Consider the following 72,089-nt stretch of genomic DNA (forward strand, 5'->3'; position numbering starts at 1 on the left):
GCGGAGACCTCCGGCGAGGCATGGCGAATCAGCCGGTCTGGGATTCAAAGAGGCGAGTCAGCGTCCTGTGGAAATATACAAGCATACCCTCTTCCTTGAGTTAAAATTACATCTGGACCTTTCCATTGACCCGTCAATAAATCCTTCCACTTTGCCATTGGTTTAGGCTTATCCAGATCCAGATTCCAGTGTCTCAGCATGCGAGTGTGGCCTTGAGAGTCTGAATTAAGATTGTTAATGACAAACAAAGCATGATTTAAAAGCTGATGTGGGGAACTATATTTTAACTCACCTTCCCGTAGTTTTTGAATCTGCATTTTCAGGGTCTGATGAGTTCTTTCTACTATACCTTGTCTCTGTGGATTGTAAGGGATGCCAGTAATATGTGAAATATTAAAGGTGTTACAAAACCTTTTAAAGGCAGCTGATGTATATGCTGGAGCATTATCAGTTTTAATAGCCTTTGGCATTCCTAGAATAGCAAAGCAGTGAAAAAGATGTTGTACTACATCCTTAAAGGCCTCTCCAGTTCGTGCAGTACAAGCAACAACATTTGAAAAGGTATCAACACAAACATGTACATAGCAAAGTTTGCCAAAAGATGAAATATGACAGACATCCATCTGCCAAAGGTCATTGGGTCGGAGTCCTCGTGGGTTAACTCCAAAACTACGATTAGAAAAGTGAGTAGGGCAAGTGTTACAGCTACGCAAGATAGCTCGAGCAGCTTCACGAGATAGTTGAAACTGCCACCGGAGTGCAGATGCATTCTGGTGATGTAAAGCATGTGAAAGTTTTGCTTCTTCTACTGCTGTAAACACTGCTTTCTGCTGTGTAAGAAAATCAGCAAGACGATTTTCTTCGTGTAGTGGCCCTGGAATAGAAGTGTGAGAGCGAATGTGGCCGATAAAGAAAGGGAGAGTTCTGGAATGAATCTGCTTTTGTAGGCTGTTTAAAAGTGAAAAAATAGTGGTTAGATGATGTGGTAAAGAAGCAGTTTCAATGTGAGGAAACATTTTAACTATATACTGTGAATCAGTGAACAAATTAAAGGGAACATGTTTCAATTTTTGAAATGCTGTTATAACAGCAATAATTTCTGTTTTTTGCGCTGATTTCTCCTGAGTTTCAGTGATAATATGCTCATTTCCTATAATTGTTACAGCTTTACCATTAGATGAGCCATCAGTAAAAACCAGTGCAGCTGGTGGCGGCAGCGGATTTCTAGAAGTCTTAGTGGGAAAAATTACTGATTGTCTTTTTAGAAATTGCAGCAGTGGGTGAGCAGGAAGATGAAATAAAACCTGCCCTGTAAAATTACTAAAAGCAATTTGCCATTCTGAATTTAGCTGTAATAATGCTTGAAATTGATTCTTATTATAAGGAACAATGACTTCCGCCATTTCTTTACCAAACAACTCTCTGCTGCGGTTTCTTTCTTTAATTATAAGAGTAGCCACCAAATCAGTATAGGGCATAATAACTTTCTTGTGAGGGACAGGTAAGTGAAGCCACTCTAGAGGGCCATTCTGCCACAAATATCTGGTAGGAGTGTGTTCAGTGGCTAAAATCACAAGCTGCCATGGTTCCTCTATAATAACTCTGACTAAATGTTGATTATTAATTAATTCTTCTATTTTTCTAAGAGCCCTTGCCACTCATTCTGTGAGCTCTTGAGGAGAAGTTGGATTAGCATCTCCTCTCAAAATATCAAACAATGGCTTAAGCTCTGCTGTAGTTAATTTCAAATAGGGTCTGATTCAATTAATGTCTTCCAATAATTTTTGATAGTCATTTAGAGTTTTTAAATGATTTTTTCTTAATTGTAACTTTTGAGGACTGACAATGTCTGTAGACAGAACACGTCCCAAAGTAATTAAAAGGTGGCTGTACTTGAATTTTTTCAGGGGCAATTTTTAATCCAAAATTCTGTAAAAACTGAGTTGTTTCTTGTAAAATATTATGCAATTTTTCCCGATCAGGCAGAGCAAGCAAAATGTCATCCATATAGTGAATTAAATAAAGATTAGGATATTTTAATCTTATTGGATCTAAAGCTTGATTCACAAATTTTTGACAAAGCGTGGGACTGTTTTTCATTCCCTGGGGCAATACCTTCCATTGATATTTCTCATAAGGTTGTTTAAAATTTTCTGATGGCAGACTAAATGCAAACCTTCGACAATCCTGTGTAGCTAATGGTATAGTAAAAAAGCAGTCCTGTAAATCTATAACAATTACACTGTAGCCATGAGGCACCGCAACTGGTGAGGGGAGTCCAGGTTGTAGTGACCCCATATCTTTCATAGTGGCATTTATAGCCCTAAGGTCCTGTAGCAACCTCCATTTTTCTGATTTCTTTTTAATAACAAAAATAGGAGTATTTCATGGACTGTTAGAAACTTCTATATGTCCTTCCTGTAATTGCTGCATAACTAATTCTCTGGCTGCCTTAATTTTTTCTGAACTCAGGGGCCACTGTTCTACCCATACTGGGTTGTTAGATTTCCAGTTAATAGGATTGGCAGCAAATAGCTCAGTGGCCCCAACTATAAATTTGTATATTCTATACCATGTCTTTCTTGATTTTCCAACGTCTGACTTGGATATACTTGGCCCTGCTGTTTCTTTCCTAGCCCTCGATTAGGGTCAAAACCCATCTGTAACATTTGTGCAGTTACTTTTGAATCCGGGCTGTACATGAAAACACCCATTTGTTCTAAAATGTCTCTCCCCCAGAGAGATAATGGTATACTTGAAATTACATAGGGGCAGAAAGTTTCTTGGTTATTGTCTTCATCCTGCCAGGTTAATATTTGAGAACTTTTAGCAACATTTGAAGCCTGGCCAAGTCCAACTAATGAGGTTGGAGTTGACTGAGTCGGCCAGGCTCGAGGCCAATCTTTGCCAGCAATGCAGGAGACGTCTGCCCCGGTATTTAAAAGTCCCTCAATTTCTTTTCCAGAAATCTTTAATTTCTTTAGTGGCCGAACTTTCTTAATTTCTTGTATCCAAAACACAAAATCACTGGAGCCAAAGGCACCTTCTTCCCGTTTTTGTTCAGATATAGGCTTTCCGATGGGACAGTAAGGCAATAGTAAAAGCTGAGCAATTCTTTGACCAGGATAAATCTCAAGCGTTTTAATTGGGGGAGCAATCATTATTTTTATCTCCCCTTCATAGTCCGAATCAATTATTCCTGGCATTACGTATATTTCTTTTAAAGATGTTGAACTTCTGCCAATTAATAATCCAACCATTCCTTTAGGAAGGGGACCTTTAACTCCTGTTGGTAATGTAACCGCCGGACTGTCAGGGGTTAATATTGCTGAGGCGGTGGAACAGAGGTCCAGTCCTGCGCTGCCTGGGGTTGCCCTGGTGAGGTCTGAGACGGACCGGAGTTGACAAATGGATTCAGGCTGGCCCCAATTGTTATCGGGGCCTGAGGCTGGCCCCCTTGCCAGTTTCCCTGATTGCTACTTTGATTGCTTGCTAGATTTTGATTTTGTGGGGGCTGCCATTCTATCCCTAACTTTGGTTCTAATGGCTGTCCGTTTTTGTGAAATTTAGAACGGCACTGCTTTGCCCAATGATATCCTTTTTGACAGCGTGGACACAAAGTCTTAGGCAATGGGACATTATTATTAGCATTATTAATTATGGGAGCTGTCCCTTGCACTCCTGGGCCTGTTTGCCCACTCTTGTTAGGGCATTGTCGGCTAAAGTGGCCCGTTTGATTACAAGTAAAGCAAGTAAGACTTCCCTTAGAGGAAGCTTCATTGACAGAAGGCATTTTTCCTTGATACATAGTCTTAATAAATTGAGGATACGTTTCTCCTTTTAAAGCTGCAGCAATAGTTACTCCCTGAACAAAAGCAGGATTTACATCCTGACAGGCTTTGATGAAATCTCCTATCGTTCCTTCTCTCCTCACTGACCGCAACATAGCCTGGCAAGTGGAATTAGCATTTTCATAAGCCAACTGTTTAATTATAATATCTCCTGCCGCCTCATTTGAAATAACTCTTCTTACTGCTTGAATCAACCGAGCAACAAACTTCTCATAAGGTTCATCACCTTTCTGTTTTACTCCTACCACAGTAACATCTCCACCAGACAAAGCTGGCAACTTTCTCCAAGCTGATATAGCACAATTATTCACTTGTATCAAAGCTGGTTTAGAAAGTTTTAACTGTTCACTAACATCAGCAAATTCTCCTTCTCCCGTAATCATTTCTCTAATCACAGGATTATGAGTCCTCCGATTCCTAACTGCCTGTTGTTTAGCTTGCTCCTCATATTCAGCTCTCCAAAGGAGATAATTTCCTCCAGATAAACAAGCTTTAGCCACTTGTTCCCAATCATAAGGAGTCATCCAATTATGAGAAACTGTTTCCACCAAAGACATAGTATAAGGAGAGGTGGGTCCATATTGACTGCAAGCCATTTTCAACTCTTTCAATAATTTATAAGAAAGCGGCTCCCATGTAGGATCCTCCTCATCAAATTCACCAGCCACAGCCACAGGGAAACATAATGCCAAATCAGTTTCCCCTTGGTCGCAAGAAGCTTGAATTGCCTTCTGCAACCCTGTTAACCCAGATGATTTTTTCTTTTTATTATCATCTGGTGATTGTACTGGTAGAGGCAAAGACATTTTAATAGCCTTATTTTCATCCTTTTTGTCAGTCTTGGAGGGATATAATATGGGCAAGACTGTTTTTGATTTCCAATCCTCATTATTCCTATTATTTTTAGCTGCCTCATCTTCTAATTCAGCCTCATCTGTTGGAGATAAAAGATTTTCACTATTATCCTGATGTTTACTTAATTTTAAAGAGGCCATAGCATGATTTGTAGTATCTTGAGACTGCCTTTTACTTCTAATTAACGGAGTCTCTTCTTTTGGAGGAGCAGTTGCCTTAGAAAGTTTATGCATCTCATGTTCTGGATTTAAGGCATCTTTAATCAAGCTCCATAAAGCAACTGTATCAACTGGGACCTTTTCTGGTCCATGTACCTCATAATAAAGTTTTAAATCTTCTCCAACTTGAACCCATTCCTCGAAATCAAGCGTTCCCTCATCTGGAAACCATGGAGAACATTTTTGTATGAATTTCATAAAACGAGCTACTTGTTTAGAGGAAACATTAACTCCTTTTTGGGAAAGTGTATACTTAATGACTTTCATAAAGAGTCTTCTTTCTTTAGACTCAGTATGGCCCATGACTTCTCAAAATCTTAAGTTCTGAAATTCTCCACCTATTCTCACCCTGTCTTTCTTACAGGGGGGTCTGCAGCACCCTGAGTGGAGTCCTAGCCGTCCCGAGACAACGAGGGGGGATTACCTGTAGGTCCCTGTTCGGGCGCCAAATGCCGGGGTCCAGCCCCGGGGGGGATCCAGGGGTCCCACAGGAGGAGACGGCGTTGGCGAAATCGAGTGAGAGAGCCGAATTCTTTTCTTTCTCTTTATTCTCTAGTTAGCATTTACTGCCAGGCATCTCCACCAAATGCTAGTACAGCTCCTTTTTTATACACACACCAAGTTACAATTACATGGTATTAATCATTGCTTCTGTTTCACTATGTTTACATGTTTCCAGATAACAGTTAGTTTATATCTGTAAACTACAAATCATTCAAAGTACAACTAAAAAATAACTTGAATAGCGATAACATCGGTAAAAGCTTTTAAAGGATTAGTACTAACTACTAACTCAACTTTACTGTTGTTTGTGAGTCAAGGGGCAGAGAGAGATTAACAGACAAAATCATTAAGGACTAGCAAAGGACCACCGCTTGCTCAGGCAAATGGCCTGGAATTTATGCAGTGTCCTGGCTTTTCTCACAAGATAACAAAAGGCTTGCCCATTGAGAAACTGACTTAACATTAAGAGTAACTTTTACTTAAAGATATATAGAGTGCACTGCAAGATAGCTTAGTAGCAACATAATTTCAGAAGACATTGATTGCTATTGCTTCTATGGATGCCCCCTGCCATACCTCTCATTATCAGAAGAAAGAATTTTTGGGAAAGTTTATAAATCTCATGAGTGTCTCACTGAGAAAGTCCAGCAACTGCCTTCAGTCATAAAACAATTCTCTTAGCAAAACATCCTTTTCTTGCTGACTGCATTCCTATTCCAGGCCATGCAACAGGCCATTCCATAACACCTTATCTAAGATTCTATTGTCTGGTTAAACTTTATTTATTTACTATATTCATACACTAGCTAAGTTCTGGCTATATTCTTTCTAACATGATTAATAATAAGAAATTCTCCTACAAACTTAACCCTTTACGAGGGATATCATAGCCAGCCTCTTATGTTTATGAGCCCAGTTCAAGGGGCTTACAGGCTTTTCTGTGGAATTTACACCTTCTGTCTCATTTCCAAAGAAATTACTACAAATCTACAGGGAAAGTACGGTACTATTATCCCTGTGCCACAAATAATAGCACACACCCAGAAAAAGGGGGGATATAAGGCCAGATTAATTCAAAAGATTAAAGGGGGAAGTATCGTGCCTTTCCTTGCGGTGACTTTGTCAACCCGCAGCTGTTGGTCTTTACTGCGGTAACTCTATCTTCTTTTGCTGTGACTTTGTCAACCAGCAGTTGTGGATCTTCTTCTGCTGTGACCTAGTTAGCCAGCATTAGTGGATCGGCTCCCGACATAAATTCTTTCTTTGCCCCTTGGAGATGTACATCTTTTTAGACACCTCTTGTGAGTTTTACAACCCAGGAAAGTCTTCCTCACGAACCTGAAAACCATCCCTTTGACATGTGTCATGAGCAAGCCATTTATCTTTCCACAACACCTGGTTTATTGGGGGAGACCTCCTCAGTAAGCCAATAGAGAGTCACACACAGGTTACACACAGGGAGGGGGAGCTTATGTGATAGAAGCGAGCAGAGTAGTGTTCAGCACAATGCCCTGGTTGCTGGTGGCGTCTGCAGGTGGAGAAGTGGTATCAGTCTCAAGCCAGGTGGCTACAGTGGTGACACATGTCCAGTGGAGTCTGGCAGGGCTCCAAGCATGACCCACTGTACCGCCAAGCTCCAGTGTAGGGTGGTTGGAGGTCTCAGTTCTTATAGCCCACAAGATGTGGAGGTCCCACTCATATTGGAGTCCAGATGAAGTCCCTACCTGAATGTCCAGACTTGTGGTTTTGGGTGTTCTGGGCCCTTCCCAAGGCCATTCTTTATACCCCATTACCTCAGTCTTGATATAGTACTTGACATAACTATCATGGCTGACACTCCATGTTGGCTTATCAAAAGTGTTGGAATCCATGGGAGTCCAAAAGACCAGAGTAACAGGCTTCATTGAAAGGAAGAAAGGAACCCTGCCAGGCCCTTCTCCGGGGGAGAAGAGCACTGAAAACAGACTGAGGTAAAACTTTATAGGGTTGGGGATAGCTTTGAGCAAGGGTGTGCTGGTGTGTTCAGCTTTCTGGAATACTCTTCATTGGGGTGATTGACCAGCTTCCTGGAGTTCCTTTGTCCCATGGGCGATTGTCTGGTAATTAAGGGTGGGGTCAGGCAGCCAAGCGGAACAGCAAAAGGGCAGTTTGGAATTCACATATCTATCATTTCTCAACTCTGTGGTTACATATAAAAGAAAGGCAGTTATAAATTTTATAATATATGGTGAGGGGTGATGAGGAGAAAGAGGAGAAAAAATTGGAAAATTATTGCTTCTTCTGGAGAGAACTCAAGAAGAGAACCTTGCCAAGCCAAGTTCCCCATTCAGTTAAGGAGGTCATCAATTTCCGTGCTATAAGGTCTGAACCAGGCGATGTCTCCAAAAACCTGAGTGAGGAAGTAAAAAAATTTTGCGAGGTAATAATTGTTAGTTGCTTGCTGCGAGTGCTGATAGAACAGGGTGACATGGTGATACATGGTCTCCTGGATGAGCCTCATGAGATGTGCTGGTCTGGTTCCTCTTGAATGGGAGGACCTGTGGAGATTTTTAGAGACAGGAAACCTGTTGGTGTAAGTTTTTAGAAGGACTGAATATGTGTGGTTTAAAAGGAGGGGGGTTTGGAGAACATTCAGGAGGGAACTTCTCGGGCTGAGGGGCGGCTTCTTCCTGCTGTCATCCCTACCTATTTGATATTTCCCTCATGAAGTTCTCCTTGGGGTATTGGGGAAAAAGAGTGTAGGAGCATTTGATTGTAGGTGATTCTAGAGAGTTCTCTCATTCAGGCCTGTAGGAACTTGATAAAGGAGGGGTCAAGTATATGGAGATTAGAAATGCAGAGATAAGGAGAGGTGTGTGTGTGTGTGTGTGTGTGTGTGTGTGTGAAAGTTCTCCCATGGTAAAGTTAGAGATATTTTTTCCTGGCAGCCCTGGAGAGAGCAGTTACTTTGAGCTAAAAGAAATGTTTCATGTTTGTTTGTAGGCTCTTCTTCAGCCAAGAAGACCCAGCGATCTTGTCCCCTTACTCTGTGAAGGGTAAAAAGACTGAGAAGCGTTAAGAGGTGAGTGCTATTCATTCTCCTAGTTCTTCAGGGATACGGGAGAGCTTTAGGGTTAGGGGACCTGTAGGGGTTGAAAGATAGGATTTAGGAGGTTTGCTGATATAGGGTTTCAGATTTTTCTGTTTCGCGAGGGCAGGTTTCAGGGTTGACGTGTAGGGTTAGGTAGATTTTTCCAATTTTCTGATTGGCGAAAGTCTGTATGTGGTTCTGTAAGAAACTAGTGAACAAACGTAAGAGGCAGGGTCCAAAAGTTAGAAAAATAAATAGGAGAGTGAGTGGACTAATGAAAGGCAATAGTCAAGACACCCATTTGTGTGAAACCACTGATTCCTTGTTTACGAATTTGCTGGGCTTCAGAGAGAGAGAGAGAGTAGGAATAAGACAGGGAAGTGGCCAGTCCCTCTGCCCCTAGACCTACTTCTGTAGAGATTCCTAAAGCAACAAGAAGAGGGATTACCTGTATAGCTCGTTTGGTCCTTAGATTGACAGGTAGTGTACTAGGAACTGGAAGAGACTCATGGGGTGGGATTAGGTTGATATTTGGGGTGAGATAGATTAGGGTACAGATTTTTTCAAATTAGTCAGGAGACACATATAGGTGTTGGTCCCAAACGAGTACAAAGTCCCTGATTGGTTGATATAGGATGAGAGGTGAATAGAGAATAGAAGGACAAGGGGTCAATTTTGTTTCTCTGTTTCTGAGTTCCAGATGGTCAGGGTGGAGGAAAGAGTCACCCTTAGCATCAGTGGGAGTTGTCAGGATCACGGTGTGTGGACCTGTCCACGTGAAAGTCAATCCTTGGGTGATGTAATGCTGGAAGTGCCTCTTAGACAGTCTTTAAACAGTTTGCTGAGTGACCTGTAATTCTGCAAGTACTTAGGGAAAGGGTGGTTACATTTCTACACTTTGCAGCTAGAGTTTAAGTTCTAGTGACCACTGCTTCTAGCTGAAATTAGCAGCAGGTCCTAGCCTACAATAGGTATGGGGCATTGAGACAAGAGGAATAAAGGAGATACTATACATTAAATAAAGTAACAAAATCAGACTGTCAATACCCACAGTAGAGATCTTCGAGGGATAAATAAAACTCAAATATTCAAGCGAGGCATAGTAAATGGTTCTTGTGTTTATAAGAAATGAGATCAGTTTATCTGCAACTTGGAAGAAATACCTTAGGCTCGTGAACAATGTCCTTGGGCCTTCAGTGGCAATTCCCAGCATGCTGGGTAAGGTCAGGTCACAGGTAGCTGGAGCAGGGCTAGAAGAGACTGAAGTCTCCCTCCATGGAGCAAGGGTACAGCTTACCTTCTCATGGCCCTCTTTCCACAGCAGAGGTGTGCCCCTTGATGGGGCCGGGAAGCCTGGCAGGCTTCAGTTCAATGACCTTTCTTTCCACCCTGGAGCAGGGCCCTGATGGAGTCCTATAAAGCCCTTTAGGGTACTGGAGCCTTTAAGAGCATATGCCAAAAGCTGGTATTTCCTGACTTCTTTTGGGCCTCATTTGCCTTTTCTGTTACTTCCTTGGCCATTATAGACCTTAAAAACTATGCTCAGAAGATCTCACTGAGGGGCTTGACTAAGAGAGCAAATTGGGAATTCAGTGTTTAAAGAAGCCTATTAAACTGAGGAGAGAAAGGATTTGATATGTGGTGGTAGGTGGTTGGAGATTGCAGAGGGTCTGAGTTAGAACTAGGGTGAGACCTCAGGTGGTGGGGGTTAAGGCAATGCCCAGATAGACTAGGGACTGAGAGTGAAGTTGAGCCTTAGCAGAGAAGACATGATATTCCTTCACAGTGAGGAAGTTAAGAAGGGTGGAGGTGTGTCTCCTTGAAGCAGGCAAGGAGGGGCTGTAGAGGAGTAGGTTATCTACATATTGTAAGAGAGTACTAGTTTTGAGATTGCATGCTGTTAAATCCTGAGCTAGTGCCTGCCCAAACAGGTATGGGCTGTTTTTGATCCCCTAAGGTAAGACAGTCCACATAAAGGTAAACAGAAAGTAAGACAGGGTGTAGAGGAATGGTAAAGAAGGTATTCTTGAGGTCTACAATCCTGAAGTGAGTGGTGTTTGAGGGAATGTGTGACAGTAACTTGTAGAGATTAGGGACTACTGGATGGAGGGGAACTATCACCTCATTGATTAGATATAAGTTTTGTACGAGGCGATAAGCCCCTGAAGGTTTTCGAACAGCAAGGGTGGGGATATTGCAGGGAGAGTCCATGGGGATGAGTAAGCCTGGTTTAAGAGGCAGGTAATTATTGGTTTAAGGCCTTAGAAACAGATACAGTTACATATTAAACAAAGACTTCACATATTATGAATTAAGAAATTTAAATGAGCGTACTTTACTTGTTTCAATTAAAATTATACTAGAGATATTTTCTGACAAACAAAAAGACAAGATGGATTACTTACTCACATAGCTTAATATACAATTCTGCTTTTTTAAAGTTTTTCAAGATGACAGGGAGTTGCCAGCATAGAGGAGAGGAAGAGAGAAAGCAGATGGATGGACAGTGTGAGCAGCTGGATGAAAGAAGGAGGGTCAGAATCTGCAGGAGGAGGAGGAGGAGGAGGAGGGTAAAGTACTGGTGTGGTGCCACGTGGTCAGAGGAGTCAAAAAAGATTTAGAGCTTTGAGGAGAGGGGAGAGGGCAAAAAGGAAAGAGGCACAATCACAGTTTTTAAGGATGGAGGAGGGGTCAGAGAAGAGACAGGCACCACAGCCAGAGCCACAGCTTCTAAGGAGGGGGGAGGGGACAAAGGACACAGTGGAGAAGGGAGGGGGCTCTTGGAGGGAAGAGACTTGAGTGGGAAAAATTTTCAGAGGGACCAGAGAGGGGTCCCAAGAGAGGGGTGTCCTCGGGGGTCAGGCAGGAGGGAGAGAGTTGGGAGTCCACGGAGAAGGAAAGATTAGGAGCAGAGGTTTTAAGTGAGGTTTCTTTGGCCAAAAATGGCCTGTGTGTAGAACAAGCAGTGCAGAAATTAAGGACAGGAGTGAAGGAAGAAGAAAAGCCTGCACGTAAGGAATTTCTGATGCCCTCCCCATCCGGTGGCAAAAGTTGCAAGATCTCTTAGGATATTGTAATGGTAGTAGAAAGCAACCTGGCTAGGTGCCTAGACTTTCAAGGAAGTCCATAGAAACAGGCCACTTGGAGTAGAAACCTCCCAAACTGTGAACCACAGAGAGTAGGGTGAGTCCAGAAGGAGTAGAGGAGTCCTGAAGGAGTAGAGAAGTCGTCTCTGAGGCCTGAGATTGGGAGGAGCCCATGTTCCGAGGGGAACCTGGCTGGACGGTTTGGACTGGGAGGAGCCCACAGTAGAGGAGACTGGTGAGAGAAGGGGGCATCCCCGCCTTCAGTCACAGTTCCGAGAGGAGAAAATCTCGGTAGAAAGAGAGTCTCAGACAAGAGGTCGTCACCCCAAGGCTGAGACCCCAGGACACAGGAGAGTGGGCTGGCTAGGCACGCCTAAACTTTTGTAGAAGTCCATAAAGAAGTAGAGGCAGACCACCTGTAGATATGGGGTCTGAAGCCAAAACCGTCCAACCAGGAAGGGGTGTTTTTAGAGAGAAATTTGGAGGCCAACCGGGGAAGAGAGAAACTCCTTACCTTTCTGGTCCAGCAGGGGTTCAGGACAGGGTTAGACTGCTGGCCAATCGACCTACAATTACATGTCCAAACAGAATCAGGGAGTAAGCCCGGGACGAGCTGCCACTGTCCATTACTAACCTGGTTGTAAGTGTCCAGGCAGTTAGTACCCTGTCCCGGGTTTTGGCACCAAATATTGGAATCCATGGGAGTCCGAAAGATCAGAGTAACAGGCTTTTTTTTGTATTTTTCTGAAGCTGGAAACAGGGAGAGACAGTCAGACAGACTCCCGCATGCGCCCGACCGGGGTCCACCCGGCACGCCCACCAGGGGCGACGCTCTGCCCACCAGGGGGTGATGCTCTGCCCCTCCGGGTGTCGCTCTGCCGCGACCAGAGCCACTCTAGCGCCTGGGGCAGAGGCCAAGGAGCCATCCCCAGCGCCCGGGCCATCTTTGCTCCAATGGAGCCTTGGCTGCGGGAGGGGAAGAGAGAGACAGAGAGCAAGGAGGGGGTGGGGGTGGAGAAGCAAATGGGCGCTTCTCCTGTGTGCCCTGGCCGGGAATCGAACCCGGGTCTCCCCGCATGCCAGGCTGATGCTCTACCGCTGAGCCAACCGGCCAGGGCCCAGAGTAACAGGCTGTATTGAAAGGAAGAAAGGAACCCTGCTGGGCACTTCTCCCTGGGGGGAGAAGAGCACTGAAAACAGACTGAGGTAAAACCTTATAGGGTTGGGGATAGCCTCGAGCAAGGGTGTGCTGGTATATTCGGCTTTCTGGAATACTCTTCATTGGGGTGATTGACCAGCTTCCTGGAATTCCTTTGTCCCATGGGCGACTGTCCGGTAATTAAGGGTGGGGTCAGGCAGCCAAGTGGAACAACAAAAGAGCAGTTTGGAATTCATGTATCTATCAAAAAGTATTTTAAAATATCCTCTCTGCTTTTGCTTTTTATAACATGTAATCAGCAAGGAGACAGCATCCATCTCTCAGTTTCTGTGGAAGTGTAGGAGCCTAATTTCAAGATCCCTTGCTCCAAGTTGTCATAATGGTATGGAAATTTTGTTTTTCCCTGAATAAAGCCAATTAGCAAACACAGATGGCCTATAACTTCTCCTTAATGTCCTCTACTACTTTTCCACTGGCACATCCCAGTGCAGGCTTAGTTCTGGCTTCTCTCCCTTATTGTGGTAGCCTTGGATAAAGTCTTCTTTTCCTGCTGAATTTTGTCCAGTACAATTTGTACTTTGACATTACCAATGGTCTAGTACCACACCTTTTTTGTGACTACTCCATTCCACATTTAAAAAAATTTTTTAGCCCTGGCCGGTTGGCTCAGCGGTAGAGCATCGGCCTAGCGTGCGGAGGACCCGGGTTCGATTCCCGGCCAGGGCACACAGGAGAAGCGCCCATTTGCTTCTCCACCCCTCCGCCGCGCTTTCCTCTCTGTCTCTCTCTTCCCCTCCCGCTGCCGAGGCTCCATTGGAGCAAAGATGGCCCGGGCGCTGGGCATGGCTCTGTGGCCTCTGCCTCAGATGCTAGAGTGGCTCTGGTCGCAACATGGCGACGCCCAGGATGGGCAGAGCACCGCCCCCTGGTGGGCGTGCCGGGTGGATCCCGGTCAGGCGCATGCGGGAGTCTGTCTATCTCTCCCTGTTTCCAGCTTCAGAAAAATGAAAAAAAAAAAAAAAAATTTTTTTTATTAGGGATTCTATGTTTGTTTCCTAGGGTTGCCAAAACAAAGTATCATAAACTGAATGGGTTAAATAACAGAAATTTATTTTCTCACAGTTCTGGTAGCCAGAAATTAAAAATCAAGGTGTTGACAGGGCTACATTCTCTTTGAAGTATCTGGGAAAGAATCCGTTCCATCCATGCCTTTCTCTTAACTTCCAATGTTGCCAGTAATCCTTGGTGTTCCATGACTCGTGCATGCATCATTCCAATCACTGCCTCCATCAATTTATGATGCTTTCCCTGTGTGTCTGACTCTGTGTCTCTTCTTTTATTATAAGAATGCCAGTAATATTGGAGCAAAGGGCCCACAATACTTGAATATGACCTCATCTTAGCTTACATCTTAATCATCGTATTTTTCACTCCATAATATGCACTCTCCCCTTACCCCCCAAAAGTGGAGGGTAAAATGCCCATGTGTCTTATGGAGCAAAAAAATATGGTATTTTATTAAATATTATTAACATATCATTTGGTTCAGATTTTTTTTTTTTCCTCCTTAAAACCGTAGGTGTGCCTTATGGTCAGGTGCATCTTATGGAGTGAAAAATATGGTACCTCTGCAAAGATCCTATTTCCAAATAAGGTCACATTCACAGGTACAAGGGATTGAATTTCAACATAGTTTTGGGGTTTTTTTTGGCAGGGAGGCACAATGTACCCCACAAATGACTCTGAATAAATATCAATAGTATTTGGAATGAAAGACTTTTCCTGCATATAATTTTGTCAAAAAATATTGTTATAATGAAGATGTAAATAGATGATTTTTAAAAATATAAAGTTGGCTGGAAATGTTATATTGAAAAAGACATGTTTTGTGAAGGTTGGCTATTAAAAATGAAGTTCTTTCAGGACAAGGTTTGCCTGGGAGACATTAAGCAAAGTATGCAGTAATCTGTCTGCCTGCATGGCATGCTTAGGTGAAGATTCTTTAAGGGGAACCAAGGCATGTATTAAAGGCAAAACTAGGCCTGACCTGTGGTGGCACAATGGATAAAGTGTCGACCTGGAACTCTGAGGTATCCAGTTCAAAACCCTGGGCTTGCCTGGTGAAGACACATATGGGATCCTGTTGATGCTTCCTGCTCCTCCTCCCTTCTCTCTCTGTCTCTCTGTCTCTCTTTCTCTCCTTTCTAAAAAGGAATAAATAAAGTCTTGAAAAAAAAAAGACAAAACAATGATTAAAGCAATTGATTTTATTGAGGCTATTGCAATAAGGAGAGCATCCCAGACCCAAAGATCAGGGTACCTCCTAAGGTTAGTTTTGCCTTAGACTTATATAGACAGAGGTAAATGGGCTCTCGGTGGGTTGATATGGCTATGACTGTTAGACTGAAAAGAAGACTGGTGCCCTGGCTGGTTGGCTCAGTGGTAGAGCGTTGGCCTGGTGTGCAGAAGTCCCCGGTTTGATTCCCGGCTAGGGCACACAGGAGAAGCGCCCATCTGCTTCTCCACCACCCCCCCTCTCCTTCCTCTCTGTCTCTCTCTTCCCCTCCTGCAGCCAAGGCTCCATTGGAGCAAAGATGGCCCGGGCGCTGGGGATGGCTCCTTGGCCTCTGCCCCAGGCGCTAGAGTGGCTCTGGTTGCGACAGAGCAACGCCCGGGAGGGGCAGAGCATCGCCCCTGGTGGGCCTGCCGGGTGGATCCCAGTCGGGCGCATGCGGGAGTCTGTCTGACTGTCTCTCCCCGTTTCCAGCTTCAGAAAAATACAAAAAAAAAAAAAAAAAAAAAGAAGACTGGCAACTGAAAGGTTTAGAGAATCAGGCTTTATTAGAAAGAAAACCTGCCGGGCTGTCTCGAAAAATGAGAGCAGCCCCGGCTTCAGTCTTAGGCCACGTTTTAAGGATTAGGTTAGGGAAGCAGGAAGGGGGGCGGGGCATTTGCTGATTGGCTGCCGTTATCGCTGGGCGCAGGGGTGCTTTCCACTAATTACGGATGTTTGTACATTTTCAACTGTCAGAAGTTTCAACTGTCCATGACTTCTTGGAATTGTGACATCGGACATTCCTTTGTGGTTGGTCACCTGCCGCAAGCCCTGAAACGACACTCACGCCGTCCAAGTTAAAGAAATGAAACCTAAGAGTAACTAAGTAATGACAAAGCAGAATGCTTCACCTCTAATGGTTCCGCTCTGCTAATTCCAGTTTTGTTTTTGTAACCTTGCTTGCTTCTTGCATCAGCCAGGGCTATAAAAGGCCCCAAAGCCCGCCAGTCCAGTCGGGACTCAGACTTTGTAGTGCTAACTACTCTGGGCCCACCAGCATAATAAACGGGTTCTCCAACTTCCAAGTGTCGAGTGGCTTCTTGGACAAGGTTGGGTTTGGTTGTTTTGTATTCAGAAGTCTCAGGTACCTGAACAGGAAGTGTTTTTCTCTGTGGTTAGCTGGTTTCAGGGAAACAAATAGTTCTAATCTTTGCTAATCGATTATAACAAAGAACGGAAAGTTGGAGGATCTATGTCTATGTCTGATTTGTCACAAGTAAACAGAAGTGTCACCGCTCAGAATTACAGTTGTCATAAGAGAGTGGACAGTGAGTTTTATCCACGTCGTATGGGGAAGAGTATTTCTTTGAGTAAGCCGTTTCCTAGAACGCAAAGGATGGGGGGGTTTCTGAAAACACGGAGTTGGTGCAGGTATTCTTTCTCATTGCTGCTTTCTAGAAGCAAGGGCTCAGGCAACTTTGTCAGTAGGCAAGAATGCCGGGGTCCAGCCCCGGGGGGGATCCAGGGGTCCCACAGGAGGAGACGGCGTCGGCGAAATCGAGTGAGAGAGCCGAATTCTTTTCTTTCTCTTTATTCTCTAGTTAGCATTTACTGCCAGGCATCTCTCCCAAATGCTAGTACAGCTCCTTTCTTATACACACACACCAAGTTACAATTACATGGTATTAATCATTGCTTCTGTTTCACTATGTTTACATGTTTCCAGATAACAGTTAATTTATATCTATAAACTACAAATCAGGTGGCAAATCATTCAAAGTACAATTAAAAAATAACTTGAATAGCGATAACATTGGTAAAAGCTTTTAAAGGATTAGTACTAACTAATAACTCAACTTTACTGTTGTTTGTGAGTCAAGGGGCAGAGAGAGATTAACAGACAAAATCATTAAGGACTAGCAAAGGACCACCGCTTGCTCAGGCAAATGGCCTTGAGTTTATGCAGTGTCCTAATTTTTCTCACAAGATAACAAAAGGCTTGCCCATTAAGAAATTGACATAACATTAAGAGTAACTTTTACTTAAAGATATATAGAGTGCACTCGCAAGATAGCTTAGTAGCAACATAATTTCAGAAGACATTAATTGCTATTGCTTCTATGGATGCCCCCCCATACCTCTCATTATCAGAAGAAAGAATTTTTGGGAAAGTACATAAATCTCATGAGAGTGTCTCACTGAGAAAGCCCAGCAACTGCCTTCAGTCATAAAACAATTCTCTTAGCAAAACATTCTTTTCTTGCTGACTGCATTCCCATCCCAGGCCACGCAACGGGCCATTCCATTACACTTTACCTAAGATTCTAATGTCCAGTTAAACTTTATTTATTTACTATATTCACACACTAGTTAAGTTCTAACTATATTCTTCTTAGAGTGTACCACTATCTGCAGATCAAATAAGCAAGAAGAAAGGAAAGTTTCTCTACTCTATCACCTGAAAAGGCTAGGGAGGAAAAATGTTGAATTAAGTGAAGGCCGAAAGGTGCTCTGCACAGCCACTGCCTTCTACCCATACACAAGTCACAATCTATTCTTTCTAACATGATTAGTAAGAAGAAATTCTCCTACAAACTTAACCCTTTACGAGGGATATCATAGCCAGCCTCTTATGTTTATGAGCCCAGTTCAAGGGGCTTATAGGCTTTTCTGTGGAACTTACACCTTCTGTCTCATTTCCAAAGAAATTACTACAAATCTACAGGGAAAGCACGGTACTATTATCCCTGTGCCACAAATAATAGCACACACCCAGAAAAAGGGGGGATATAAGGCCAGATTAATTCAAAAAGTCAAAGGGGGAAGTATCGTGCCTTTCCTTTTGCGGTGACTTTGTCACCCCGCAGCCATTGGTCTTCTCTGCTGTGACTTTGTCAATCAGCAGTTTTTGATCTTCTTCTGCTGTGACCTTGTCAGCCAGCAGTTGTGGGTCTTCTCCTGCTGTGACCTTGTCAGCCAGCAGTTGTGGGTCTTCTGCTGCTGTGACCTTGTCAGCCAGCAGTTGTGGGTCTTCTCCTGCTGTGACCTTGTCAGCCAGCAGTTGTGGGTCTTCTGCTGCTGTGACCTTGTCAGCCAGCAGTCGTTGATCGGCTCCCGACACAAGAGGAAGAAGGATCTGTGTATGGCAGAGTGCCTGTAGTCCCTGTAGTCCTTGCCTGCCTCTAACTATGTAGTTCCTATTTTTATTATTATTATTATTTTTACAGAGACAGAGAGAGAGGGACAGGCAGACAGGAAGGGAGAGAGATGAGAAGAATCATCAGTTTTTTGTTGCGACACCTTAGTTGTTCATTGACTGCTTTCTCATATGTGCCTTGACCATGGTTCTTCAGCAGACCGAGTAACCCCTTGCTCGAGCCAGCAACCGTGGGTCCAAGCTGGTGAGCTTTGCTCAACTAGATAAGCTGGCGAGCTATAGCTCCTTTTTTAAAAAATGGTTTAATTCATCCCTGAAAAATGGATCCAGCTCTGTGGGACACTGTTGCCACCAAGTGGCAGGATCCATTAGTGACTGCCAAACCTCAGACTTGAAATGACTGTACATTCTTTTCCAGACTCCTGTGTACTGTGTGTACCCGGGAGTATGCAAGAAAAAGCACTGGGATGCAGGAAGAAAATACCAGAGCTTCTATGGCATGATATTTTTATTGGAAAGTTACTTATATTTAGTGTGTCAATGGAAGAAATGTCCAAACCTGTAAGAATTTTTATGAGTTTATTTGAGCCAAACTGTCAAGAATTGCCAGGAAGCAAAGTCTCAACAGATTGAGAAAATGCTCCGGAAAATGGCGTTTTTACCACTTGTTTTATACATTAGAATCAAAAGGGAAGACATAAGGGGGTCACAGGAAATGTATTGGTGGTAGATTGGGAGCCCGGAGAAAGCAAAACTGGGGATGGTGTGTGGGGGGGAATCTCTGGGATTAGATAAAAAGGTAAATAATGTATATACAGAAACTTCTTTTACATAAGCAGGTGTAAAATAGTTAACAGTTAATTAACATGATAATAACAATGAGGAGGTTGATTGGTTCCTGCTCGGGTGGGTGCCTGCCCTGATGCCCTGAGGGGGACAGGAAAAGATGACTCTTTATATTTTAAAGACACATTCTCAGGTACCTTATTGTAGATGCAGCAAACAACTGACAGGCTCAGTTAAGGTAATCATTGACCTTTGTTAGAGAAAAATACCTCCCTAGGACAGGACTACCCACCTGTGAACTGCTTTTAGTTAGGAAGTTTTCATTTCAGACCATCCTGGGTGGTTACTTTAGTTCTATGAGTCTGAAGGACCACCATGCAGGCTTGCCCTGAGCTCTCCAGGTTCAGCGTGGCCCCTTCTTTGTCCACAAATGTACTACCAGCTTATACTGGGTTCACTACTCAGAATATGTCACATGTCACCTTCTCAGGTAAAAGTAGAAGCTTCACACAGTGGCTGTTCATCTCTGAATCCCTTCAGAGTATAATAACATTGCAAATTGTAGGTAAGTGGTTAAATGCGGATAACATTACCTAGTTTCAACTAAACCTACCTTTACAAAATGGGCAAGTGGCATTAGAAGACTCCTACAGCAGTGGTCCCCAACCTTTTTGGGCCATGGACTGGTTTAATATCAGAAAATACTTTCACAGACCGGCCTTTAGGGTGGGACAGATAAATGTATCACGTGACTGAGGCAAGCATCAAGAGTGAGTCTTAGACGGATGTAACAGAGAGAATCTGGCCATTTTTTAACATAAAAAAAAATAATAAAACATCGTTCAGACTTAAATATAAATAAAACGGAAATAATGTAAGTTACTTATTCTTTCTCTGCGGACCGGTACCAAATGGCCCACGTACCGATACCGGTCCGCGGCCCGGGGGTTGGGAACCACTGTCCTACAGAGACCTGACCTGTGGTGGTGCATTGGATAGAGTGTTGACCTGGAATGCCGAGGTCGCTGGTTCGAAACCCTGGATTTTCCTGGTCAAGGCACATACAACAAACAATGAACAACTAAACTGAAGAACTATACTTCTCATCCTTCCTCCTCTCTCTGTAAAATAAAAAATTTTTTTAAAAAATTTAGAAGATTCCTAAAGGAAAACTACTGGTTTAAAACATAACTTTACTGAGGCATGTACCAGCAAACATAAGCAATAGCATCACTGACAAATATTCTTACAGTAGTAGACGCTTTTTGCCAGCTGTTTAACAAGAAAACCTCCTCCCCCAAATCTAACTTATTTTACAAGAAGTTGGTCAAAACATTAAAAATTGTCAACAATGTTTGAAATATGGATTTGCTCTATTTAAAATTTTGTTTATTGATTGATTTTCAAGAGATAAAGGAAAAGAAAAAGAGAAAGAGAGAAACATCAATTTGTTTTTCCCTCTACCCATGCAATCATTGGTTGATTCTTGTATGCCCCCCAACCAAGGATCAAACCCACAACCTTGACATATCAGGACAATGCTCTAACTAACTGAGCTACCCCGCCAGGGCTAACTATAGTTAACATTAGCCTCAACCCAATTGTTTTGTGAGATATGTTTTGGCTATTGCAGCCACATGCCCACTAAGATTTGAAATAACTTGAACTTAGTTCTAATTCTTTATATCATTATTTCATAGTTTTAACCCAGTCTTTTCAAAATTTGTGAAATGCAGCACATACAATCACTGGTCCTCTCCTTATTATAGTAGGGAAGAACCATGACCAAAATCTGTTTGTGCACTTATGAGATATGTTAAAGAATAATTTTACAAAATGGTAAACGCATGACTTCCTGGCAAATATAAGATGAACATATGTCAAAGACTTAACTCATTGATTATTGAAGCAACTAGGAAAGATGCTATGACAAATTCAGTGCTACAAGAAGCTAGGCTATTTATAGCATAATATTTATAGGATGCAATACTGATTAATGTCCAGTTGTCCACAAATTTTTGGATGGATGTTTTTGCATTTTACGTCTCTTCCCTGTTCTATCCACCGACAAATTATCTGCATCTCTTCCAGTCAAAGTCTCCAAATTAACAAGTAACTTTACTACTAACATTGGGACCTTGAATCAATAGTAAATAATGGGATAAACTTCACATTACTATGAACGTTTGGCCAAATTTAGCCCGTGTGTTTTGCAAAATAATGTTTTGTTGAACTAAGCCACCTCATTCCTTTACTTATTGTCTGTGATTGCTTTTGTCCTCTGGTGGCAGACTTGAGTACCACAGTCTTAAAAACCCTACAAAGCTTAAAATACCATCTGGATCTGGACAGATAAAGTATGTTGACTTCTGCCCTAGACAAGCCTTGGGTGGGCTTTACCCCCACGTTGAAAAGATGAGCAGCCACCTATTTGTTTTCTTTCACTATTTGCAATTTTTGGATAACTTTTCTGACAGATACTTGAGACCTCTTAATACATGGTTTATATATTTCCATTGTTTTCAGGTAAGTCTTTTGGTTCAGAGTCTCTAAGTCTTGATTGCACACATTTTGATCAAACACATACCATGCGCTAGAGGGGACAAGGCACAGGACCCAGTCCAGCTGCTTTTACACTTTAGTGAGCAGGTCAGATGTGTAACAGTGAAGGGGTTTTCTCGAAAGGGATCAAAATTCTGCCACCTTAAGGCTGCTTTTTGGGATATTGATTTTAAGCTGTTTGTTAAGAAACAAAAGACTCAGAAAGACACTTTGACCTACCCTCCCCCCTTTCCTGCCCAAGAGATTTAGACAAAGAAATCTGATTCAGGAAGGAGATCTTAAGATGCTGCCTTGGCCTAATTTGAATGAAATGTAAACAAGAGGGCTTCAGGCAGGTGCCTGTTAACTAGATAACCACTGTGTCCTACTGTTTCTGGTTACCTAGCAAGGCTTCCCCAGCCTTGTTTGTTCCTCTGTCTTCAGACACCTGTAAATCATGCATTCTCACTCCTGAAATCTAGGACTGACCCTCCCACTTCCTCCTTTGTCCAAAATGTCTTGCATACCCATTGTCGCCTCTCTGTCTGGAATTTTCATGGAATTATCTTGTCTATGTCAATTTCCCATGCATATGTATTAAACTTTTATTTTCTTCTGTAATCTGTTTCTATTAATTTGATAGTTAGTCCAGCATAAAAGAATTTAGGAAGTAGAATGAAAAGTTTTAATATCTTTTAGCCCCCACAACTCTAAGAGGAACTTGAAATCCAGGCTGAGAAAAAATGTCCCCGATATGTGAAGATTGGAGGCCAGGAGACAAATGGGAAGGAAACCCAGTCAGAGGGTTAGTTCCAGAAGAAGAAATTTGAATTGACCTGGAATCTCTTTGTTTTAGGAAAACCACTCCAATGGGCCTTTTGATTATGGAAAAGTGAAACCAAAGTCCTGTTTTGGAATGGAGATGTCTCAGGTAATGGGCAGGTAGGCTGTTTTGCTCACTGTTGTAAAATGTGGTCTTCTCATGTGCATCCTTTCAGTAAAATATGTTGTAACACCCTTTTAACAATGTACCTACTGATACACATTTTTTTTTTTGCTAAATTTCACACTGAAAGCTTTCATTTCTTTTTTAAAAACTTATTTACTGATTTCAGAGACAGACAGACAGACAGAAACATTGATCTGTTTCCATATTGTCGTGACCAGGGATCAAACCAGCAATCTTTGTACCTCAGGACAATGCTCTAACCAACTGAGCTATCTTGCCAGGGCAAAACACATTATTTAAAAAAAAAAAGTTGCCCTAGCTGGATAGCTCCATTGGTTATGTAGCAGGAAAGTAACCTAATGGAGAACTGACATTCAGATAACTATAAGAGGAAAAGAGAATTTATTAATAAAAGCCAGCAGAGCATGTGGGGCCAGTAGCTCCAAAGAAATGTGCTCCCCGAAATTAGATTTCTTACATCTTATATACCCTTTACAGAACAAAAGTTCACATACATGGCTCTCGTGTTTCCTTTGTCTACAGGTACATATGTCAATCACATGATTTCAGGATGGCAGGGGGCTTACATGACTTCAGAGGATAAGCTTTTGTAAATCTCCCATTAAGGAGAAAGAAAGGGGAGAAGAAAGGGCTACTCAAATCTCCCTTCCCCCTCCCACATTCCAGGCTGTTTACCTTCTTCCTCACAGGTGTGGGAAGGGAGGGATCTGAGTCTCCTTCCTCCTTCCTCTCAAAACCTTCTGGTACGAAAACCTCTCCATTTACAATATAACAACCCATCCTGAGCTGGTGTAAATCACACACAAGTATAAAAATCATATTTACAAAATCTCTCTGAACACTCGGCTTAAATCATAAAGTGCCTTTGAAGCCTCTTATTAAAGGGGGTGGGGGGATATCTTATCTCACCCCCCTTTTTGGAGACCTCCAGAACCTCATTTTATTACTAGAGTCTCACCTTCTTTATATGGTCCCTTTCGTAAGGCCTGATAGTGGCTGTGTGATGGTTTTTATCACACTCTTTAAGCTGTTTACTAGCAGTGGCAACAGACACGGACCTATTAGGCAGATTTCTAGGAACAGTAAGACTGCTTCTATTAGAGTTTTAAACCCAACAAAGGTTGAGAACCATCCCCAAAAAGACTATCGGGGTCCCATCCGTGCCAGACTTGCACAGGCACGTGTGCCAGTTTTCTGATCCTTTTGACTAGGTCCTCAACTGCCTGGCCCTGGTCATCTATTTGGCAACAATCAGTGAGATTGAATTTCCCACACATTCCTTCTGCTGCTGCTAACAAATAGTCTAGGGCTAACCTGTTTTGGTAGATGGCATTTTTCATCTGAGTTTGCTGATGTGCAAGGTGGGTTAGGGCAGTGGTCCCCAACCATTTTTGGGTCACAAACCGGTTTAATGTCAGAGAATATTTTCACAGACTGGCCTTTAGGGTGAGACAGATAAATGTATCACATGACCGAGACAAACGTCAAGAGTGAATCTTAGACAGATATAACAGAGGGAATCTGGTCATTTTTTAAAAATAAAACATCGTTCAGACTTAAATATAAATAAACAAAAATAATGTAAGTTATTTATTCTTTCTCTACAGACTGGTACCAAATGGCCCACTGACCAGTACCGGTCCGCAGCCCAGGGGTTGGGGACCACTGGGTTAGGGCTCTCCCAGTCTCCTATTTTTACCCTCTGTAAGGGCTGTGGAGCTGGATAGCCAAGCAATTCTCTTTTCAGTTAGAACTTCATCCCAAAGCACAGAAGTTGCTGGTTCAATCCCCAGCCAGAACACATACAGGAACAGATCACTGTTTCTGATTCTCTCTAAAATCAATCAAAAATAAATTAAAAAAAAAAATTTGTTTCTAAAAAAATTAGTATTATGCTGTAAAGCCAGTAGCCACAGCCAGCATCACAGCTGCCTGGCCCATGCAGGTTCACATTTGATTCGGACAGACGGTGATGAAACAACAGAGCCATGAACTGGTGGGCCATCACCTTTAATCCTAGCTTGCACCCAGTGGGCAAGTAAAAACACACACTGGGCTCCAAAAGTCACTCATTCCGTGCTCACAAAACTACTGACTTATCCGAGTTTCCTAGAATCAAAGGTCTCTAGCTCACCAGCCTATTCACCTCTGTTCCTCATCTCCTTCTCTCTGCACAAACTGGCTTTTCCTTCAGCACTCCACCATCTTGGTTGCTTCTCTTGGCCTCCTCCACGTGGCCTTTCTCTGCTCTTCTTCTCTAGCATGGGTTCCTCCTGGAACATAATCACTCTTCTCCCAGAACAACATGATCTCTCTTCCTTTTAAAACCTTTTGGCGAGAGCCCTGGCTGGTTGGCACAGTTGTAGAGCATCGGCCTGGTGTGCAGGAGTCCCGGGTTCGATTCCCAGCCAGGGTACACAGGAGAAGTGCCCATCTGCTTCTCCACCCCTCCCCCTCTCCTTCCTTTCTGTCTCTCTCTTCCCCTCCCGCAGCCAAGGCTCCATTAGAGCAAAGTTGGCCCGGGCACTGAGGATGGCTCTGTGGCCTCCACCTCAGGCGCTAGAATGGTTGCAACAGAGTGACGCCCCAGATGGGCAGAGCATCACCCTCTGGTGGGCATGCCGGGTGGATCCTGGTCGGGCGCATGCGGGAGTCTGTCTGACGGCCTCCCTGTTTCCAACTTCAGAAAAATACAAATAAATAAATAAATAAATAAAAGAAATAAAACCTTTTGGCGCGAAAGCCCTCCCCCAACACATATTAACATAATCACGCCCATCCCAAGCAAGAAGGGCAATTAATATTATCACCTGGGTGACGGGCTTCTACATGGGCAGTGCCATCTTTAACAAAGTGAGCATAATATATCTTATCTGCCCAACAAATGCTCAAATCGAAACATACAGGATCAGTAAAAAATTAATTTGTTATAACAATAATATTTAGTTAATATGTATATATGTAAATGTTTGGTATGATCAGATGACAAGGCAAAATGAATAGCGAGTTGCTTGGGCCTCTGTGTAGACTAAGAAGAATGTGTCGGGTACCAATGCATACAGAAACAGTTACGATACTTCACCAACTCAAATACCATACCTTACCATAACTGGAGTTGCCCTCAGAAAAAAAATTTCTTTCCAAATAGAATTAGTTCGCCTGAACTGTGGTGGCACAGTGGAGAAAGCGTTGACCTGGAATGCTGAGGTTGCTGTTCAAAACCCTGGGCTTGCCTGGTCAAGACACATATGGGAGTTGATGCTTTCCGCTCCTCCTCCCTTCTCTCCCCCACCCCCTGTCAAAAATGAATTTAAAAAAAGGAAAAAAAAAAGAACAACCAAACGGTAAGTAATTCAATAAAATCCTGGGCCAAGTAAGGCACAATCTTTCCTAGATTTTCATAGTGAATACATTCCTGGAAAGTTCATTGTCTAGTAAACCATGCAAAAATATTTTACATATGTGTAAAACAAAGTTAGATTTAGGCTCAGATCATTTTAAACAAGTTTTTAACCTCCATAAATGTGTGAAGGAACATTGAAAGTTCATGCTGGCTGAGAGTTTTGCGTTTACTGTTCTACACATTCAGTGTCTTGATTCGGACAGATGGTAATGAAACAACGGAGCCAAGAACTGGTGGGCCATTACCTTTAATCCTAGCTTGCACCCGGTGGGCAAGTAAAAACACACACTGGGCTCCTACTAAATGAAAGTAGTGCCCATACAAATCCCTCCACTTCCACATCCTAGTCCTTGAGACAGTCAAAAAGACTTTCAAATGTTTTCAAATTGCCCTTCAGAGGGCAGTATAATTCCTGTGGTAAATCCAGAACTACATATAAAGATCTACCATAGACAAACCCTGCCCTTGCCTGTGGAATTAAGGTAGGGGAGCATTATTTTGTGGCCTGGGAGGCTGGCTCGGGATGGGAGTAATAGGGACAAAGGAATATTTTTCCTTTTGCGAGCCCCTAGGGAAGGCTGGAGCTCTGGGGCTTTTCCTTAAAGAAATGACTGAGGCAACACTTAACACCTTTCTCATGCATTTAAAATTTTCCTTCATTAATTTGCCTAAACAGTAAGAATAATATTCCCTCTGTTGGGCAGATAAAATATATGATGCTCACTTTGTTAAAGATGGCGCTGCCCACTTGGAAGCCCGTCGCCCAGGTAATCATATCAGTTGCCCTTCTTGCTTGGGATGGGCGTGATTATATTAATGTGTGTTGGGGGCGGGCTGTGGGCAGGCAGGATCCTTGTAGCCTGGGGCTTGGTTTTGGGACTAAGCCTTTCCCACCCATTTTAATGTGGGGTGGTGCAATCCCATCATGCCTCAGATAAGTGACTTTGTATCAGAGACTTCCTTATTTGTATATTGGATTAAAGGTTTTGGTTTCTACACTAAAAAGTGGGGCAGACCAGGAGCTTGCTCTCTCTCGGTTCCTGAGATTAGTATTAGAGGAGAGAGCAGAAAAAAGCCACATGGAAGAGAGAAGAGCAGAGAAAGGCCACATGGAGGAGGCCAGGAGAAGCAGCCAAGATGGAGGAGTGCTGAGGGAGAAGCCAGTTTGTGCAGAGATTGTGCAGAGAGAAGGAGATGGGGAACAAAGGTGAATAAGTCTGGTGAGCTAGAAACCTTTGATTCTAGGAAACTCAGATAAGTCAGTAGCTTTGTGAGCACTGAATGAGTGGGTTTTGGAGCCCAGTGTGTGTTTTTAGTTGCCCACTGAGTGCAAGCTAGGATTAAAGGTAATGGCCCACCAGTTCTTGGCTCTGTTGTTTCATTACCATCTGTCCGAATGTAATGTGAACCTGCATGGGCCAGGCGGCTGTGATGGTGGCCGTGGCTATTGGCTTTACAACCATCCACTGGTTAATATGCCAAGTAGCAATCCAAAGGGTCAGTCCACAATAGACAGCCCAGCTGTCAGTACAGATCACCAGAAGTGAAGGTTCATTATGGGCAACTAGCCAAACAGCTTTTAATTCTGCCCACTGGCTGCTTTGGCCTGTACCTGTGTCCATCCAAATAGTCTCAGTGGCTATAGCCATCCATTTGGCAGGTTGGCCCCTGCTGGAAACATCAGTATACCAGGCATCCTCGGGGATGGCACCCGCCCTTCCTGGTAGGGACTGACTTCAGGTTCTGCCTCCTGATCCCCAGCTGCACCTGACTCTAAGGTCGCATAGGTGGCTGAGACTTCTTGCAGTTCTGCCCTCAACAGGCTGGTGCTAAGAGTGTGGACATTTGAGCCATACCACTACATCAAGGGTCAGGAACCTATGGCTCGAGAGCCAGATGTGGCTCTTTTGATGGCTGCATCTGGCTCACAGTCAAATCTTTAATAAAAAAATAATAATAGCCCTGGCCGGTTGGCTCAGCGGTAGAGCGTCGGCCTGGCGTGCAGGGGCCGGGTTCGATTCCCGGCCAGGGCGCATAGGAGAAGCGCCCATTTGCTTCTCCACCCCCCACCCCCTCCTTCCTCTCTGTCTCTCTCTTCCCCTCCCGCAGCCAAGGCTCCATTGGAGCAAAGATGGCCCGGGCGCTGGGGATGGCTCCTTGGCCTCTGCCCCAGGCGCTAGAGTGGCTCTGGTCGTCGCGGCAGAGCGATGCCCTGGAGGGGCAGAGCATCGCCCCCTGGTGGGCAGAGCATCGCCCCTGGTGGCCGTGCCGGGTGGATCCCGGTTGGGCGCATGCGGGAGTCTGTCTGGCTGTCTCTCCCCGTTTCCAGCTTCAGAAAAATACAAATAATAATAATAATAATAATAATATTAAAAATATAAAACATTCTCATGTACTACAATCCGTTCATTTCCTACCGCTCATGTTCATGGTTGCGGGTGGCTGGAGCCAATCACAGCTGTCCTCTGGGACAACACCAAATTTTTATTGGAAAATGCATAACATACATAGGTCAATGTATGGCTCTCATGGAATTACATTTTAAAATATGTGGTGTTCATGGCTCTCTCAGCCAAAAATGTTCCCAACCCCTGCACTATGTGGTTTGGTCGCCCAATCTCTCACCCATCCTGCAGTAGGGTGTGTTGTCTTGACTGTAACTGGTGTTGTGGTTGTAATGTTCTCAGTGGCCAGGAGGGCAGCATACACAGCTGCCAGCTGCTTCTCCACTAATGAGTAACAATCTTCAGCACCTTTCCACAATTGGGACCAAAGCCCAATAGGTTGCCGTAAGTGCTCTGTCCATTGCCACAAGCCCCATCCAAAGCCCTCCGAGGTTACATGAACATCCAGCTCACAGGGTCTGGCAGGATCAAACACATTCAAGGCCAGTGCCACCTTGACAGCTCTCTTAGCTGCTGCAAATGAACCTTGCGCCTGCTCAGTCCAATTCCAACGAACTCCCTTCCAAATAAGGTTGTACAAGAGACGTAGTAACTAAACCAAATTGGGTATAAATGCTTGCCAATACCCAACAAACCTAAGAATTCCTGTAACTGTTTTACTGTAGTGGGCACGAGGTATGCTTGGATCTTATCTATAACTGCGTCAGGGATAACTTTTGTCTTACCCGACCAGACAGCTCCCAAGAATTTAACAGATAACCCAGGTCCTTGTAATTTGTTCTCGTTGACTGCTCAGCCACATGCTTTCAAATGAGATAGCAGGGTAGGGACTGCTTGCTCCAATTCTGAAAGAGAATCACTAGTTAGCATAATATCATCAATATAATGGTACAGCCTGACCTGTGGTGGCGCAGTGGATAAAGCGTCGACTTGGAAATGCTGAGGTCGCCGGTTCAAAACCCTGGGCTTGCCTGGTCAGGGCACATATGGGAGTTGATGCTTCCAGCTCCTCCCCCCCTTCTCTCTCTCTGTCTCTCCTCTCTTTCTCTCTCTCCCCGTCTCTCGCGCTCCTCTCTAAAAATAAATAAATTTAAGGGCATCGCATAAAATCATAGCATTAAAAAAAAAGAAAAAGGGCCCTGGCCGGTTGGCTCAGCGGTAGAGCGTCGGCCTAGCGTGCGGAGGACCCGGGTTCGATTCCCGGCCAGGGCACACAGGAGAAGCGCCCATTTGCTTCTCCACCCCTCCGCCGTGCTTTCCTCTCTGTCTCTCTCTTCCCCTCCCGCAGCCAAGGCTCCATTGGAGCAAAGATGGCCCGGGCGCTGGGGATGGCTCTGTGGCCTCTGCCTCAGGCGCTAGAGTGGCTCTGGTCGCAATATGGCGACGCCCAGGATGGGCAGAGCGTCGCCCCTGGTGGGCGTGCTGGGTGGATCCCGGTCGGGCGCATGCGGGAGTCTGTCTGACTGTCTCTCCCTGTTTCCAGCTTCAGAAAAATGAAAAAAAAAAAAAAAAAAGAAAAAGAAAAAGAAAAAGAAAAAAATATAATGGTACATGCAAACTGCCTCTGGCTGTTTCCATTTAGCCAGGTCAACAACCACCAGCCCATGGCACAAGGTGGGTGTGAAGCCAGTAGCCAGGGCCACCATCACAGCTGCCTGGCCCATGCAGGTTCGCATTTGATTTGGACAGATGGTAATGAAACAACAGAGCCAAAAACTGATGGGCCATCATCTTTAATCCTAGCTTGCACCCAACGGGTAAGTAAAAACACACACTGGGCTCCAAAACCCACTCACATTCAGTGCTCACAAAGCTACTGACTTATCCGAGTTTCCTAGAATCAAAGGTTTCTAGCTAACCAGACTTATTCACCTCTGTTCCCCATCTCCTTCCTTCTCCCTGCACAAACTGGCTTCTCCCTCAGCACTCTACCATCTTGGCTGTTTCTCCTGGCCTCTCCCACGTGGCTTTTCTCTGCTCTCCTCTCTAATGCTAATCTCAGGAAACGAGAGAGCAAGCTCCTGTTCTGCCCCCATTTTATAGTGTAAAAATCAAAACCTTTAATCCAATATACAAAATAGGGAAGTCTCTAATACATATTAATATCACCTGGGCAACGGCTTCCACGTGGGCAGCGCCATCTTTAAAAAAGTGAGCATAATATATTTTATCTGCCCAACAGTGGGGCTATGCAAATAGCCCTGGGGTAACTGTAAAGGTCCATTGTCTCCCTTCCCAACTGAAGGCAAATTGGTCTTGACTCTGCAGCTATACCAATAGAGAATAAAGCATTGGCCAAGTCTGCCACAAAGTGGTATGTCCCCAACTCATGGCTTAGCCAATCCATCATGTTAGCTATCGAGGGAACAGCAGCGTGCAAAGGGGGAACAACTTTATTAAGTTCCCTGTAATCTACTGTCATTCTCCAGGTTCCATCTGCTTTGCGCACAGGCCATACCGGGGAGTGGTAATGACTGTGTACTGGCCAGATGATCCCCACCTTTTCTAGTTTGAGGACTGTCCCTGTGACTTCTTCATAACCACCTGGCAGGTGGTACTGCTTGCTGTTAGTCACACGTTGAGGGATGGGTAATTGCAAAGGGGAATGTGATGCATGTCACAACCCTGATCCGCAGCCGGAACTCCCCAGCTGTAGTTTGCAACCACAGACCTTGCAAGACATCTACCCCCAAAATATATTCAGGAATAGGAGATACATACACCTTATATGGCTTAGGAGGCAGTCCTCCTATCCCCAGTGGAATAGTTATTGGCTTCACTTGAACAGTTTGGCCCCCATAACCATCAGTGGCCACTGGGGTCCCAGCAAACTGCTCTGGGTTCCCATAGAGGAGGGAACATTCTGCAACTGTATCCACCAAGGCCAACACCCATTGTACATTGGAAGGGGACCAGTGGATAGCCAGTTCCATGTGTGGCCTCCGGTCCCCGCCCATTCCTTTTAGACGGGTCCCTCAGCTCTTTTCTTATTCAAACTGGTACAATGGGTCTTGGGAGTTCTCCTCTCCCTTGGCCATCTCTATCATATAATCTTGTAACCAAGCTGCCCACACACCAAATGTTTTATTGGTAGCTGCTGGGGCCTTTCGTCTCAGTGGCTGGAACTTCTGTTCTGGTTTAAGCTGCCGCCACAGCTCCAAAAGAATTTTATTAGACTGGCCATCCAATTTCCCCTTATCTGCTCCAGCCACAATCAAATCTGTCGGGAGCCGATCAACAACTGCTGGCTGACAAGGTCACAGCAGAAGAAGACCCACAACTGCTGGCTGACAAGGTCACAACAGAAGAAGATCAAAAACTGCTGATTGACAAAGTCACAGCAGAGAAGACCAATGGCTGCGGGTTGACGAAGTCACCCAAAGGAGAGACACAACGATACTTCCCCCTTTGACTTTTTGAATTAATCTGGCCTTATATCCCCCCTTTTCTGGGTGTGTGCTATCATTTATAGCACAGGGATAATAGTACCGTGCTTTCCCTGTAGATTCGTAGTGATTTCTTTGGAAATGAGACAGAGGGTGTGAGTTCCACAGAAAAGCCTGTGGGCCCCTTGAGCTGGGCTCATAGACATAAGAGGCTGGCTATGATATCCCTCGAAAAGGGTTAAGTCTGTAGGAGAATTCCTTCTTAATCATGTTAGAAAGAATAGATTGTGACTTGTGAATAGGTAGGAGGCAGTGGCTGTGCACAGAGCGCCTTTTGGCCTTCACTTAATTCAACATTTTTCCTCCTTGGCCTTTTCATGTGATAGAGTAGAGAAACATTCCTTTCTTCTTGCTTATTTGATCTGCAGATAGTGGTATATTCTGAGAAGAATAGAGTTAGAACTTAACTAGTGTTTAAATATAATAAATAAGTAATATTTGACTAGACAATAGTATCTTAGGTAAGGTATAGTAGAATAGCCCATTGTGTGGCCCAGGATGAGAGCGCAGTCGGCAAGAAAAGAATGTTTTACTAAGAGAATTGTTTTTTGACTAAAGGCAGTTACTGGGCTTTCTCAGTGAGATGTTCTCATGAGATTTATATACTTCCCAAGATTTTTTGATAATGAGAGGAATGTAGGGGAATCCATAGAAGTAATAACAGTTAATGTCTTCTGAAATTATGTTGCTACTAGGCTATCTTGCAAGTGCACTCTGTATATTTTTGGGTGAAAGCTATTCTTAATGTTATGTCAATTTCTTTATAGGCAAGCCTTTTAGAATCTTGTGAGAAAAAGTAGGACACTGCATAAACACAAGGCCATTTACCTGAGCAAGCGGTGGTCCATTGTTAGTCTTTAATGATTTCGTCTACTAATCTCTCTCTGCCCCTTGACTCACAACAGCAGTAAAGTTAGTTAACTATTAGTACTAATACTTTAAAAGCTTTTACCGATGTTGTCATCGCTATTCAAGTTATTTTGTACTTTGAATGATTTGCTACCTGGTTTGTAATTTATAGATATAAATTAACTGTTATCCAGAAACATGTAAACATAGTGAAATAGAAGCAATGATTAATGCCATGTAATTGTAACTCAGTGTGTGTATAAAAAGGGAGCTATACTAGCATTTGGCAGAGACTAGCCTGGCAGTAAATGCTAACTAGAGAATAAAGAGAAAGAAAAGAATTCGGCTCTCTCACTCGATTCATGCCGACGCCGTCTCTTCCTGTGGGACCCCTGGATTCCCCCCAGGGCTGGACCCCAGCACAAATCTACCCACATCTGCATTTGGGTAACCCTTACAGGCCAGTTTCCTTGTTAGTTGGGGAGGCAACATAGGCAGCAGCCCTCACTGCTTTATGATCCCGAGAGGCTTCCAGCTCTCCCAAATCTGCTACCATCTGTGTAACTGCACTGATGGGCTGGCCCACATAGGGGCCCAAGATAGCCACAAGTGACCCAAAAAGGGCTGACGGGGCTCTAGCAAAGATAAATTCCCTCATTTTTGCCATAAACACTTCCTCATCTGGCCCATGGGACCCAGGGTTGAAAACAGCATTCTTCATACCTAGTTCCCGAAGGACCTTTACTAACTCACTGTAGCACTGCCACCGACTCATTGCCCCCGGCAGTTCTCCAGCATTCTGCCAGACCATACGAATGGCAGCCATCACCCATTCTAATAGGGTATGGTCTCCTGGGTTGCCATGGCAGTTCTGAAGACGCTGCCTCAAGGAAGAGTGTGTGGTAATGGCGGCCAATTTCTCCATCTCTGTTCCGGAGAGCATGATGCCATCCACCCCTATGTCCCATAATCGTAGTAACCAGGCTACCAGGGATTTAGTAGGTTTCTGCCTAAATTGTGCCCCCAACTCCATCAGCTCTGCCTGGGTATAGGGCCGGACCACAGAGTGTTCCATTACCTGGGCAGGAGGCTGTGGCTGCCCCTGAGGGAATCTTTGTTGCTGGGTTTTTACCTTCCTGGCGACTACTGGTTGGGCTCTCAGTGTGCGTATGGCAGCTTCAGCCTGAGCCTTCTCATCCTCAGAAGAGGAGTTGCAAGCGCCTGCTCCCGCTGACTCAAAGCCAGTCCACCGGCACAGATGCTGCTGCTCCTTTGGTTCCCATTTAGGCTCCTGTGGCTGCTGGCTTTTGGCCAGAAGCTGAGACTTGAGCTCTTGAATCCACAGTTGTTTCTCCAACAACTGCCAGTGCAAACGTTCAGCTTCCAGGGCAAACTGCAACTCGCGGACCCTTAATTCCTTTTCCAGTGTTTGCTCCAATTCCAGCCTTTTCTGCCATTTGATTTGCAATTCATACTGAAGCTTTCGACCTCGGGCAGCTTCTCGCACAGAACTCCTGGTTTCCTCTTGAGTAAAGAACACCCAGCCCATGGCCCCTAAAAGGACAGCCATGGGGAGCCAGAACAGTAACCAGTCCTCTACCCCCACCCGTCAAGGGTGGCGGCCCCATACCGATCTCCGAATCCTGCTGCAAACTACGCCAGTTGTATGGCCAGGAGCCGCCATCGTGGCCATTCACATGCAGGTTTCCATTGGATTCAGGCAGATGGTAAAGAAATGGCGGAGTCGGAGGATGGTGGGCCATTCTGTTTATTGGTGTCTCACCAAGACAGGCAAGCCACAAGAGAAGACAAGGGAATTTTCCCATGAAGGGCAGGGATCGAGGAGGCCCCTACAATGGTGATAGCAGGAACTGAAAGAGAGCAAGCTCCCGGTCTGCCCCACTTTATAGTATGCAAATCAAACCTTTAATTCAATATACAAACAAGGAAGTCTTTGATACAAAGTCACTTATCTGAGGCATAATGGGATTCCTCATAAGAGTGCACATCATACAACAGTCAAGGGTGTGGGGAAAAGCTTAGTCTTAAAACTAAGCCTCAGGCTATAATGACCCTGCTTGCTTACAGCCTGTCCCCTAGACCCAATGCAAATTATAAGCGAGCAAACATATATATCAATTTACAAACTTATTTGACCAACACGAGGGAAGATGAACACTGAAAGATTTGTAAACATCTTTGATTGTGTTACCTTGAAAGTCTTAATGTTTCTGTGTATCTCCTAAACAAATGTCAGCCTGTAACATGATGTCATGCTCTCCCCCACCCTCGTGTGATCACGGGTATTTAAATAGCCCCTGAACTATTTTGGGGGCTCGCACACAATTTGGGTCTGTTGCCCTGTGTCAGCCATATGCAGCCGGCATATTTAATAAATCTCCTCCTTTAATAAAACTCTTCAAAACTCATCTGGACTTGGTGTCTCTATGAGAACCCACGGAATTAAGGATTGGATAATGTATAACAAATAAAACTATAAATTTGTTGTGCATAGAAATAGGATTGAAAGGATATAAACTAAAATATTGGCCCTTATTCTGGAGTCTGAAAATCGCAGGGAGTATTAGGGTTTTACAGTGGAGTGATCTCCTAAGTCATGACTGCAAGCCACAGAAAGCTATGTGTGCTAGCCAGATTTCAATCAAATACCTTTTCAAATTCGTTTTTGTTTTTTTACAGTGGAAATAAGTTTAACTTATTTCTTTTATTTTATATAACAACTTTTTTTTGTTAAGAAAAAATATCTATAACTTAAAAATAAAGCAAAAGTATAATTATATATCCTTTCAAAATCATACGGAAAGAAACTCAGCTAAGGACTAATGTTGGGGGCAATAATTCTCAAAATTGTTGACCTGAGGAACCCCCATACATTTCAAAAATTATTGAGGACCATAAAAACTTTTGTCTATTATATAAGTCACTATTAAGTGTCTTAAAAACTACAACAAAAATTTTTATTAGCTTTTTTTTTAGATTTTTTTTATTCATTTGAGAGAGAGAGAGAGGGAGAAGGGTGGAGGAGCAGGAATAATCAACTCCCATATGTGCCTTGACCAGGCAACCCCCAGGTCAAACTGACAACCTCAGCATTCCAGGTTGACGCTTTATCCACTGTGCCACCACAGGTCAGGCTATTAGCTTTTTTATAATAAAAAGAATAAACACATTATATATTAACATAAATATATTTTTAAAAGAACTATATTTTCTAAAAATAAAATAAATGAGCAAATAGAATGGCATTTTTAAGTTTTGTGTTTTCTTTAGTGAAAGAGACAGAGACAGAGAGATAGAGGGGCAGATAGGGACAGACAGACAGGAAGGGAGAGACGAAAAGCAGCAACTCATAGTTACAGCACCTTAGTTGTGTTATAAAGTACTGCACCCCAGATTCTGAAAGGCACTGTACCTCATTTCATCGAGTTCACATAGAGACACCCAGTCCAGATAAGTTTTGAAGAGTTTTATTAAAGGAGGAAATTCATTAAATATGCCAGCCGTATATGGCTTACACGGGGCAACAGTCCCAAATTGTGTGTCTCATTAATATTCTAGGGGTTGGTTATATATCCTTAATTATACATGGGCAAGGAAAAAGCATGACATCACAACCTTTGTCTTTACCTACACAGGTTTGGGAAAAGGATGAAGGAGGGGGATGGGACATAATTCATTAGCAAGTTCATAACATCTGTCTATAGGAGCAACAAAAAACGTTTCTACACATTAAAATTTACAAGGTAACACAATAGTAAAAATGTCATTTCACACATTAAAACACATTCCTACATCTTCCAGTGTTCACCTGCCATTCCTTTGTTCAGAGATACATATACATTAACTACACACTTTCAGGAGGGGAGGGGTAGTTTCCATGGGGACAAATGCCTGTAAATCGCTCATTAATATAAGAAAAGGTTTAATTTAATCTTTCTCTGCCTGTACCTGGCTAGCTATTCACCCATTTCCCCACAGGTGTGGTGGAAGGTCAGAGAATCCAAGTCTCCTTCCCCTTTGCATTTAAAACACAATGCCATTGGCTATCTTGATTTTATGCTAATCACACAAGCATAGAAATCCCATCTACAAAATCTCTCTGCGCCTAGCCCAAATTAATAAAATGTTCTTTAAGCGTCCTAAAATATTAATATTAATTTTGTAGCTTTTGGTCCCTTATAACAGTTATTCATTGATTGCATTCTTATATGTGCCTTGACGGGGGGGGGGGGGAGCACTACAACAGAGCAAATGACCCCTTGCTCAAGCCAGTGACTATGAGGTCATTGGCCCCACGCTTGAGCCAGTGACTCCACGCTCAAGCTGGTGAGCCCGTGCTCAAGCCAGCAACCTTAGGGTTTCAAACCTGGGTCCTCTGCGTCCCAGTCCAATGCTCTATCCATTGTGCAACCACCTGGTCAGGCATCATTTTTAACAGTTTTACAAATCTTTCTAACATCTTCTGTCATAGAAGGCAGGTGGATTCTAATATCTGCTTTTTATTAGTTGGCTACAATGTCACATGGAGGCTCTAGAAAACTCTACGTGAGAGTTTGAGAGAATGAGAGTGGAAAGGCAAGTAATGTCCTAGTATTTTTGAGAGCCCCTGCTCTAGAAAAATGCACTCAGAACCCAGACTCTGTGAAGTTAAATGTTAAACAGGTGGATAATTTGCAAGTGATCTTTTTTTTTTTTTGCAGTACTGATGTAAATGATTTCTGTCCAGTAGAAAACATAATCCAAAGGGTTACCAATTTTTGTTTTCCTTTTTTTTTTTTTTTGTATTTTTCTTGAAGTTGGAAACAGGGAGGCAGTCAGACAGACTCCCACATGCGCCCGACCGGGATCCACCCGGCACGCCCACCAGAGGGCAATGCTCTGCCCATCTGGGGCATCGCTCTGTTGCAACCAGAGCCATTCTAGCGCCTGAGGCAGAGGCCACAGAGCCATCCTCAGCACCCGGGCCAACTTTGCTCCAATGGAGCCTCGGCTGCGGGAGTGGAAGAGAGAGACAGAGAGGAAGGAGAGGGGAAGGGGTGGAGAAGCAGATGGGCGCTTCTCCTGTGTGCCCTGGCTGGGAATCAAACCCGGGACCCCTGCTCGCCCGGCTGACGCTCTACCACTGAGCCAACTGGCCAGGGCCTACCATTTTTGTTGTGTGTTTCTTTTAAACATTTTTTTTAAAGATTTTATTTATTTATTTTAGAGAAGAGGGGAGAGAGAGAGGGGAGGAGTAGGAAGTTTCAACTCCCATATGTGCCTTGACTGGGCAAGCCCAGGGTTTTGAACCGGGGGCCTCAGCGTTCCAGGTCGACGCTTTATCCACTGCGCCACCACAGGTCAGGCCCTACCATTTTTGTTTTAATGTAAGCTGTTTTTTATCTAATTTAGCAATCATATGCTGATATTCATCCAACCTCCAAGTGATTATACAGGCATACCTCGCTTTCTTGCACTTCATAGGTATTACATTTTTTACAAATTGAAGGCAGGAACCCCCACCAGCAAAATGATTATGATTCATTTTATTGTGATTCTCACTTTATTGAGAGGGTTTGGAACTGAACCTTCAACATCTCTGAGGTATGCCTGTGTATATCCAGTTTCTCAAATTCTCCTTTGAACCAGTTTTTCATCCAACTGGTCCCCTTCGTTAAAGAGTTAAGTAAACCTTTAACCATGTCTGTGGCACTTTCTCGTGTTATATTTATCTAAGATTTTTTTTTAAGTGAATGGAGGAAAGAGAGAGACAAAATTCTACTTGTGTCCCGACTGGGATCCACCTGGCAGTCCTGGCACCCTTGTCTGGGACTGATGCTCTAATCAACATAGCTATCCTCAGCACTGCAGCCACTGGCAGCTGTGAAGGGAGAAGAGAGAGGGAAAGGGAAGAGAGAGGGAAGAGAAGCAGTTGGTTACTCCCATGTGTGCCTTGACCAGATGGAACCCAAGATGTCTTCATGCTGGGCCAACACTCCATCCACTGAGACAACTGGCCAAAGCCTAAGAGTCCTGTTTTTAAGTGTTTGAAAGTTATACTTTGATATTTCTCAATTTTTTATCTTGAAATATTTCAAACCTATAGAAAAGTTGCAAGAATACTATGGTGAGGACCCTATGCCAATTACCTAGATTTAATCATTATATTTTTTACTACATTTACTTTAACTTCTCCCTTTCTCTCTTTCTCCATTATTTTATTGTAAGGATAATTTTTTTTTTTTTTCCTGAAGCTGGAAACGGGGAGAGACAGTCAGACAGACTCCCACATGCGCCCGACCGGGATCCACCTGGCACGCCCACCATGGGGCGACGCTCTGCCCACCAGGGGGCGATGCTCTGCCCATCCTGGGCGTCGCTATATTGCGACCAGAGCCACGCTAGCGCCTGAGGCAGAGGCCACAGAGCCATCCCCAGCGCCCGGGCCATCTTTGCTCCAATGGAGCCTTGGCTGCAGGAGGGGAAGAGAGAGACAGAGAGGAAAGCGCGGCGGAGGGGTGGAGAAGCAAATGGGCGCTTCTCCTGTGTGCCCTGGCCGGGAATCGAACCCGGGTCCTCCACACGCTAGGCCGACGCTCTACTGCTGAGCCAACCGGCCAGGGCCTGTAAGGATAATTTTTAAAAAATAAAATTCTCCCCTTTCCCAGTTCCCATTTTTAGAGCATTTCTGTGAGAAAACTTAGTGGTTGCAAATCCTTTTCCTAATTTTTTTAATTTGAAGTATAATTGATATATAACATTATATCTCTAACTTAAAATTTTTTAGGCCATAGACAGTTGGCTCAGTGGTAGAGCGTCAGCCCAGCATGTGGATGTCCTGGGTTCAATTCCCGGTCAGGGAATGTGGAAGAAGCGACCATCTCCTTCTCCACCACTACCCCTGCTGTTTTTCTCTCTCTCTTTCCCTCCTACAGCCATGGCTCAATTGATTGAAGCACATCAGCCCCTGGCCAGGCACTAAGGATGGCATTGTCAAGCCTCCACCTCAGATGCTAAAAATAGCTCAGTTTTGAGTATGGCCCCAGGTAGCGGTTGCCGGGTAGATCCCAGTCGGGGCACATGCAGGAGTCTGTCTCACTATTTCCCCTCCTCTCACTTGGAAAAAAAAGAAAAAAAATTTTTTAAAGGTGTGATTGGTTTTAGAAAAAGGGGAAGAACAGGAACACACACACACACACACAGAAACATTGCTTTTTTGTTCCACTCATCCATGCATACATACATTGGTTGACTCTTGCATGCACCCCAACCAGGGATCGAACCTGAAACCTTGGCACATTGGGATGACACTTCAACGAACTGAGCTTCCTGACCAGGGCTGTATCTCTAAAGTTTGGTTTTTTTTAAATAAACATTTTAATTTAGATTGGTAAGTACAACGGCATTCTCCTATATATTCAAATATAATAATCTCACTCAGAAAATTCAGAGGTTATACAGAAAGCTATCCTATTATCTAATACATAATCTATATTACAATTTTTTCTATAGTTGTGGACAAGTCCTGCCGGGGGTGAGGACGATGGAGACACAAAGACCGAACTGCGGGGACCAGGTTCAGTGATGCAGATCCACTTTATTCAGGAAGTAAGCTAGCTTATATACACAGTTTCAGCCTCTAGGGTGTTACTCAAAGCCAATGGCTGAAAAGATCAGGGAGGTGCGTGGTTGGTGCTAAGTCACTTCCTTATAGTGGGTGAGCTCCCTTCCTGGGTATGCCCAGGAGGCTTCTGGGAGCTGGAGTATTCTCACAGCATTGCATCAGCCACAGCTGCTAGAAATGCGCTCTGTGCTCCACCTACATATAGTCCTAATTGTTAGGCTTAAATTGGCCCTTTTAAATCTAGAGCCCTTATAAAATTCAAATTCCCTTCACCTAACTCTTATTAGGGCAACTTCTTCCATAAACATTTCTTTTGCCCAACATCCTCCTCCCCTTAAGCAACTCCCCCCACCCTGGAAAAGCACTGTAGGGTTGCAGTTAATCTACTTGCTATTCCCTCCCTTAATGACTGGCCTTCACTTTAAAATGTAGCAAAAAGTTTACCCTAGCAGGAATGTCTGGGAAAACTTGCCTTGAGGAGAGACCTGATGGTTAGGGGAGTTTAAATCACAATAGTTGTTTGTAAATGCCTAGTCACAGACTGAGATCCCAGCTATATATTTCTGGGAGGCTGACCTCTTGGCTATCTTCAGAATTTACCAAGGACACCAAGCCTGTGCTACTGTTAGATAAAATATATTATGCTCACTTTGTTAAAGATGGCGCTGCCCACATGGCAGCCCATCACCCAGGTGATTTTAATGTGTGTTGGGGGCAGGCTGTGGGCAGCCAGGATCCTTGTAGCCTGGGACTTGATTTTAGGACTAAGCCTTTGCCACCCTCTTTGATGTGGGTGGTGCAATCTCATCATGCCTCAGATAAGTGACTTTGTATCAGAGACTTCCTTATTTGGACTAAAGGTTTTGATTTCTGCACTATAAAGTGGGGCAGACCGCAAGCTTGCTCTCTTGGTTCCTGAGATCAGCATTAGAAGAGAGAACAGAGAGGAGATCAGAGAGAGGCCACGTGGAGGAGGCCAGGAGAAGCAGCCAAGATGGCAGAGTGCTGAAAAAAAAAAGCCAATTTGTGCAGAGTTTGTATAGAGAGAAGAAGATGGGGAACAGAGGTGAATAAGGCTGGTGAGCTAGAAACCTTTGATTCAGGAAACTCGGATAAGTCAGTAGCTTTGTGAGCACTGAATGAGTGGGTTTTGGAGCCCAGTGTGTGTTTTTACTTGCCCGCTGGGTGCAAGCTAGGATTAAAGGTGATGGCCCACCAGTTCATGGCTACATTGTTTCTTTTTTTTTTTTTTCTTTGCATTTTTCTCAAGCTGGAAACGGGGAAACAGACAGACTCCTGCATGCGCCCGACCGCGATCCACCCAGCACGCCCACCAGGGGGCGGGACTCTGCCCATCCTGGGCGTCGCTCTGCTGTGACCAGAGCCACTCTAGCGCCTGGGGCAGAGGCCATAGAGCCATCCCCAGCGCCCGGGCCATCTTTGCTCCAGTGGAGCCTTGGCTGCGGGAGGGAAAGAGAGAGACAGAGAGGAAGGAGGGGGGAGGGGTGGAGAAGCAGATGGGCGCTTCTCCTGTGTGCCCTGGCCGGGAATCGAACCCAGGACTCCTGCACGCCAGGCCGACTCTCTACCACTGAGCCAACCGGCCAGGGCCCTACATTGTTTCTTTACCGACTGTCTGAATCCAATGCGAACCCGCATGGGCCAGGCTGCTGTGATGGTGGCCCTACCCACTGGCTTTACAGCTACATCAAAGAACTTGTGTCTCTGCAGCAGGATTTCCCCTCCTTCTGCTCATCGTCAAGTCAGTGATAAAGGCCACAAACCTTGACATGCTAATCTGATTATGTCCAGGTGCAAGGGAACCTATGCCAGCAAATGCGTGCAACAACCCCTATATCTAATGCTCACTCCTGCAGTTTGGGGCTGATACCTTGCTGGTCTCAGCCTGCTTGTATCTAATATACAGGTGCTTTTAAAATAAATTTTCTTTTTGGAACACACTAGTCTCTTGTTTTTGGTTCATCCCATTGAGGAAGGAGACCGTCCCCTTTAATTTTTTTTTTATTTATTTATTCATTTTTAGAGAGGAGAGAGACAGAGAGGGAGAGAGAGGAGAGAGAGAAGGGGGAGGGGCTGGAAGCATCAACTCCCATACGTGCCTTGACCAGGCAAGCCCAGGGTTTCAAACTGGCGACCTCAGCATTTCCAGGTCGACGCTTTATCCACTGCGCCACCACAGGAGACCGTCCCCTTTAAATAAGAGGCTTCAAGAATATTTTATTATTTAGGCCAAGCGTTCAGAGAGATTTTATAAATATGATTTTTTGTGTAATTTACAAAATCTCAATATGGCTGACCATATTCCTGTTTAGGAAGGGCTGTTATAATGTAAATAAAGAGGTTTTCCTACTTAGAAGAGTTTGAATAGAAAGAGGAAGGAGCTCAGACCCCCTCCCTTCTATACACCTGGGTGAAAGAAGGTAAAACAGCCAGGAATGTGGGAGAGAGAAGGGAGACTTGAGTAGCCCTTTCCTCTCCCCTTTCTTTCTCCTTAATGGGAGATTTACAAATGATAATCCTCTGGCATCCTGTAAGCCTCCTCCCATCCTGAAATCGTGTAATTAACGACAAAGGAATCACGTGAACTTATGTTCTGTAAAGAGTATATAAGATGTAAGAAATCTAATTTCCGGGAGCATGTGTCTTTGAAGCTATAGCCCTGCGTACCTGTCAGCTTGATAACATTTTTCTCTTCTCTTATTTGTTGTCTGAGTGTTGATCCTCCGAGGTTTTGTTCTCCTGCAACATCATGATTTCTGTCTTTCACTAATAATGTCCTTATATCTTTTCTTTTTGCTTCAAAATACAATCAAGGATCATACATTCATCCTTTAGGAGTTTGAACTCTCCACTGGCTGGTTGAGAGTTTACATTTAAAACATTTCTTCACTCTGTTTCTGCTGCTTTTCTGTATGTAAGAAAGAAACAGGTAAATAACAGCATGATGTACTTGATTTATATCTTTATATTTGCAAATTACTTAATTTCAGTAAGCTTCAGTGAATCAGTTAGGATGCTCTTGGTTGCAAATAACAGAAAATAAAAATAATAAAAGTAACCTAGACAATTACATTTAATATCTCACATAAAAGAAGTCTGGCATTAGGAGCAGCTGCTCAGTGATGTTATAAAAAAACCAAGTTCTTCCTGCCTTTCCACTGTGCCATTCTCAGCATACTGGCTTGTCTCCTTAGGCTGGCTCCCCTCACAGTTCCAGGACAGCTGCTATAGTTTCATGGCCGCACATGAATTATAATGTTCAATGGCAAAAAATGTATCTCTACTTTGCTCTTTTTCTATAAAAAAATTTAAGTCTTTTAAAAAATGTTTATTGATTGACTTTATAGAGAGAGGGGAAGGGAGAAAAGGAGAGAGATAAATATCAATTTGCTGCTCCACCCACTTTTGCATTTCTTGGTTGACTCTTGCATGTGTACTGCACAGGGATCAAACACGTAACCTTGGAGCATTGGAATGATGCTCCAACCAACAGAGTTACCCAGCAGGGCTCCACTTTGCTCTCTTTTTAAGAACTAAGGAAACCTTCCTAAAAGTCCTGCAAACCAACTTCATTGGCTAGAATTTAATTCCATGCCCTTGCTCAAACCAATGTGTTGGCAAACAAGATGACACTTCCATGGCTGCCCAGGGTCAGTTAGGGCCAGTTAAAATTTATCTCCTAGTCTGGGGAGGGGCTCAGGATTTGTTTGCATGATGAAAAAAATTTGGTTTAGAAAAGATGACCAACAGTGTCTGCTACACTCAGTTTTCTTCCTTATAAAAGGAGGATGATAACATCTATTCAAGGTTGCTGAGTATGCGATAAAATAATATATGAGTAATCCCCTAAACTGGTGCTTGGAATGAAATGTGTTAAGACAAAATTTCTTCCCCACTTTCTGCTTAAGATTTTCAACTGTTATTCAGCCAAAAGATGGCAGCAGAGGGGAAAATCTTCCACTGAATAGTCTGTGAGCAACTACATAGCAGAGAATATTAGTTCACCTAGTGAATCACTGCATCTATATTAGAATTTATCAGAATTTTTAAGAACTCTGAATTTTAATGTTGTTAGCAGAATAATCTTTATTTGGTTATTGCTTGCATTTTTACTGTTATACTAACTATTCTTCAAATTGAGGAGCCACTGAGCCACTTCACCCGCAGGTGTTGTAAGATACCAAAAACTACAGAATTAATATTAATATTTTAAGAGGCTTGGAGAACATTTTATTAATTTGGGCTAAGGTGTGCAGAGAAATTGTGAGAATAGTCTCTGTACTGTGTGATTGGCATAACCAGGATGGCCCTTGGCAGTGTATTGTAAATGCAAAAGGGAGGAAAACATGGATCCCCAGACATTCCACCACACCTGTGGGGAAAGGGGTGAATGGCAAGCCAGGTGCAGGGAGAGAAAAGCCAAAATAAACCTTTTTTTATAGCAATGAACCATTTGCGGGTATTTGTCCCCACGAAAACTACCTCTCCTATGTAAATGCTTGTAGTTAACACAAGGGTCTCAAACTCGCGGCCCGCGGCGGCCCGCTGAACAATTTTGTGCGGCCCACAGACTAATCCACGAAGTTCAAAATATTTTGGATAAAATTAAGTAAGCCTAGGGGCCTACTTGTATTTTTCATTTCTCTAGCATCCTAGCTAGATATTAGCTTAGTTAACAGCAGTTGTGATGCGAACTACAGTTTCTGGTCGTTTTGTGACACTGAGTAAACTGCATGTACGATTGTGCTTGTTGTACTGATTTTTTTTTTTGTTTTCAACTGCAGTGAGAAAAGTGTTGCGTAACAGTTGCCTTTTGTAGACCTAGTGCGGCCCGCCGAACGGCTGTGATCTTGCTCTGCGGCCCACATGCTGAGTTGAGTTTGAGACCCCTGAAACACATGTGACTCTGGACAAAGAGATAGCAGATGGACACTAGATAATATGGAAATGCCTTTTAATATGTAAAAAGATATCTTTCTGCCATTGTGTTAACTTGTAAATTTTGTTTTCTCCAAAATAATGTATGGCTTGCAAATTGAATGTGGTCCTATCATGTTAAAGGGCATATGACTATAACCAATAGTGGTAAGGGGCTCCTAATTACAGTTTTTGCTTCTGTACTTCCCACTTACAAAACTATAAAAACCAAGTAGAACAAAGGGCCGGCGCGCTCTCCCTCAGACCACTGTTGGAGTTGCCGCCGCTTGGCCAAGCTAGACAATAAAGCTTTGGTGTGTAATCGACAGACTTTGTTCGTGTCTTCAATGTTTTGGGTCCCTCTGGATTAGGATTAACACAAATCACATAAGGTTTCCATATATATCAATCACTTCAGACAAGGAGCTATTGTAAATAGGATTCTATGCAGAGCAATTAAATAGGTTTGAAAACATGCTGCTAAAAGCACTCGACTCTCCAATTATTGTTATTTGAGGGGCAAATCATTTAATAATTTCACAATGCCTATATTAACATATATTAATTAAGCACTGATTGATTAATACTTACATCTTCCAGTGGAATTTGCTATAATTCAATTAGTTTAAGAAACATTTAAGTACCTGTTATATGCCAAGCTCTATGCTGCTTTGGAAGAGTCTGTTGTGTTGGGCAAAGACATAAATAGAAATTTGAACAAATAATGCTAACATAGAGGTATGTACATGGTACCATAGGAGCAATAAAAAGGGTACTAAACCCAGACTGGGAGATAAGGAAAGTTTTTCTAGGACTAATGAGGCCTGAGCTGCTGTTGGGCAGATAAAATATATAATGCTCATTTTGTTAAAGATGGTGCTGCCCACATGCAAGCCTGTCGCCCAGGTGATAGCCTGGGGCTTGATTTTAGGACTAAGCCTTTGCCACCCTTTTTGATGTGAAGTGGTGCAATCCCATCATGCCTCAGATAAGTGACTTTGTAATCAGAGACTTCCTTATTTGGACTAAAGTTTTTTATTTCTGCACTATAAAGTGGAGCAGACCCGGAGCTTGCTCTCTAGGTTCCTGAGATTAGCGTTAGAGGAGAGAGCAGAGAGGAGAGCAGAGAAAGGCCACGTGGAGGAGGCCAGAAGAAGCAGCCAAGATGGCAGAGTGCTGAAGGGAAGGAAAAGCCAGTTTGTGCAGAGTTTGTGCAGGGAGAAGGAAGGAGATGGGGAACAGAGGAAAATAAGGCTGGTGAGCTAGAAACCTTTGATTCTAGGAAAACTCGGATAAGTCTGTAGCTTTGTGAGCACTGAATGAGTGGGTTTTGGAGCCCAGTATGTGTTTTACTTGCCCGCCAGGTGCAAGCTAGGATTAAAGATGATGGCCCATCAGCTTTTGGCTTCGTTGTTTTTTTACCGACTGTCCGAATCCAATGCGAACCTGCATGGGCCAGGTGGCTATGATGGTGTCCATGGATACTGGCTTCACAGCTGCTATTCAATGAATAAACTGTACTTAGAATAGCAAGAGTTGGGTAAGCAAAGAAAAATGGTAAGACATTCCAGGATGAGAACAGTCACAAGGCAGAGCGCAAATCTTCAACTTATAGTGGAATGTTGAAAGAGGGAGAACTATGTGTAGAAAACTACCAGCAACAAAGAATTTCCTGAGGTTCTGGCCAGTTGGCTCAGCGGTAGAGCGTTGTCCCAGCGTATGGAAATCCCAGGTTTGATTCCTGGTCAGGACACACAAAAGAAGTGACCATCTGCTTTTCCATCTCTCCCCCGCCTCTTTCCCCTTCTCTCTCTCTTTTTCTCTTACCCTCCCACAGTCATGGCTCAATTGGTTCTAGCGCATCGGCCTGGGCACTGAGGATGGCTCCATGGAGCCTCTGCCTCAGGTGCTAAAAATAGCTTGATTGTGAGAATGGCCCCAGATGAGCAGAACGTCAGCTCTATATGAGGGTTGCTGGATGGATCTCATTCATTAACGAAGGGGACCAGTTGGATGAAAAACTGGTTCAAAGGAGAATTTGAGAAACTGGATATACACAGGCATACCTCAGAGATATTGAGGGTTCAGTTCCAAACCTTCTCAATAAAGTGAGTATCACAATAAAATGAATCATAATCATTTTGCTGGTGGGGGTTCCTGCCTTCAATTTGTAATCAAAGTAATACCTATGAAGTGCAAGAAAGTGAGGCACGATAAAATGAGGTATGCCTGCATAATCACTTGGGGGGGATGAATATCAGCATATGATTGCTAAATTAGATACAAAACAGCTTACATTAAAACAAAAATGGTAACCCTTTGGGAGAGAAATGAGAAGCATCAATTCTTTGTTGCAGCACCTTAGTTGTTCATTGATTGCTTTCTCATATGTGTCTTGACTGGGGAGATACAGCAGAGCAAGTGACCCCTTGCTCAAGCCAGTGACCTTGGACTCAAGCTTGTGAGCCTTGCTCAAACCAGAGGAGCCTGCACTCAAGTTGGCGACCTCAGGGTTTTGAACCTGGGTCCTCCACGTCCCAGTCCAATGCTCTATCTACTGCACTACCACCTGTTGCTAATATATAGAAATAATATTGATTTTTGTATAATAGCATTGTATCCTATGACTTTGCCAAACTCACTTATTAGCTTTCATTTTTGTAGATGAGGAATGATATTTGAAAACTGCAATCTAGATTTTAGGAATGTTCACTGATACTGGGTTGTCATTGTTTCTAGGGCTTTTTATTGGAATAACACCAAGAAGAAGTTATAAGTATACCTTGATATTTTCTTTCTTTTAAAAATGTATTGATTTTAGAGAAAGAGGAAAGGAGAGAGGAAAGAGAGAGAGAAACAAGGAACAGCAATCTGTTCCGGTATGTGCCCGGATCAAGGACAGAACCAGCAACTTCTGTGCTTTGGGATGATGCTCTGACAAACTGAGCTATCTGGCCAGGGCTACCTTGATATTTTCAATTCAAATTTTAGATTACTGGGTTTTACTTAAAATCTTTGATTGAACTTACATGTATCTACTTTTTTCATGTTGAAAACCCTGATTTCTAACATTATTAGCATAATTATTTATTTACATCAAAATATAAATATATTTGTATCAAAATATAAAAATATACATATATTCATATCAAAATATATAAATATACAAGTATGCAAAATAAACACATATATTTGTATCAAAATATTAATATAATTGCTAACAATGAAGACTATTGAATGGGGTTCAAGATTATTTTACACTTTTTATCTTTAGAATACAGTCACTGAGAATGTTCAGTCAAGATACTGTGCAATATAGTTAGCTCCATTTATTTTCCATTTGTAGATATTGATTTTTTATTTAATTTAGTTTATTATTATAGAAACACATTATTTCAGAGTTAAAACTAAATAAGCACATACCGACAAGTCTCATTTCTATCACTGTCCCTTACATCTTCTTCCCTAAATGGTAACTATTTTTTTTTTTTATTGTATTTATTTTTAATGGGGTGACATCAGTAAATCAAGATACATATATTCAAAGATAACATGTCCAGGTTATCTTAAAGTTCAATTATGTTGAATACCCATCACCCAAAGTCAGAATGTCCTGTTACCCTCTATCTAGTTCTCTTTGTGCCCCTCCCCCTCCCCCTTCCCTCTCCCTTTCCCCCCTCCCCCCGTAACCACCACACTCTTATCAATGTCTCTTGGTCTCACTTTTATGTCCCATCTACGTATGGAAAAATGCAGTTCCTGGTTTTTTCTGATTTACTTATTTCACTCCGTATAATGTTGTCAAGATCCCACCATTTTGCTATAAATGATCCAATGTCATCATTTCTTATGGCTGAGTAGTATTCCATAGTGTATATGTGCCACATCTTCTTTATCCAGTCATCTATTGATGGGCTTTTTGGTTGTTTCCATGTCCTGGCCACTGTGAACAATGCTGCAATGAACATGGGGCTGCATGTGTCTTTACAAGTCAATGTTTCTGAGTTTTTGGGGTATATACCTAGTAGAGGGATTGCTGGGTCATAAGGTAGTTCTATTTTCAGTTTTTTGAGGAACCACCATACTTTCTTCCATAATGGTTGTACTACTTTACATTCCCACCAACAGTGGATGAGGGTTCCTTTTTCTCCACAACCTCTCCAACATTTGCTATTACCTGTCTTGTTAATAATAGCTAATCTAACAGGTGTGAGGTGGTATCTCATTGCAGTTTTGATTTGCATTTCTCTAATAACTAAAGAAGATGAGCATCTTTTCATATATCTGTTGGCCATTTGTATTTCTTCCTGGGAGAAGTGTCTGTTCATATCCTCTTCCAATTTTTTTATTGGATTGTTTGTTTGTTTGTCGTTGAGTTTTATGAGTTCTTTGTATATTTTGGATATTAGGCCCTTATCTGAGCAGGTGTTTAAAAATATCATTTCCCAATTAGTTGGCTGGCTGTTTATCTTGTTACCAATTTCTCTTGCTGAACAAAAACTTCTTAGTCTGATGTAGTCCCATTCATTAGTTTTTGCTTTCACTTCTCTTGCCATTGGAGTCAAATTCATAAAATGCTCTTAAAAGCCCAGGTCCATGAGTTTGGTACCTATGTCTTCTTCTATGTACTTTATTGTTTCAGGTCTTATGTTTAGATCTTTGATCCATTTTGAGTTAATTTTAGTACAGGGGGACAAACTGTAGTCCAGTTTCATTCTTTTGCATGTGGCTTTCCAGTTTTCCCAGCACCATTTATTGAAGAGGCTTTCTTTTCTCCATTGTGTGTTGTTGGCCCCTTTATCAAAAATTATTTGACTATATATATGTGGTTTTATTACTGGGCTTTCTATTCTGTTCCATTGGTCTGAGTGTCTATTTTTCTGCCAATACCATGTTGTTTTGATTGTCGTGGCCCTATAATAGAGTTTGAAGTCAGGTATTGTAATGCCCCCAGCTTCATTCCTTTTCTTTAGGATTGCTTTGGCTATTCAGGGCTTTTTATAGTTCCATATAAATCTGATTATTTTTTGCTCCATTTCTTTAAAAAATGTCATTGGAATTTTGATGGGAATTGCATTAAATTTGTATATAGCTTTGGGTAATATGGCCATCTTGATTATATTTATTCTACCTAACCAAGAACAAAGAATATTCTTCCATCTCATAATGTCTTTTTCGATTTCCCTTAACAATGGTTTATAGTTTTCATTGTATAAGTCCTTTACATTCTTTGTTATGTTTATTCCTAGGTATTTTATTTTTTTTGTTGCAATCGTGAAGGGGATTATTCTTTTGAGTTCATTCTCAAATGTTTCATTGTTGGCATATAGAAAGGCTACTGACTTCTGTATGTTAATTTTGTATCCTGCGACCTTACTGTATTGGCTTATTTTTTCTAGAAGTCTTTTTGTGGATTCTTTGGGGTTTTCGATGTATAGGATCATATCATCTGCAAAAAGTGATACCTTTACTTCTTCTTTTCCGATATGGATGCCTTTTATTTCTTTGTCTTGTCTGATTGCTGTGGCAAGAACCTCTAGTACCACATTAGATAAGAGTGGAGAGAGTGGACAACCCTGTCTTGTTCCTGATTTAAGGGGGAAAGCCTTCAGTTTTGTGCCATTTAGTATGATGTTAGCTGATGGTTTATCATATATGGCCTTTATCATGTTGAGATATTTTCCTTCTATATCCATTTTGTTGAGAGTCTTAAACATAAAATTGTGTTGTATTTTATCAAAAGGCTTTTCTGCATCTATTGATAATATCATGTGGTTCTTGTTCTTTGTTTTGTTGATATGGTGTATTGTTAACCGTTTTACGTATGTTGAACCATCCTTGGGATTCTGGGATGAATCCCACTTGATCATGATGTATTATTTTTCTAATATGTTGTTGTATTCGATTTGCTAGTATTTTGTTTAGTATTTTAGCATCTGTATTCATTAGAGATATTGGTCTGTAGTTTTCTTTTTTTGTGCCATCCTTGTCTAGTTTTGGTATAAGGGTTATGTTGGCCTCATAAAATGTGTTTGGAAGTATTGCTTCTTCTTCAATTTTTTGGAAGACTTTCTGTAGAATAGGAACCAAGTCTTCTTTGAATGTTTGATAAAATTCGCTGGTATAGCCGTCTGGGCCTGGACTTTTATTTTTGGGGAGGTTTTTAATGGTTTTTTCTATTTCTTCTCTACTAATAGGTCTGTTTAGGCTTTCTGCTTCTTCTTGACTCAGTCTAGGAAGGTTGTATTGTTCTAGGAATTTATCCATTTCTTCTAGGTTGTTGAATTTAGTGGCATAAAGTTTTTCATAGTATTCTACAATAATTCTTTGTATATCTACGATGTCCGTGGTGATTTCTCCTCTTTCATTTTGGATTTTGTTTATATGAGTTCTTTCTCTTTTTTCCTTGGTAAGTCTTGCCAAGGGTTTGTCAATTTTGTTGATCTTTTCAAAGAACCAGCTCCTTGTTTTATTAATTTTTTCTATAGTTTTTCTGTTCTCTAATTCATTTATTTCTGCTCTGATTTTTATTATCTCCTTTCTTCGGCTGGTTTTGGGTTGTCTTTGTTCTTCATTTTATAGTTCCTTAAGGTGTGAAGTTAAGTGGTTCACTTGGGCTCTCTCTTGTTTGTTCATATAGGCCTGAAGTGATATGAACTTCCCTCTTATCACTGCTTTTGCTGCATCCCATAGATTCTGGTATGTCGTATTATCATTTTCATTTGTCTGTATATATCTTTTGATCTCTGCACTTATTTCTTCTTTGACCCATTCATTTTTTAAAAGTATGTTGTTTAGTTTCCACATTTTTGTGGGATTTTTTCCCTCTTTTTTGCTGTTGAATTCTAGTTTCAAGGCTTTATGATCAGAAAATATGCTTGGTACAACTTCAATTTTTCTGAATTTGCTGATGTTGTTTTTGTGGCCCAACATATGGTCAATTCTTGAGAATGATCCATGTACACTGGAGAAAAATGTATACTTTGTCACTTTGGGATGAAATGTCCTGTAGATGTCTATCATATCCAGGTGCTCTAGTGTTTTGTTTAAGGCCACTATGTCTTTGTTGATTCTCTGTTCGGATGACCGATCTAGAGCCGTCAGTGGTGTATTGAGGTCTCAAAGTATGATTGTATTTTTGTCAGTTTTTGTTTTAAGGTCAATAAGTAGCTGTCTTATATATTTTGGTGCTCCTTGGTTTGGTGCATATATATTAAGAATTGTTATGTCTTCTTGATTCAGTGTCCCCTTAGCCATTATGAAATGGCCATTTTTGTCTCTGAGTACTTTTGCTGTCTTGTAGTCAGCATCATCAGATATGAGTATTGCTACGCCTGCTTTTTTGTGGATGTTATTTGCTTGGAGCATTGTTTTCCAGCCTTTCACTTTGAATTTGTTTTTATCCTTGTTACTTAGATGAGTTTCTTGTAGGCAGCATACAGTTGGATTTTCTTTTTGATCCATTCGGCTACTCTGTGCCTTTTTATTGGTGAGTTTAATCCGTTTACATTTAGTGTAATTATTGACACTTGTGAGTTCCTCATTGCCATTTTATAGATTGCTTTCTGTTAGTTTTGTGCCTTGTTTGATTCTTCTCTTTCGTTTTTCTATCTTTTGTTTTTATTTGGTTGTGTTTTATACATCTTTCCTCTGTTGCTATCTTTTTTAAATCATGTGCTTCTGTGGTGGTTTTTTCAATGATGGTTACCATTAAGTAATGAAAAGGGTTCCTACCCTGTTCATTGTAGTGCACTATTTTGTGAGTACTTTTGCCCTCCATCGCCCTTTGCTACTGTTAATCTTCATCCTCTCCCCCCCTTTCTTATTGTTGTCACAGTTTAAAGGTGGTTTTGTTATGTTGTTCTTGGAGCTTTTACTTGTGGCTTTGTTGTTGTTGTTTTTTTATTCTTTGTATCTGATTGGAGAACCCCCTTTAGTATTTCCTGGAGTGGGGGTTTTCTGGTGATAAATTCTCTCATCTTTTCTGTATCTGTGAATGTTTTTATTTCTCCTTCATATTTGAAGGATAGCTTTGATGGGTATAGTATTCGTGGCTGAAAGTTCCTCTCTTTCAGGACTTTAAATATTGGGGTCCACTCTCTTCTAGCTTGTAGAGTTTCTGTTGAGAAATCTGATGATAATCTAATGGGCCTTCCTTTATATGTTGTATTCTTCTTTTCCCTGGCTGCCTTGAGAATTTTTCTTTGCAGTTGGTTTGTGCCAATTTTATTATGATGTGCCTTGAAGTAGGTTTGTTGGGGTTAAGAAAACTTGGAGTTCTGTTTGCTTCTAGAATTTGAGGTTTAAGTTCTTTCCACAGGCTTGGGAAGTTCTCATCTATTATTTGTTTGAGTATGTTCTCTATTCCATTTTCTCTCTCTTCTCCCTCTGATATACCTATTATTCTTATGTTATTCTTTTTGATGGAGTCAGATAATTCCTGTAGGGCTATCTCATTTTTTTTAATTTTTGAATCTCTTTCTTCTTCTCTTTGTTGAGCCTCAAGTTGCTTGTCTTCTATTTCGCTAATCCTCTCTTCTATCTGGCCTGTTCTATTAGCTAAGCTTGTTACCTCATTTTTCAGCTCATGAATTGAGTTTTTCATCTCTGATTGATTTGTTTTTATAGTTTCAATTTCCTTGGAGATATACTCTTTGTGTTCATCGAGTTGTTTTCTGAGCTCCCTAAATTGCCTTTCTGTATTTTCTTGTATATCTCTGAGTATTTTTAGGATTTCTATTTTAAATTCTCTGTCGTTTAACTCCAAGGTTTCCAATATCTTAAATTTTTTCTCCATAGATTTTTCCTCATCTCTCTGTGTTACCTCTCTTTCTTTTGTATCCATGATATTCGATTTTCTCTTCTTTAATGGCATCTGAGGGTGGTTTTCTTGATAGTATTAATGAGATTTTATAAGGAATAAAAGGATAAAAAAATAAAAAAAAAATTGCGTTTTTTTAAATTAATCATTAAATAAAGAAAAATAAAATAAGATAAAAATTTGAGGAAAAAAAAGGAATAATTCCTTCCCCTCCTTTTTTCCCTCTCCTCTCCTCTCCCCTCTTTTTTGAGAAAATCTTGTGATGAACTGTGAATTATATTGTACTAAATAGAACAAACAATACCTGTAGCGGAGGGCCTGAATTGGGGAGAAGTAATATAGGGGTAAAGGAAAAAGAAAAAAAAAATAAATAAAAGAAAAAATATTTATATATAAAAAAGGGGGGGAGCAGTATAGACCCACAAAAAGCAAATTAGGAAAAAATTTGGGTCATGAATAAAATGATTTGCTTTTAGGTGTTGGCTGACTCAGAGTTATGATGAGAGGAATAAGAGGGAAACAGGAAAAAGGGGTGGAAAATTAAAAAATTACTATTGTATTTAGTGGAACAAGAACTAGATAAAATGGAGAGCCAGGGATGGGAGCACTGCTAATGTGTTAAAAAGGTGAAGTAAAAACCCTCCAAAATGCCACAAACTTAAGTTTGAGTCCCAGATAAGATAATTTGTTCGTTATTGAGGTTTGAATGAGAGAAGACGTAAAGGAGAGAGGAAGAGACTAATATAGAGGGAGAAAACAGAGAGAGAGAGAGAGAAGATGGAACCACTTAAAGAAGAAAAAAGAAAAAGGAGGAGAGAGAAAGAGAGAGTTAGGGGTTTTGGATTGCAACCCTCATAGAGAGTAAGGAGGAGGAAAGAAAAGATAATGGGAGATGTAACACTTATGGGTAGTGTAGTTCAAAGAGAGGCGAGAGTAAGACTGAGAGAGAATTAAATGACCAAATTGGAGTAGAAAAAAAAAGTCTAGAATGAAGAAAAGAGACACAGACGAACAAATATAATAAAATGGGATAGGTTATAAAGTCTGCAGATTATTCTTGATTTTGAGAGGTTGTCGTCTTGCTTTTTCTTTTCTGTCTTTCTGTTCGGTGACTTTGTACCCCGGGTTCTGCCCCTGTGGCACGCTCTGGAAGAGGTTTGCAGTTGATAATTCTCTATGGCGATGTCATGTATTGGGCTTCAGTCTCATTGACAGTCGAGGCTCATTAGTGTTTATAGGCTCCAACAGTGAGAGGATCTCTCACTGTGAGAGTGTTCCTGGAGCCTCTCTCCTAGTCTTTCCTTCCACAATTAGAAGCCTGATAATCCAGCTATGGGGTTGCTGCTGCCTCTGCCTGGATAGTAAGAGTCTCAAAGAGCTGGCAACTCCCCACTCTATTCCCACTCAGCACAGGGCTCTGAGTAAGGCTCAGTCAGTCAGAGCTGCTAGCATAATCAGGCGTGGCTTCCTCCCACTCAAAGACCTCTGGCTCTGCCCCTCTGTGGGATAACTCGAGTGCCCACTCCTGAGGCATTTGGAGGAATCTCTTGCCCACTCTCCATGCGCACCCACCAGGATGTCAGACCAGACAGGTCACACTTTGAGTGAAATCCCTACCCACACGGAGAAGATCGAGCTTTGGAATTGGCTTTCGCTCTATCCCCGTGCGGCTTTCCCAAGGGGCTAGGGCTGCCTGAGATTCCGTTCCTGGCCCGCTCACAGACCTCTGACTCTGCTCCTCTGTGGGAAAACACGGGCGCCCACCCCTGAGGAGTTCGGAGGAATCTCCTGCACACTCTCCGTGCGTGCGCGCTGACCAGATTATGAGGCTCAGGCGGGACGCCTCTCACTCCGAGAAAGCCCTCTGCCCACACGGAAAAGTTACTGGGTTGGAATTGGCTTTCGCTCTATCCCCGTGCGGCTTTCCCAAGGGGCTAGGGCTGCCTGAGATTCCGTTCCTGGCCCGCTCACAGGCCTCTGACTCTGCTCCTCTGAGGGAAAACACGGGCGCCCACCCCTGAGGAGTTCGGAGGAATCTCCTGCCCACTCTGCGTGCATGGGCGCTGACCAGATTATGAGGCTCAGGCGGGACGCCTCTCGCTCCGAGAAAGCCCTCCTCCCGCACAGAAAAGTTCCGCCTTTGGAGTTGGCTCCAGCTCCCTCCCCGTGCCCGGTCCCCTCAGGGCGCTGGGGCTCCTAGGAGATGCTGCTTTTTGCCCACACAGAGGCCCTCTGACTCTGCTTCTCTGTGGGTTAGCACGGGCTGTGCCCACCCCTGAAGTGTTCGTAGGAATCTCTTGCCCACTAACCACGCGCGCGCCAACCAGGAGATGCGGAAAATGGCTGCCCCACTTGTCTTTCTTTGTCTGGGTTTGGCGCGCGTGTTAGCTTGAATTGCCCAGGTTTTTCCACGGCTTGGATCTCCGTGTCACAGCCTGGTTTGGCTGTTTGTACCGCAGCCTGGATCTATTCACTCCCTATGCCCGCCTTAGTTTCTATATTCTCAGTTCTCAGTGAAAGCCATCCTGTTTGGATTAGAGAGGAAGGCGGAGCATTTCTTACTCCTTATTTCCCCCAGGGTTTGACCATATATTTAGCCAATCTTTCGCTCGATCCTACCTTCGGGTGTGTTGTGAAGCATCTGAAGACTCCAAGGATAGGTTTTTCTGTTTCTGGTTGAAGAACTTGTTGAGTTTATGGGGAGATTTTCGGTATCGCTTCCTACCGCGCCATCACTGTGACGTCATCTCCAATGGTAACTATTTTTATCAGTGATTTATCAGCTTTCCATTGATTCATTTAGCAAACGTAAGTACGTGTTTTTTTGTTTATTTACACTTGTGTATTTGAAATAGACTACTAGAAATGGAAATATCAGACTGAAGATAAATTCATTTATAACTTTGTTAGATATTGACAAGTTCCCCCTTACAAGGCCCGAACCATTTTGCTGTCCTTGGAAATGTATATATAAGAGGGCCTCCTGGCCGGTTGGCTCAGCGGTAGAGTGTCGGCCTGGCGTGCGGGGGACCCGGTTTTGATTCCCGGCCAGGGCACATAGGAGAAGCGCCCATTTGCTTCTCCACCCCCACCCCCCCTTCCTCTCTGTCTCTCTCTTCCCCTCCTGCAGCCAAGGCTCCATTGGAGCAAAGATGGCCCGGGCGCTGGGGATGGCTCCTTGGCCTCTGCCCCAGGCGCTAGAGTGGCTCTGGTCGCAGCAGAGCGACCCCCCGGAGGGGAAGAGCATCGCCCCCTGGTGGGCAGAGCGTCGCCCCTGGTGGGCGTGCCGGGTGGATCCCAGTCGGGCGCATGAGGGAGTCTGTCTGACTGTCTCTCCCCGTTTCCAGCTTCAGAAAAATACAAAAAAAAAACAAAACAAAAAACAAAACAAGAGGGCCTAGTTTTCCCACAACCTCTCCAATAGAATATAAAATCACATTTTTTGAGTTCCACCAACAGATGAGTGAAAAATGGTATTTCAGTATGATTTTAACTTATATTTTGTACCTTATTTTCAAAGATTATTTTTTCTGGAATGTTGTTCCTGCCACAAATTTTGCTTTTTAACAGGTACTGCTGATGCTTGGAAAGGAAAATGGATTTAATGATGTGGCTTTGACATTAATTATAATCTGTGTTGAATTCTTGATCAATTATAATTATATTCAAATTACATATTAATTAATGTAGATTCAGAGACTGGCTATCTATATCATGGATTAGCTAAACCTTCATTTCCTTTCTTTCTTCTTGTGTCATATGATCTGTGGCTATTTTACCAATAATTAATGCTTTCCTCATAAGTTGACTAGGCAGTCAGTAAAAAACATAATGAAAACAACTGAATCTGTCAATTTCACTACAGGGTGGGGCAAAAGTAGGTTTACAATTGTAAGTACATGAAAAACAGTTTATTCTTGTATTATTATTTATTAATTATTTTATTGTTTTTTATATGAGCAACTGTAAACCTACTTTTGCCCCACCCTGTATTTGGCAGTCATTTGGCATTATGATTAGTTATATAGTAAGTTTCTCCTTGGATTTTAATAATGCATGTTCATTCTTTGCGACCTTGGAACACTGAGTGTTATCTGACCCTGGTAACATATGCTTTAACTGACTCTGGGGAACAGAATGAGACAGTGATGGTTTGCATGAGTGAGTTTGCATTCCTGGACTATCTTTCATGCTTCTGTTCGTATTTGTAATTGAGGTTACTGGGTTAGTAAGGCAAGTAATCACTGGCAGGCAGACATTTTCAGGCATATGGCAGAGAACTTGGACAAAGAGCCAAGCCCTGATCACAGCTGTTAGAAGGGTAGCCACTTGTATAACAGTTTTATTATTAATAACTTATATAAGTAGCTCTCTTGTCCTTGATGTACACTGATCATCAGTTAACTAGATAATGCCCACTGTTTGCCAGAGGACCATCAGACTCTGCAAAGCTCAGTGGTGAGATGCCAAGGTTGGGGCCGGTGCTATGTGTAGGGTGCTCCAGCTGACTTTCCCTGTAGTAGACTAGGGGTAGCTCTAGATGTAGCCCTTGCCCTGTGTGAAAGAGTGGGAGCACTCTGAGAGGCGGGGGTGCTGGCTTCCTGAAGCTGCCATGGTCTGAGTGTTAGTGGTTATATCTCTTTAGAAGTCTCACGGTTGAAACTTCCCCTTTATGCTGAAATATCCTGGAAGACAGGGATCATGTCTTGCACACCTTTCATCTCAGCGTGGGACTCCTGTTTCCTCTTCGACCAGAGGCTGTTGAAGCTCTGGTGTGCTTTGGACTTGGCCAGTGGTTATTTTTCTCTCCTACGATTGATTGTCCAGGGGAAACTAGTGAACTCCATGAGTGCAGGGGTTCTGTCTGTTATTCTTGCTGTTGTATCTCCAACATGCAGAATGGTGTTTGACACACAGTGGATGCTCAATTTGTTGAAGGAACCATCTTTTCCTCCTTCAACAAGTGAATGTCAGAGCCTTGCTCTAGGCCTGCACATTCTCCAAGTCAATGAAAAATAAATCTGAATGGAATTGGATCACCAGCATCTCACAAGGGGGGATGTGGGGTTGATTTCCTTAACCCTTTGAGTAGTGAGTTTTTTTCATGCTTGCTGACCCCTGGGAGTGAGGTGTTTTTTTTTCAAAAAGTAAAATTAGTTCTAGTTACAGTTTTATTAACTTAAAATCATGTTTGTTTGATAACCAATTTATGGAAACAAGAAGAACATACATTTGCCTTTAAAAAATGATTTTATTTATTCATTTTAGAGAGGGAAGAGAGAGACAGGAGAAGGGGGGAGCAGGAAGCATCAATTCCCATATGTGCCTTGACCAGGCAAGACCAGGGTTTTGAACTATCAACCTCAGCATTCCAGGTCGACACTTTATCCACTGCACCACCACTGGTCAGACCATTTGCTTTTTTTTTTTTTTTTTTGTATTTTTCTGAAGTTAGAAGCAGGGACGCAGTCAGACAGACTCCCACATGCGCCCAACCAGGATCCACCTGGCATGCCCACCAGGGGGTGATGCTCTGCCCATCTGGGGCCTTGCTCCATTGCAACTGGAGCCATTCTAGCGCCTGAGGTGGAGGCCATGGAGCCATCCTCAGCACCTGGGGGGAACTTTGCTCCAATGAAGCCTTGGCTGCGGGAGGGGAAGAGAGAGATAGAGAGAAGGAAAGAGGGAAGGGTGGAGAAGCAGATGGGCGCTTCTCCTGTGTGCCCTGGCCAAGAATCGAACCTGGGACTTTCATACACCAGGCCAACACTCTACTGCTGAGCCAACCGGCCAGGGCGTATTTGCCTTCTTTTTAATGTTGCCTTACACATGTACAATCATGCTCTGGATGGTCAGGAGGCACGAGGACGTACATGAACATTCGTACTATTCAAAGGGTTAACAGAGCCCAGAGTAAAGTTCAGAGATATAGCTTTTTCTCTTTTCCTTTCCTCACTCCACATTTTATTTGTCTAATTTGATTGAATGTTATCCTTCTCAGGTGCCTACTAGGATTTGAGTCCTGCCATTAAACCGCCGTCTGGTGATAGACCAGACCCCTGCACAGCTTTCTCTTTTCTTGCTAGCAGAGTTGGGCTCAGCTCCCCAGATCTCCATGTCTTGTCTATCCTGAATCCACAACAATGTCATGATTTTCACAGCAAAACCAATGCCTATTGATTCTTTTTTTAAAAAAAAAAACAACCACATAGGTTTAAATTTTTATTGATTGATTGGCTGATTGATTTTAGAGAGGAAGGGAGAGAGAGAAACATCAATTTGTTGTTCCACTTATTTATGCATTCATTGGTTAATTCTTGTATGTGCCCTGACTGGGGATTGAATCTGCACCCTTGGTGTATCAGGATGACGCTCTCACCAACTGAACTACTCAGCCAGGGCCTACCCATTGACTATTAGACTGAAGTCTGTCAATCAAAATAGCTTCTATTCTGGGTCAGACATGAATCAACACCCTCCCTCCCAACACACACACACACACACAACTTCAGACTTTTAAAATTAAAGATACTGGCTCCACTTTAGGGATTGGTTCTATCTATTACCAGTATGTTTTCTTAGTTATAGAGCATTTGTTTCTGGTACTTACTCCGTTTCTCTGCTAGTTCACTGTTGGATTCCCAGCGGGTCTCAAGGCCAAGGCTGTGTGTGGTTGTGAGAAAGGTTCCTCCCTCTCTGTGGCACTGCATGAGGACTTTCAGGGGATATGTAGCAGAAGGAAAACCTGATTTAATTGTTTCATTCTACCCTATTCGTTCACTTCTTTGAAACAAGATTTTCTCACTTTCCCTTTCTAAATCACACAACTAACATAATATTTTTAAATATTAAAGTGTCCCTATAATTTTGTGCTCTCGACTAATAATTTATTTAAAGTGGATGCATGCACCACAATTCTGGCGAATGAGATGGAAGTGGAGCTGACCTGGAAGGGGTTCCTTTCCTAAAAAACAAAAGCACCAAAAGAAAAACTCTCTTGTCCCCTCCCCCCTTTTATGGGCTGGAATTGGGGGAATGCCTGGAGTGGCAGAAGCAGCTCTCCTGAACCTTGAGATGACAAGTTTGAGGACAAAACCAACACACTGGCCCTGGCCAGTGGCTCAGTGGATAGAGCATTGGCCGGCTATGGATGTCCTGGATTCAATTTCCAGTTAGGGCACACGGGAGAAGCAACCCTCTGGTTTGTTCCCATCTCCCTTCTCTCCCTCTTCCCCTTCTTCAGCCAGTGGCTGATTGGTTCGAGCATGGCCCCAGGCACTGAGGACAGCTCTGTTGGAGCTCATCAGCCTCAGGAGCTAAAGATAGCTCGGTATTCTAGCATCTGGCTCTAGATAGGGGTTGCCATGTGGATCCTGGTCCAGGCACATGCAGGAATCTGCCTTGCTGTCTCCCCTTCTCTCACCTAAAACAAACAAACAAAAAACAAACCAAAAACCAACATGCTGAGCACAGTAGCATGGAAAGAGAACTGAGTCCCTGATGGCATCATTTTCTTTCTATTTTTTTAAAATTATTTTTTTTTATTTATTCATTTTAGAGGACAGAGAGAGAGAAAGAGGGAAGGAGTAGGAAGCATCAACTCCCATATGTGCCTTGACCAGGCAAGCCCAGGGTTTTGAACTGGCAACCTCAGCATTCCAGGTCAATGCTTTAGCCACTGCGCCACCACAAGTCAGGCATCATTTTTTAACTGAACTGATGCCAGCAGTAACCTACTTCTCAGCTTGTTTTGTGAGAAACTTCATAATTTGTTTAAGCCTCAGTTTGGGTTTTCTTTTACTTGCAAAAGCATGAATTTCTAACTTGTAGTTGATTTTATCTTTCTAGCAGGTTAGTTTGGTCTGTTTCTAGACAGTATATTATCTCAGTGGTCCCCAACCTTTTATTAAACCATGGACCGGTTTAATGTCAGAAAATATTTTCACGGACCAGCCTTTAGGGTGGGACGGATAAATGTATCACATGACCGAGACAAGCATCAAGAGTGAATCTTAGATGATGTAACAGAGGGAATCTGGTCATTTTTAAAAAATAAAACATTGTTCAGACTTAAATATAAATGAAACAGAAATAATGTAAGTTATTTATTCTTTCTCTGCATGCTGGTACCAAATGGCCCACGGACCGGTACTGATCCGCGGCCTGGGGGTTGGGGACCACTGTGTTATTTGACACTGTGACCTCACATTCATGAATTTGTGGTCCAACCCTCTCTTGCAATTTTATCTTTCCTTTGGTCCTAATTTTGAGCTGTATACGTTTCCCTGTACACCACTGGATGACTACCTGCACTTTTCTCTAAATGGTTTGCTAGTCTACCCTGATACCAACATTATATATTTTTTTAATGTAGGAAACAATGATGTATGGAGGATATACTGTCAGCCAACACTCCCCACACCCTTCTAGGTATATTATAGACCTTCACTGACTTTTTTTTTTTTAATTGATTTTTAAGAGATAGACAGACAGACAGACACATCGACCTGTTCCTGTATGTGCACTGACCGAGGACTGAATCCACAACCCTTGCATCTAACCAAGCAAGCTATCTGGCCAGGGCACTTCACTGACCTTATGGCAACCCAATGTCTAAGCATTAGCCTTCTTTCCCACCCCCTTTTATGGCAGAGGAAACTTGAGAACAGAGAGGTGAGGGAACTTGTCTAAGGCCTCTCAGCTAGCAACAGGTAGAGCCCGTTTTCACATCTAGGCCTATTAGTTCCTCAAAATGTTCTTGCATTTGGGGGGGGGGGCAGGTTTGAATTTCTTAGTTGCAAACAAAGTAATGCACTATTCCATTTAAGCAGAAAGGGGCTTATTCCAGGTTATAATGTAGCTTACAGAATTTCCAAGAGAGCCAGGAACCAAGCTTGAATGCTATACAACTTGAAGAAACGCCCACCACACCATGGACAGCCAACACAGAAACCGCACCTCTACTTGTGCGCTTCTGCACCTGGTGCCTATGGCACTGAAGACCTTAGTAATAGCACATTTTGAAAACTTAAAAACCCTCTAAACATCATCATTGATTATTCTGTGCTAAACCATTAATTAGTTGTCGTTCTCCTCAACCCCCCCCCCCCCCCGCCCTTCGAGGTCAGTGTTCATTAATTTAGTACCACCATCTAGCTGACAGGTTGTCCTAGGGCTTGGCCAGTAGAATCTCTGCCACGGCAGCCCTGGAAGAATCAATGATCTCGGCCACAAGAGCCGCCTGGACTTAGAGCAGCTGCCTCCTCCCGGAGTTTCTTTTACTCTCCAAGTCTCCCAGGCTGGCTTGGCAAAACCTGGTCATATACATAACTGTGGCCACAAGGGCATCTAAAAAATGGAGTCCTCAGTTTTCTAGCATATCGAGTGCAAGATGACAAGCTGTAAGGGGTTGGAACTGGCACTGAATAAGAGGATCTGCTGTAGGCTTCTTTAAACAAAGATTAAAATTTTTTTTTCATTCATTTGGGGGTGGGGGAGTGGAAAGAAAAAGACAAGCATCAACTTGTGCACTCACGGGTTGCTTCTTGTTTGTGCCTGACTGGGGTGGAACCCGTGATCTCTGCATGCTGGAGCAATGCTCTATCCACTGTCCCACCTGGCCAGAGCAAGAAAGATCTTTCTGTACAGCAGAGATATTTTATTGGTTGCTGCCACAAGGCAAAGAGCAAATGGATTGCAATTCAGCTGCATCTCTGGAAAATCTAGGAGTGATAGAATGACTAAGGTAGAATTATAGGCATGAGGGACATGATGAATAAATGATGCCACCCATAGGCTGGGGAGAAGGAAATAGTGGCTTCTTGCCATAGGTGAAGCAGTTATTCTTGAAGTTTCTTTTTGGTGGTTCCATACATAAACTCATTAAAATGTTCACATGTTTCTTTCTTAAATAAGATGGTGGTCTGCTTCAAAGATACTACTTAGATTTTTTGTCTTTATATGTTTCAAATTTACTTCTGGAGGATTATGGCCAAATAAAGCCCTCCTTCTGCTCCTACGTGAGTATGTGAAAAACCAACCTGTGGGACATCTCTGTTACGTTGCTGTGGTCTTATAAGAGATGTTGAATCAAAGGCCTTCTAACTGGTTATGAGAAGTGTTGTTGAACTGGAAAGGCAGAGGAAAGTCTTCTAACTGCTCCCACACTCAACATCTGAGTAATGGGAACATTTTAACAACGTTTAAAAAATAACTCTGTAAATTGCTTCATTGATTATTCTTGCTAAACTGTTAGTTTAGGTTTTTTTTCCCCTACTTTCAAGGTCAATGTTCATTAATTTAGTACCACGATCTAGCTGACAGGTTGTCCTATAACCTGTCAAGGGCATTGACAAGTGACAAAGATATTGCTTCTCCTGAAGGATTCCAGGGAACTTTTCACCCCCACTCACAGGGTACTGACAGCACAAAATGTCAATCCCCTGTCTAAGTGTCACCAGATGGCAGCTTGAGCATTTCCTGCTGCTGCCAGAAACCAGGTTCCATAGAGTGAAGAAGCTCTTTGCATTCAGCAGCTTCCCTGTTCATTCATTTTCAGAGCCTGTTTTTCCTTCAACAACGCTTCTCAGAGAGAACCGTGACAAGTGTACAGATGAGCTCTCTCTTCCTACTTTGCTGTATAACAACATGTCTACTGTCTTAAATCCTCAAACATATCAGCTTTTAGTTCACTTTCTTGAGGTATTCATTATGATACCTATGCCGAGGGTTATCAAATCAAATTATTATTAGTGAATGTCTCAAAAGATATTCTGCAGGATTTCATACCTTTCATAAAATTTGCTATGAAGTTATCTTTAACATCAGTCATGTTTGGCCTGACCAGGCGGTAGCACAGTGGATAGAGCATTGATCTGGGATGCTGAAGACCCAGGTTCAAAACCCCAAGGTCACCAGCTTGAGCATGGGATCACAGACCTGACACCAAAGTCGCTGGCTTGAAGCCCAAGGTCACTGGCTTAAGTCAAAGTCACTGGCTTGAGGAAGGGGTCACTGGTTCAGCTGGAACCTCCTGGTCAAGGCACATATGAGAAAGCAATCAATGAACAATTAAGGTGCCACATGAAAAACTGATGCTTCTCATCTTTTCCCTTCCTGTCTATCTGTCTCTCTCACTAAAAAAAAAAAAAAAAAAATCAGTCATGTTTCCTTTTATTAATATCATCTTACAAAGGAGGAATTTCATGCTTATTAAAAACTAAAGTCAATATATAAGTAAAAGCACTCAGCAGAATGCAGCAAATTAAAGAAAACCCCTTTGCCTAATCTATGGTGGCACAGTGGATAGAGCTTTGACCTAGAATGCTGTGGTTGCTGGTTCGAAACCCTGGGCTTGCCTGGTCAAGGCACTTATGAAAAGCAACTACTGAATCAATGCTTCCTGCTCCTCTCCCTCCCCCTTTTTCTCTCTCCTCTCTCTAAATATCAATAAATAAAATATTTTTTTTTAAAAAAGAAAGAAAATATTTTTTTCAGCAAGAGAGAAAGACAGACAGACAGGGAAAGACAGACATGAAGGGAGGAAGATGAGCAGCATCAACTCATAGTTGCAACACCTTAATTGTTCATTGATTGCTTTTCATATGTGTCTTGACCAGGGGACTTCAGCTGAACCAGTGACCCCTTTTTCAAGCCAGAGACCTTTGGTCTCAAGACTGTGACCCCGTGCTCAAGCCAGATGAGCCCACGCTCAAGCTGGCGACCTTGGCGTTTAAAACCTGGGTCCTCAGTGTCCCAGCCCGATGCTCTACCCACTGTGCAACTGCCTGGTCAGGCAAAAACAATTTTTTTAGGGAAAGGGAGTATCAGTAATAACAATTTTAGTACATTTCAGCAGAGATATTAGATTTTATGTTCATTAGCATATAATCATGTTATTTGCACATTAATCCTCCTGGGTTATTAGGCCTAATTACTGGGTAACCCTTTTAGCCATTTGTTGCAAAGGGCATTGTGATTTGCTGGTGGCTCATGTGGCTTATTTTATTAGAGTTCTATTTGTATTGTAGGTCTCTCTATTTTCAGAACACTTATAGATAAAATGCTCAAATGGTGTCTTTTATATAACTGCTATGCTGTTAATGGTGAGCCTGGGACTGGAATCTTATCTCTAGAACCAGGCCTGCTGCCTGAGCCATAATATGTTGTCAGTGACTGAACGAGTTAACCTCAACCCTTACATACTGTGAAAGTAATCCCTTCCCTAACTTTTTTTTATTTCTACAAGTTTGTATATCACCACAGGAGGGCTTATTTATTTATTTATTCACTTTAAGATTTTATTTATTCATTTTAGAGATGAGAGAGAGAGAAAGGGAGTAGGAGTAGGAAGTATCAACTCCCATATGTGCCTTGACCAGGCAAGCCCAGGGTTTTGAACTGGGGACCTCAGCATTCCAGATCGGCATTTTATCCACTGCACCACCACAGGTCAGGCAGGAGGGTTTATTTAAATGGCATAATCTGTAGTAATTAACAGTAAAAGATGAGGAAAAATAAGTGAGAAAAAAGAGGAAAGTAGATCATTCAGAAGAAACTCAGATAAATTTGGATAATCAGGATATTTGAGCAGTTACTAGTTGAGGACTGGTTTAACCCAGAGCAGGGGTGGGCAAACTGAGTGTTGTTAGCAAAATCTGGCCCAATGCCTGTTTCTGTACAACCCAGGAACCAACAGTGATTTTAATATTTTTAAATGTCTGGAAAAAGATTTATTTAGTGACATGTGAAAATTATAATAAATTCAAATGTCAGTATCCTTATATAAAGTTTTATTGAAACACAACTGCTCTAATTTTTTTTTTTACAGAGACAGAGAGAGAGAGTCAGAGAGAGGGATAGATAGGGACAGACAGACAGGAAAGGAGAGAGATGAGAAGCATCAATCATTAGTTTTTTGTTGCGATACCTTAGTTGTTCATTGATTGCTTTCTCATATGTGCCTTGACCATGGGCCTTCAGCAGACCGAGTAACCCCTTGCTCAAGCCAGCGACCTTGGGTCCAAGATGGTGAGCTTTTGCTCAAACCAGATGAGCCCACGCTCAACCTGGCGACCTCAGGGTCTCGAACCTGGGTCCTCAGCATCCCAGTCCAACGCTCTATTCACTGTACCACCACCTAGTCAGGCACAATTGCTCTTTTTAAAAAAATATTATTCATGGCTGCTTTCTTACTGTAATGGCCAAACTGAGCAGTTGTGACAGAGATTATATAGCCTGCAAAGGCTAAAATATCCGTCCTTAACTTGATAGCTTAGTTGGTTAGAGCATCATCCTGATATGCCAACGTTGAGGGTTTGATCCTTGGTTAGAACACATACAAAAGTCAACCACTGAATACATAAATAAGTGGAACAACAAATTGATGTTGATGTTTCTTTTTTTTTTCCCCCCATTGACTTTTTTTTTCTTTTTTATGACAGAGACAGAGAGAGTCAGAGAGAGGGACAGAGACAGACAGGTAGCAGGAAGGGAGAGAGATGAGAAGCATCAAGTCTTCCTTGCAGCACCTTAGTTGTTCATTGATTACTTTCTCATATGTGCCTTGACCAGGGCCGGGGGGGTGGACTACAGCAGACCGAGTGACCCCTTGCTTGAGCCAACGACCTTGGGCTCAAGCTGGTGAGCCTTGCTCAAACCAGATGAGCCTGCGCTCAAGCTGGCAACCTCAGGGTCTCGAACCTGGGTCTTCTGCATCCCAGTCCGATGCTCTATCCACTGCACCACCGTCTGGTCAGGATCCCATTGACTTTTGAGAGAGAGGAAGGAAGAAAGGGGTGGAGAGAGAAAGAAAGAAAGAATCATCAACTCATTGTTTCCCTTAGTTGTGTATCCATTGATTGCTTCTCATACAAATTGATGTTTCCCCCCTCTTACCCTTCTCACTCTAAAAAAACAACAATAACAACAAAAAACACCAAAAAAAGCCCCTAAAATATTCACCATCTGGTCTTTTACAACAAAAGGTTGTCAATCCCTAGATTAGACTTCTGAGTTTAAAATTTGGTAGTTCTGTCTTTCTCACTTTTCCTTTCCTACTCTCCCATTTTCTATGCATATCTTGGGGAGCCTCAATCTGATTTCAGAGGTGGCATCTGGTTAAAAGTGAGGGTCTTGGCCCTGGCCAGATAGCATGGTTGGTTAAAAGCATGGTCCTAAAGTACAGAGGTCGCCAGTTTGATCCCCAGTCAGGGCATGTGTAAGAACAGCTTGATGTTTCTGTCTTTTTTTTTTCTCTCCTTTTTTTTCTCAGTAAAATCAATAAACTTTAGAAAACTTTCTTTTCAAGTGAGGGTCTTGGTGTATACCTACGTCTGAAGTAGAGGGGCCCGGAAAGAGCAGAGAACCGGACAGAAGACAGACCTGGGCTTTAGACTCTGGCTCTGCTGGTTGTATATCTTTCCTTAATGAGAATTAGTTGTGTCATCTGTAACACAGAGATAATACTTCAGAGATGTGCAGTGTGTAGTCTAAAAAAAATGGAATATGTACAATGCCTTATATATACTATTATCTCTATAAATACTAACTTCCTTTGCAATTCCCTAAGGAGCAATGCTTTATGCTTGTGGTGGTTGGAGGATAGAGAACTTCTTGCATGGAGTAATTATTTTCTTGGGGAATGCTCTAATGGGGTTATCTTTAAAGTGATCTTCCTGGGCCTAAGTGGACTCCCTCCCTGGACTACATTAGGGCACCTTCACCTTGGGGTCTGAGGAGGCCCGCTTTGCACAAGCAAGATCATGGCTAACCTAAAGAATCTGCACATATATGTGACTTTTCATAGTTTCATTGAAGTTTACCAACTGGGCTTTCATTTCCATTTTGCATTCTCTCCCTCTCTCTCATGCTCTCTCTCTCATAAACAATATATATCTGACTTTATACTTAAAATGAATCTCATTGTCTTATAGTACTCCCTTTCCTGTGGAGATCCCTAAAACAACAAGAGTCCTGGCCAATTTCTACATATTATTTGACCAAAATGCTCTTAATTTTTCCACTGATTTGAGGGGAAGGGGAAAAGCATCCACTTGTTGTTCCGCTTAGTTTTTCCGTTTAGTTGTGCACTCATTGATTGCTTCTCATATGAGACCTTGTTGTGCCGGGATGACACTTTATCCAGTGAGCCACCCAGCCAGGGCCTGACCAAAATGCTCTTAAATTCTTAGAGTAAATGCTCTGTAACATATACTACAAACTCTAGGCAATGTGCTGGGTATTCATTAAAGCTTTCACACTTAAAATACCCACACAATTATTGTCACATCTGAACTTGTTTTTGGTCTGGATAGAAGTCACAATGATAACTCAGTTCATTCTATGAACCTGAAGTCTATTTTGCTAAAATAGCCAACAGCTGGGCTTTGTCTATGTCATAATCTAATGAAGCAACAGTATATAAAATAACATTATAAGTCTGGTTCCTGTTTTGAGAAAGAAATTCACTTAAATATAATTTCCTAAAGCATGCACTGTATGGTTTTTGGGGTTTTTTGTTTGTTTGTTTTGTTTTGTTTTTACAGAGACAGAGAGAGGGATAGATAGGGACAGATAGGCAGGAACAGAGAGAGATGAGAAGCATCAATCAGTTTTTCGTTGCAACACCTCAGTTGTTCATTGATTGCTTTCTCGTATGTGCCTTGACCAGAGGCCTTCAGCAGACCAAGTAACCCCTTGCTCGAGCCAGTGACCTTGGGTCCAAGCTGGTGAGCTTTGCTCAAACCAGATGAGCCCACGCTCAAGCTTGCAACTTCCGGGTCTTGTACCTGGGTGTTTGGCATCCCAGTCTAACGCTCTATCCACTGCGCCACCACCTGGTCAGGCCACTGTATGATTTTTGTGTTTTCTTTTCTACTTGATCTCTAGAGGTAAATATTAATTTTTTGCCTTGTGAATGAATGATAAAATTCCTGGTCTTGAAGTGAAAAAATGATTTTTACAAATTAATTTGTTGGGCTGTGATATGAGTTATGTCCTCTATCCCCACCCCTGTTCCTGTCCACATCTTTCAAGTAGTTGTCCTTTCTCGGGGTCCCTACCTATTCAGCTTTGTTATACGTTTTCATAGTCTGGAGAGGTTGCCCCTCACGCCCTTGCTACTTCTCATTGCTTCAGTGGTCTATTTCAATTTTCAGTTAATTAAATGCTTCAGGCATGATGGTTTCAAAACATGAACAAAAATTATCAATGATACTTCACCTGACTCATTTTGCATTGCTTAAGCTTTTAAGTGCATTCCCTAATTTGTAGTTCTACAAGTTAGAGGCCTGTTTGTTTTGGACAATCCCAGCTCCTAGTTTTTTCATTGGTGTCTCTTGGTCTACCTAAAGCAGTCAAAGGTGAAACCAGAATGAATAATCGTCACAATTAGTTAAGGCAAGTTTCCCAACACAATGGGAAATGCCTGATTTAATTGACATGCCAATTATATCCCAGGCTATATACTCTTATAGGATGTGTCTACTGACCATAGCAAATTGTTCCCATTATGTATTTACTGACTTCACTGGGGTGTGACTTGGGGAAATGGGTTGACACCTTCAGAGTTTGTGCAGTCTGTTATTCCAGCCACCAGCACTTTGCTCTTTGGGCTGTGACTGGTGGATACTAGCATGACAAACCCATTTTTGAATCATACTAACAGGTTTTTATATGAGCAGGGTGGGTAGGACCTACCTGAGTGACCTCATGATGTTATTGTAAGAGTTAAATGAGATAACTCATATAAAACTCAGCACAGAGTCTAGAACATAGCAATTGCCCGGTGAATTTTATATGTGATTATATCAAGACAGATATACACCCTCCAAAAGTTAGTTCCAGTCCTGGCTGGTAGCTCAGTGGCTTAGGCCATTGTTCTGAAACTCAGAGGTTGCCAGTTCTATCTCTGGTCAGTGCACATATAGGAGCAGATCAATGTTCTTCTCTCTCTCTCTCTCTCTCTCTCTCTCTCACTAAAATCAATAAATAAAAATTTATAAATAAGATAACTTCAATATTGTCTCTTCTGACATTTTTGCTGTTGTTGCTAAGTGAAAGGCAGGGAGGCAGGGAGGCAGAAAGACAGCCTTCCACATGTGCCCCAACTGGGATCCACCTGGCAAGTCCCCTACAGGTGATGCTCTGCCTACTTGGGGCTGCTGCTCCGTTGCTTAGCAATAGAGCTATTTCAGTGCCTGAGGTGAGGCCATGGAACCATCCTCAGTGCCCGGGGCCAAGTTTCTTGAACCATTTGAGCCATAGCTGAGGGAGAGCAAGAGAGAAAGAGACAGAAGGAAAAGGGGAGGAGTGGAAAAGCAGATGGTCACTTCTCCTGTATGCTCTGACTGGGAATCGAACCTGGGACTTCTATATGCTGGGCCGATATTCTTCTGCTAAGCCAACCAGCCCGGGCTCCTTCTGATGATTCTTATGGCCATAGATATAAAAAGTCATTGGAGTTGCTTAAGACTTTTCACCTTATAAAGATCTTTTATCTCCATCATTTCATCTGATTTTTATGGCTGCGCTGGGAGGTGATATAAGTGTTATTATTATTCCTAAAGGGTTTAAGTGACTTACCAAAGCCACACAGGACATGAATCCAAGTGTTGTGACTACTGGCTTTCTGCTTTGTGCACTAGGGCACGTTGGCAGAGAAGATGGCTTGGGATTCTTAGATACACATTGGGGATGGAGGAGGAAGAGGTAGAAAGTGGGAAAGGAGTCCACAGCTTAGGGGAGAAGCTTATATGAACACTTGATAAACATCGTTGCCAGGTGTGAGGCCCTGGGCAAGGTGCATAACCTTTCTGTGCCCTCATTTCCTCAGCTGTAAAGTAGCAATATTATCATTATCATTATATTATGATTACTGTCAATTTCCTGAGGTTTTTATAAAATGTAAATTAGTTAATATATGTAAAATGCTTAGAACAGGGCTTGTCATAGAGTGTTATTCAAGACATGTTATCTTTTTTAAAAAGTTGAAGAAAAGGTTGAGTTAGGTTGGAATCAACCTTCCTATCTGTTTACCAAGTTGAACATCAAGAGCTTGTAAGTGGGTTTTTCTGAATCACACAAAGATTGTTGTTGCATGTGAAATAAATTGTCAGTGAAGTTTGCGTAGC

This window comes from Saccopteryx leptura, chromosome 2, assembly GCF_036850995.1.
Source record: "Saccopteryx leptura isolate mSacLep1 chromosome 2, mSacLep1_pri_phased_curated, whole genome shotgun sequence".
Classification (NCBI taxonomy): Eukaryota; Metazoa; Chordata; class Mammalia; order Chiroptera; family Emballonuridae; genus Saccopteryx; species Saccopteryx leptura.